The sequence below is a fragment of the Anopheles coluzzii genome, chromosome 3 (genome assembly GCF_943734685.1).
Source record: "Anopheles coluzzii chromosome 3, AcolN3, whole genome shotgun sequence".
NCBI classification, from domain to species: domain Eukaryota; kingdom Metazoa; phylum Arthropoda; class Insecta; order Diptera; family Culicidae; genus Anopheles; species Anopheles coluzzii.
In genome coordinates this window covers 51,950,601-52,022,689 of record NC_064671.1, presented here as the reverse complement: position 1 = coordinate 52,022,689, position 72,089 = coordinate 51,950,601, and the positions used below count along the sequence as shown (strand labels likewise).

At 43.5% G+C, this 72,089-nt stretch overlaps 2 protein-coding genes and 1 long non-coding RNA gene across 3 annotated transcripts; 1 reads left to right on the top strand and 2 right to left on the bottom strand.

The window, feature by feature from the left end:
- Positions 1 to 32,482: 32,482 nt before the first annotated feature.
- On the bottom strand, positions 32,483 to 33,651 carry LOC125907482 (uncharacterized). The gene has a single exon (XM_049610109.1). The coding sequence runs from the start codon at positions 33,556 to 33,558 to the stop codon at positions 32,647 to 32,649; it is 912 nt and encodes a 303-aa protein (XP_049466066.1). The 5' UTR covers positions 33,559 to 33,651; the 3' UTR covers positions 32,483 to 32,646.
- A 21,119-nt stretch (positions 33,652 to 54,770) lies between these two features.
- LOC120959094 (uncharacterized) lies at positions 54,771 to 55,903 on the bottom strand (the record flags this gene model as incomplete). Its single annotated transcript, XM_040382265.2, has 1 exon — positions 54,771 to 55,903. A coding segment is annotated over one exon (999 nt), but the record flags the coding sequence as incomplete, so codon positions are not given.
- Positions 55,904 to 59,788: 3,885 nt separating this feature from the next.
- LOC125907491 (uncharacterized) lies at positions 59,789 to 62,470 on the top strand. Its single transcript, XR_007452709.1, has 2 exons — positions 59,789 to 60,166; positions 60,237 to 62,470. It is a non-coding gene; the product is annotated as an uncharacterized LOC125907491 (long non-coding RNA).
- The last annotated feature ends 9,619 nt before the right edge of the window (positions 62,471 to 72,089 follow it).

Here is a 72,089-nt window from a genome sequence, read left to right as displayed (position 1 = left end):
TCTTTGTTACTCTCCCTTTCAACCACTTCCCAGTTTTGTTTTCGTCTGGGAAGGTTACTATATCTCCCACTACTAGCGGTTTCGCAGGGTCGTGCCACTTTCCCCGTTTTGCAATTGTTGGTAGATATTCAGATATCCAGCGATTCCAATAATTGCGAGCAACCCCTTGGGCGATCTTCCAGTTGATTCTGGTCACTTCCGTTTCCAACGTGCTTGGTTCGGCTTCGCCGGAACAGCCTATCAAAAAGTGGAAAGGAGTAAGTGCTTCATCATCGCTGTTCTCTATAGGTATGTGGGTCAGTGGTCTATTGTTTATGATGAATTCAATTTCCATGAAGATTGCTCTCAATGTGGCCTCCGGAAAATTTTTGTTAGTGGGGAGCAGACTCTTTACTTCCCTTACGAGTCGTTCCCAAGAACCTCCGAAGTGTGGCCCTCCCGGTGGGTTAAAGTGCCACCTAATACCCTCAATTGCGCCACGTTCTATTAGTTTTTTCAGCTGGTTATGGGCTCCAACAAAATTGGTCCCATTATCGCTATAGATATCAGTTATCTTTCCCCTTCTGTGCTGCATTGTTCTAAGACACATTATGAACGTATTTGCGCTTAGATCGTTTGCAATATCCAGATGAGTTGCTCGTGTCGTTAAACAAGTAAACAATACCCCCCATCTTTTTTCAACTCTTCTTCCTATAGTTACGTTTAACGGGCCGAAGTAGTCGACTCCCGTGTGTGTGAACGGTTTTTAAAACGCTGCTGTTCTACACGCAGGTAGTGATGCCATCATCGGGTAACTTGGTTTTGCCCTCTCATTCTTGCATGTTTGGCAATTTTTTATCATATGTTTAACGACGGCGCGTATGTCTATTATCCAATACTTTTGTCGAATAGCTGCAATAGTCGTTTCCATTTTTTGTGCATATAGCGTAAGTGGTAGTGTCTTGCTACAAGTTCGGTTACATGATGCCTTTTTGGTAGAATTATTGGACATTTTGTATCAAGGTGTAAGTAGTTTATGTTATTTAGGCGGCTTTTAGCTCTCAACAAGCCGTCTTCCACGTAAGGGTTTAATGTTTTGATAGAGCTATTCTGGGGAATGGGTCTTCCCAGGCTTAAATTTGCCATTTCCTCTGGAAAGGATTCCCATTGACATTTCTGCAGAAGAACATGTTCTGCTCGGTCTAGGATCGTTTTATCTATTGTTGAGGAATACTCTTGATGCTTTACTACCTTTTCTAGTTTCTCTATGAACTTTAAGCCTAGTGCGACTGCTCTTTTGATGCGTATCCAACTAGAGCACCAGTCGATTGAAAGCGTTTTCCAATCCTTAATTTGCACTGTTTTTTTCTCTAATCATGTGCACCGGTCGGATTTCTACGTTTGTAGCAAATTGTTCTGATTTGGGGGCTGCTAATGTTTTTTGTTTCAAGAAATCTGGACCCTCTAGCTATATCGAGTGCCCCTGTTTAGGTTTCGTGGCTTCGTCTGCTGGGTTGTCTTTTGAAGCTACCCAGTGCCACTGAATTCTTGATGTTCGATGGATAATTTCTCCTATTCGACATGCCACAAATTGTTTGTAATTGCGAGCTTCTGAATTGATCCATCCTAGTACTGTCTTTGAATCTGTCCAATAGAATTCTTCATCTATATTCAGTCTCAATTCCTTTTTAATGGTATCGGCAAGTCTTACACCAAGTATTGCCCCTTGAAGTTCTAACTTTGGTATTGTAAGTGGTTTTGTGGGAGCTACTCTTGACTTAGCTGCCAAAATATTGACATTTACTGTGTCACCCTGTATTGTTTTTAGATATACCACGGCTGCGAAAGCCCTTTCTGAGGCATCTACAAATGTATGCAGCTCTCTGCGACAGTTTCCCTTAATGTTTGAATAGGATCTGACGATCTTAATATCTTCAACAGTTTTTATAGCGTCGAGCCATTCCTGCCATTTTCTTTGGAGGTTAAATGGCAATACATCATCCCAATCAACTTTCTCCTTCCATAGTTCTTGCATGAGGACCTTTGATTCCGTAGTGAGATTGATGACCAGGCCCAATGGGTCGTAGATCCTCATTATATTTGAAAGTATATTCCTTTTGGTCAATTTCTTATCCTCTAGTGGTGGAATTTTTAGTTTATATCTGAAAGTATCGTTTCTCGTGTCCCAGTGCATGCCAAGAATTTTCTCGTAAGTATCATCCTTGTTTTCGATAAAATGCATCTCTTTATTCGCTCTCCTGTTCTCAGGAAGAGAGCTTATCAATTCATGAGAATTTGACACAAAGTTTCGTATAAAAAAATTAGCCTTATCATGAATTGTCATGATTTCGTTTACTGTTTTGGCAGCATCTTCAATACTGGCGAAACTATCCAGATAATTATCTACGTAATGATTATCGGTAATTGCCTTCACCGCCTTTGGGTTTTGTTTTTCGAATTTTAGAGCGTTTTGATTCTTTACAAATTGTGCGCATGCTGGAGAGCATGTCGCTCCAAATGTCATTACCTGCATAACATAGACCTGAGGGTCTTTGTTAGGAGATTCTCTGTACAAAAAACGTTGGGCACACTGATCTTCTTGCATAACCTTTACCTGGTGGAACATTTCCTTTATATCACCAGAGCAAGCAATTTCGTGTTCGCGGAATCTGATGAGTACACCAAATAAAGAGGTGGTAGCATCAGGACCGGATAGGAGAAATGAGTTCAGTGACCTTCCTTCATTTTTTGCGGCTGCATCAAATACTAGACGAGGCTTAGGTGGAAACTTGTTCTTGTTTACTATAGCAAAGTGAGGAATGTAGTTTATCTTCCGGTTATGTTCGAGCAGCTCCCCAGGGGTAGCCTTTCGAGCATATCCTTTGCTTAGGTATTCCGCAATAGTTCGGTGATACCATTCTTTTAATTCAACATCCTTTTCGAATTTTCTTTCTTGTGATTTTAATCTTGTCAGGGCTTGGGGATAGCTATTTGGTAACTGTGGTTTGTCTTCCTTCCAAAGTAATCCTATCTCGTATCGGTTTTCCTTATATGCCAAGGTATCCTTCATAATTTCCAACGCCTGCTGTTCTAATTTTGGCATTGGCGCTTCGTTTGATTTAACTCCAAATTCTTCAGTTGAGAAAAATTTCTGCATAAGTGATGACATTAATTTTTCATCTTCTTCTTTTTGATCTTTGATTGTAAATAGTGGACTACACTTGTTTATATCATTTTGCCAATAATGTTTTCCTCCTCCGAATATTGTCCATCCTAGACGAGTCTCTTGAGCTACCGGCTGGTTAGGTTTTCCGGAGCGATATCCAATGCTTTGAGTATAATAAGCATGTGGGAGACCTAATAAAACTGTGGGAATGGCATCATAGTAACTTTCTAAATCGATATTTTTGAAGTGTTTGTACATTTTGCTTAATTTCTTAGCATCTACCGTTTGTCTGGGGAGGTCGAGTTCCTTCACCGAGCGTAGATTCTTGATGTTGAGCATTTTATTATTTGGCCCACGAACCCTCAAAGAAACAATTTGACTATGTGGTTCGTCTTGTATGTTTCCATTCGTCCACGATAATTTAAGAGGCATATTGGGCCCTGTTAGTTGCAGCTGTTTTCTTACATCATCAACAATAAGACTTGTTGCTGACGCTGGATCCAACAAGGCAAATGTTTTTATTTCCGCACATTCGTGATATAATGTGATCGGTATGATTTGATAGTAAAGCTTTCTGTCCTCTTTGTGGAAGTTTAATCTTTGTGGAGGAATGTATGAGGGGGATTGTTCCTCTTTCCTATGGAGCAACGTATGGTGTTTTTGTGAGCAACGTTCCACTCTGCATTGAGCAGGAAGGCGGCAGCTAACTGCCTTATGGTTTTTGTATTTGCAGCAATTAGTACAAATGCCCTTTTGGGTTAACAGTTTCCATCTCTGCCATACTGGCTTATCTATGAGCTCTTGGCATTGAGTTGTTTCATGAGCCCTTCCACATACCAGACAATGATTGTCTTTAGAATACATCTTTGGCTGTAAGTGGGCATTTAATCGGTGCCCTCGAAATTTCTGACCATTTTCATTTGCTACCAAAACTGCCGCTAGGTCCTCGGTTGGTTTTATCCATAGTGCCAGATCACTTAATGTGTGAATCTCTTGGTCATTTAATGTTTTTGCAATCCATTTATTTCTAAGATCTGTTGATAGCCGTGCTATGAGGTCGCTCAGGAGCCTCTGATCATTTAAATATTGTGTTCTCCCCAGTAAATTCATATTATCTATCATATTATTCAACGCGTTGGAAAACTCTATTATTGATGTTGGATTTTCTATTGAAATGTGCCTGCAAGCTGTGAGATCGTTAAGCAAAGACTTGTAGACGCTTTCGGGGTTACCATAAAGTTTTTCTAATCGGTCGATAATTTTATCAAGATTATCAGGACTTAACATGAGACCACTGACTGATTTTAATGCATTCCCTTTTAAGTATCGCTGTAGTCTATTCAGATTCTCCAGCTTTGAAAAATTTCCTTTCTTAGTTGTTTCATCAAAGGCCGTTTTAAATCGAGGCCATAGTTTATAACTTCCATCAAATTCAGGAAGTTCCATAAGCGTACTTTTGCCAGCAGAAGAACTAGCAGTTAGTGCGCTTACAAGTCTGTTAATATTTTCGGTAAGCGAAATATTTTCCTCGCTTGTTTCGGGTTTCAGAGCCTTATCGCTTAGCAATTGTTTCGTTTCCTGCTTTTTTGGTTCTATTATGATTTGATCTTCAAGAGTCTTCTGCAATCTTTCTATTTCTTCTTCTTGCTGCTTCTGTGATTCTTTGTTTCGTTTTTCATTATCTATCTTTTCCTGCAATAATTTCTCTGTTTGAATTAATGCTTCACGCATTTCTTTCCCGTCGTTTGCGGCTTCGTTTAATTCCTCTTGTAACCGCTCCAAATCCTTTTTATTGTTATTACTTTGTTCTAATTCTTTCTCTCTTTTTTCCTTTAATAGTTCGCAAAGTCTTTGTGATTCTTCTAGAGCCTTCTTTATCTCCTTCCTTTCTTCTTCAGATTTCTTACATTTTGAACATACGAAATTCTTTGGGGTACTCTTTACCCCCAAACAACTCAGGTGAAACCACCTGTCGTATTCCGTGCAACTAACCTGTTTCCCCCACTCATCTTTGTTAGCACAAAGTTTACAATGACCGTTTGGATTAGTAATAAATTCCATTGTTACTCACTCAGCGTTTGAGATGCTTTCGTAAGCCGTATCACGGATGTCCGCTTGCTGATGATGCTAGTCGATCTGGTGGGTTCTTCTCTGGTCCGGCTACTGCTGTATAGTCGTCTCTAGTAGGTTGGATGCTTTCTTCAGTCACGTTATTGCCGGCCCCGCTCTGCTGCTTGGAACGTCTGCGATCGCTGTCTGCTGCCTGAAGTCGCTGGTGCACTGGCCGTTATCTGCTCGCTGTTTGTTTTGTTTGCCGGCCCTGGCGATGAGTCGCTGCTTGCTGCTTGGTGCTTGGAGACGCCGGTGGACTTGCCGCTTGTCGCTCGCTGTTCGTTTTGTTTGTCGGACCTGACGATGAGTCACTGCTTGCTGTCCGTTCCGAACCGAGTAAGCCTACTCGTTGTTGTTTAATTCGATGTTTTTAATCAGCTATTTCCATTGAAACTTAAGCTGTTTGTTGTTACTCGTTGTTTTTATTTCGTTGTCGCCGACCTTGCTGTGTAACCACCGAATGGTCACTACGTTGGCGTAGCCTTTTGCTGATTTGGCTTTTTGACGTTTTGCCGTTGGTTTGTTTATATCGTTGTCGGTACCCTCCGTGCTCTTGTGTTCGCTAACGGTTCTCGGGTTTTGTTTATGATGTCACCTTATTCTTATGGTGTTTCGGCGGTCGTGCTTTGTTACGCACTTATTTGCCGTTCTATTCCACTCCTGGTGTTGATTTTAATGCTTTGTGCACTTTCATTCGCGGTGTTTCGGCGGTCGTGCTGGTTTACGCACTTATTGCCGATCTATTCCACTCACGGTGCTGATTCTTACTATTTCACTCACTTTCACTCGTGGTGTTTCGGCGGTCGTGCTGGTTTACGCACCTTGTAGCCTATCTATTTCACTCACGGTTGTGATCCTTACTATTTCACTCACTTTAACTCGCGGTGTTTTGGCGGTCGTGCTGGTTTACGCACTTATTGCCGATCTATTCCACTCACGGTGCTGATTCTTACTATTTCACTCACTTTCACTCGTGGTGTTTCGGCGGTCGTGCTGGTTTACGCACCTTGTAGCCTATCTATTTCACTCACGGTTGTGATCTTCACTATGTTACGCACTTTAACTCGCGGTGTTTTGGCGGTCGTGCTGTTTTACGAGGAGGTCGTTAGTTCCTCTCTGGAGCCACCATTAATGCTGCTGGCGGATGTGTTGCTCCGTCGCAGCGCCCAACGCCGGTGCTTTACACCGAGTCGGGTATATTTTTCCTTCGTCGACCGGAGAGTGCCTCCGACTATTAAGAAACGAGCGATTCTGAGGTTTGTGTTCGAATGCGCTTACTTTATTTAGGTTTTCATCTCTTATATGCTATTTAGTTGCTGACCGCATATAGGTCAGCTAACTGTGACTATGACTATTTTGATAACAAGATGTATTTATACTTAATGCGACATGTGACATGTTTATGGTTTATGAATTGCGTAAAGTTACTTCCTCGTTTGAACCGTGAGAACGGTTGACTACCTGTTTATGTTTGTTGCTTTCTGAAGCGCGCGCTATCGCTTGAGGCGTGTTTTGCTTGAACTTTGTTTTAACTTAAGGTGTTTTATCTTGAAGTGTTTTACTTCGCTACATCCGCATAAATGCTTTTACTTCATAATGAGGTCGTACGCAACAGTTCCAGAACCGTTCCCTGTCTCTAAATCTCGCAAACCGTTCACGGTCTCTACACTTCTTCTTCTTTGGCTCAACAACCAATGTCGGTCAAGGCCTGCCTGTATTCACTTGTGGGCTTGGCTTTCAGTGACTAATAAGGTAATAAGGTAATAAGGTCTCTACACTACTCCCCCCTAAATTCTCGGAGTGAAAAAATTACTTTCCTATCTACTCTGTTCAGTTGGTATGCTGGTTTGAGCCTATCAATTGATACGGACATTTGCTTACCATTTCTTTCTATCACAAAAAACTTCCTGGGTCTCTTTACCACGTTGTAAGGCCCTTCATATGGCGGTTCGACGCCTTCCCTAACCCTATCTATCCTGACGTACACCCTGTTGCATGTTTCTAATTCCTTAGCTACGTAAACCTTTGTTTCTGTGACGCGAGGTGATGTCGGAGATACTTTGCTAAACGCGTTTCTAAACCTGGTTAAGTAATCAGTAAACTCAGGAATATTTTTGTCTGATGGTGAAACGAAATCTGCTGGTAACCGCAAATTCTGTCCGTATACTAATTCGGCCGGAGTACATTTCAAGTCTTCCTTATAGCTAACTCTGATTCCTAACAACACGAGAGGTAATCGTTCGGTCCATCGTTCAGAAATATCGTTAGCCATCAGTGAGCCTTTTAAGTGCCTGTGAAATCTCTCCACAAGACCATTGGATTGAGGATGGTATGCTGTAGTCGATAAATGATGACTTCCTAACAGTTTAGCTAGCTCTATGAACAGTTTTGACTGGAATTGTCAACCTCTATCTGTTGTTATGTTAATAGGACAACCGAATCTTGATACGAATTCTGACACCAATGTTTTGGCTACCGTTTTTGCTGTAATATCTTCTATTGGATAAGCCTCCGGCCACCTCGTGTATCTATCTACAACTGTTAAAAGGTACGATTTGTTATCGGAAATTGGAAGCGGTCCTACAATATCAATGTGAATATGATCAAATCTACCAGCTGGAAGATTAAATTGTGCTAATGGTGAGTGCATGTGCTTATTGATTTTAGCCCTCTGGCAATTTTCGCAAGCTTTGGTCCATGTCCATTCTGTTATGTTTTTATTCATACTAGGCCAGAAATATTTTGATGTTATTAATTTCCGCGTGGCTCTAATCCCGGGGTGTGATAGATTGTGTTGATCCTTAAAAACGGAAAATCTAAATGGTTCAGGGATGTAAGGACAGTTGATACCTGTTGATGTCTCCAAAGTATATACCTTGGTTATTTACGTTTAATTTGTTAAGTCTATACCTTGAATCACTTGATTGGTTTTCTAAACATTTTTTCAGCTCTATATCATGTTTTTGGCCCTCTACTAATTCCTCATAATTGAGAGAATTTATGGTACTAGCTTCTCCTACGCGTGACAAAGTGTCAGCAACAATATTGCTATCCCCTTTTATGTATCTGATATCCGCAGTAAACTGAGAAATTTAGTCGAGATGTCTAGCCTGTCTTGGAGTTTTCTTAGCTTTTGATGAAATAGCCGTTGTGAGTGGTTTATGGTCCGTGATAACAAAGAAATCTCGCCCTTCTACAAAATACCGGAAATGCTTGATTGCAAGGTATATTGCTAACAATTCCCTATCAAATGTAGAATATTTCTGTTCTGCTTCTGTCAATTGCTTCGAGAAAAATGCTAGAGGTTCCCAACAACCGTTATTCTCTTGTTGCAGTACTGCACCGACCGCGACATTGGAAGCATCGGATGTGATATTTAACTGTGTGTTGTCTCTCGGATGGTTAAGCAAAGTAGCGTTCGATATGCTGGATTTTAACGCTTCAAATGAAGTTTCGCAATCTGATGTCCAGCTCCATGGAAGAGTCTTTGATTTGGAGTACATGGCTATGTGCTTATGTAAAGGTCTCATAATTTCTGCGATACGAGGGATAAATCTATGGTAGTAATTGACCATCCCCACGAACCACTGTAATTGTTTTAGTGATGTTGGTTGAGGAAAATTCGTGATTACTTCGACCTTATCCTTAGTAGGGGTGATGCCCTTACTATTATCCTTGTGACCAAGGAATTCTATCTGTAGTACCCCAAAAACGCATTTGGAGTGTTTTAGTTTTACATCGTTTTCGGACAATCTTTTTAGAACCTCCCTCAAATGAACAAGGTGTTCTTCCTGTGAGGTGCTTCCTATCAAGATGTCATCGATGTAAACATATACATAGTCTAGATCCTGGAAAATTGAATTCACAAAACGTTGAAAGGTTGGACCGGCATTTCGTAGACCGAAAGGCATTCTTAAAAATTCGAAAAGCCCAAAAGGAGTAGTAATCGCTGTTTTGTACACATCCTCTGGAGCAATCGGTATCAAGTGACAAGCTTTTATAATATCTAATTTTGAAAAAAATGAGCAATTATGTAAATTCATGGCAAAGTTCTGAATATGTGGAATTGGGTATCTATCGGGTATTGTGGCAGCGTTTAAACGCCGATAATCCCCACACGGGCGCCAATCATTGTCTGCTTTAGCCACCATGTGCAATGGAGATGACACAGGTGAAGATGAAGGACGGCAGATGCCCAATTCCATCATATGCTGGAATTCCGCCTGGGCAGCTTTATGCCTTACTGGGTCTAATCTGCGTGGTTTTGAAACCGGAAGCTGCCCTTTGGTTTGAATGTGGTGGACAATATTATGTTTAATTGGTTTGTTGAAATCCGGGGCTTCCATTAAGGATGGAAATTCCTTCAACAAATTTGTGTAAACATCAGAAACCGCAAACAATTTTGGGGACGGAGTATCAACTTTGGCTATACTCGCTTTGGTAGATAAAGAGGTGAGTGGATCAACAAACCGTTTGTTACTCAGATCAACCATTATACAATATCGTTTGAGGAAATCTGCCCCAATGATCGGATGGTTCACTGCAGCAAGCACAAAAGTATGGGGAAAAGAACGACGTAGCCCCAAGGACACCTTTAAGAATTTTACCCCATAAGTTGGAATGGGAGTTCCGTTTGCTGCAACTAACGTATCATTCGATTTTGCTAAAATGCCAAAAATGGAATTACGAATGACAGAACCATCGGCTCCACTATCTATAAGAAATGTTAGCTTAGACTCTTCGTCATAAAGAAAAAGGCGGCTTGAATTAGAAAAAACACTCACAGATCCCGCCGTATCTGCAGCGTTTATTCGTTTTTTTGCGCGTCATTGTTATAGAAATTACATGGCTCCACACATTTTGTTGCGGCACTGCCAAACTTATAGTAATACCAACAAAAAGGTTTTCTAGGTGTTCCTACTTTGCCGCTAGAAGTACTACGATTGCGCATCCGATTTCGATCAATCGATCGATCACGGCCGCGAGAAATTCGCATCTGTTCCATTAAGCCTTTTAATTCCTGAACCTCTTTCTTAAGGGCAAATACCTCACTATTCTCGTTGCTTGACTCTTGTTTAACGCTACATGCATCCACCATCGCCCCTTTTGATGCTTCCCATATTTTGTCCGCAATAGGTAGAATCTCTTTAAGGTTAGTTTTCCCTAGTGAAATCATGGCTATTGCTATTGATTTTGGTAGTCGCCCTAACCATAAACGAAAAATCAACTTATCTGAAATGTCACTGGATGATCCTGCAAGCTGCACGAGACGCCGATGAAACTCCGACGGACTGCTATCTCCCATCTCGGCGTTGTAGAGAAGTTTCGAGATCCGCTGCTCCTCACTAATCGATAAGCGCGTCAGCAAAGCTTCCTTCAAATACGTAAACCGGTTGTGCGCAGCAGGATTCTGGACGATGTCGATCACTTTCTCCAGCGTCTCGGGCGGCATGGCGGTTAGAAGATGAGCATACTTGGTGCGCTCGGTTTTGGTTCCCGCGTTTTCAAACTGAGCCTCTGCTTGAATAAACCATGTACTTGGTGAGTTGGTCCAAAATGGTGGCAGCTTCACAGCACTGATCTCGATCTCATCCCGGATATTCTGTGGTGCGGTAGGTGGCGGCACGCGGTTCGTCATCTCGGATTAAGGTGTCGTCGATGGAGTTGCGAAATGTGCCTCCTCTTGAGCGGCATGATGTACCGACGCGTTCGTCTCGTCTCCGAGTTGTGGTTGATTTGTAGCCATGTTTCTGTTCAGATCCTTTTATACCGCAAAGGAATAACGCTCCGAACGAAACCCAGACGAATGTGATTCTGATAAACCACGATGATTGCTAGTCACGGACCTCTTGATGGTGTGTGTAACATTTACTGCAAGATGGTGCGTGTGTATGTGGACGCGTTGAAGAAACGTTTCTGTCACCAGACGTGTGCTGAGTGTTGGTGTGTGTCGTTGTGGGGTGAGCGTAACCGGATGACGTGTAATCCACAAAGGATTCTAGAAAATAATCCTGCTCTCTTTTTTCACCAGAACTCACACGCAATGTTTATTTTCCGTACTTTTGAACATACGTACTTCAACACACGCCCGATCGCGATACAACGTACGTCTTATTCGCGCTTGTACTACACATGTACGGTCACGACGCTTACGTTAATTAGAAGGCTGGCGTACTATACGAAACAAATCGCCACGTTGAATGAATCGTAGATTTAGTGTTCTTAACAAAGAGTGTGCGATTATGTGATCTCTCTTGATCACGTCGGGGTCACCAATAAAGTGTAACACAACTGTGAGCCTTTATTTCACTTTCAATTCCGCGACGATACACACAGTAAGCCGAGCCAGAACCTTCTGATCTGCTCCGGCCGATCGCGGCTTTTTATATCCTCCTTGACCCTCGCGTGAAAGAGAAGAAATGTTCTCATCCTTGTTCCTAACGAAAGTTCCAGAACCGTTCCCTGTCTCTAAATCTCGCGAACCGTTCACGGTCTCTACAAACTTTCCAGCCTGCGTTCTAGGTGCTGGTGGAAAGGAAAGTTGATGAAAATCAGGGTCGGGATGAACGTGTTACTGCGAATTAGGATTCAGCGCGTTGCACAGCAAACCCTCCAGCGTTAGCTAGCGATTCCTTAGTCATTTTTACATTGCAGCAATTGAACTCATTGCGCTTTTTTTGTTTGATTTGTGAAAATTCAAATGCATCGCAGCAATGTGTGTAAACGGTTTTTTAAGCGCTACAGCAACTCATGAGCATTGTCCACACGCGAGAAAGAGATAGCGCTATGGAGGGAAAAAGCACGGACGACGGCTGACAGCGATTGGCCGTCTGACGCACCAACACATTCAAACCTTCGACAGTGCGCTCAGGCGAGGGGTACGAGGTGGAGCCAGGGGCGGGTAGCTCGACGAGCTGCTTGACAAATTTGCCGTTGGAGGGAAAAAGATGGCATGATAAAATTCTCCGAACGCCATGATTTCTTCCGTCGCTTTGCGCAGCGGGCAGGAAACTGCTCGAATTTGCGCAGCGGGCGGGTTTCCTGCGCAGGAAACTGCTCGAATTTGCGCAGCGGGGCGTTACGCAGTTACGGGAGCACGTCCAGGAGCGGATGAGAACGAAAAGAGAAGAGAGCGCGTGGTGGGAACGACGGCTTTTTATAATCTTTCTTACGGGAAATAGTTTTGTCTAAGTTGGTAACAGGTGCTCGAATCAGGGTGCCCGATATTTTGAATTGACAGTTGACGTCAGCTCCAGACTGTGGTGAGTAGTGATGGGCGTTTCGGAGCGCACCAACGGCTCCTGAGCCGGCTCCGGACTAACGGCTCCGGAGCCGGCTCCGCTTTTTCCCGGAGCCGGCTCTGCTCCGACGGCTCCGGAGCCGGCTCCGCACCAACGGCTCCGTAGTCGGCTCCGGACTAACGGCTCTGCACTCACGGCTCCATTCCAATGGCTTCGGAGCCAGCTTCAGGCCCACCGTTCCGGGGCCGGCGACGAATCAACGGCTCCAGACCAACGGCTCTGAACTAACGGTTGAATAGAGACATCATTGTATGATAGCGTAATAAAAAAAACGAATATATCTTCTCGCACGTGTGGAAACCAATACACGATGTGATTGCAGTATTGACATGCATGACGTTGTGTAGCATTCGTTAGTCTCGCCTTTCGTAACAATATTCAAAAGTCATCGATGTTTTTCTTTGATAAATTCTTTTAAACATGACCTACTCCGCTATTTACGGATTTTCTCGATTGAAACTTCATTGAAAAAGTTATTTTGGTCCTTTGTGATAGAACCGGCTCCGGAGCCGTGGCGGAGCCGGCTCAGGAGTCGTGGGTGCGGAGCCGGCTCCGGAGCCGTCGGAGTGGAGCCGGCTCCGGAGCCGTGAGTGCTGAGCCGGCTCCGGAGCCGGCTCCGAAATTGTCTGGAGCCGGTCGGAGCCGGCTCCGGCTTCAGAGCCGTTTTGCGCATCACTAGTGGTGAGGTCATAACGTGGTCGCCACATGTCCTAGCTACAATCTTCCGGCACGAAAAATTCTGAGCAATGCTATGCTAGATGCAAGTTATCAGGACCTTTTAGAAAAGGTAAAGAACAATCTTACCGAAGCCAAAGCTGTTGCCTTAACTTCAGATGGTTGGACAGGAATCAATAACGATAGCTTCATGGCAGCAACAGCTCGCTACATCGATGAGAAAAGTGGACTATTAAAATCCCAGCTTTTAGAGTGTGGAAATATTACAGGTAGACACAAATCGGAAAATATTGCTAAATGGCTAACTGTTGTCCAAGAAACATTTAACATAAAAAGTAAAGTGGTATGTGTAGTTACAAACAATGCTGCCAATATGAAAAATGCAGTCATGTTATCTGGAGTTGTTGTACAAAATTCTATCAATGTCGTTATTAGTGATACAGTGGAGAGAGTGAAGAAAATAGTAGTTTATTATAAAAGAAGCTCGATCGCCACAGCAAAACTAGGCGAGCTACAAAAAAACCTCCACCATAAAGAACAAAAACTTATTCCTGATGTTTCAACAAGGTGGAATTCTACTTTGTTTATGCTGGAAAGGTTCAACGAAAACAAGGAACCGATTATTTCTTCTCTTGCACTCTTAGGAGTAACTAACCCAATAGAAGAAAACGATTGGGTGATAATGACAGATGCAGCGAGTGTACTGAAAGTGTTCCATTGCATCACACAAGAAATTTCGGCAGAAAAAAAAACATTACATTATCGAAAGTTAGTGTAATTAAACGTCTGTTACTTTGTAAGATAAGAAGTTTTAGTAATTTGAATTTATGCCCAGAAGTAGTAATCGTTGTACATAATTTGCTTGATAATTTAGGTAGAAAATTTCGTTATTTAAGTAAGGAAATAATTGCGCATTCCACTATTTTAGACCCTAGATTTAAGAAAAAAGGGTATGAAAATGATGTAAAATTTGAGGAAAAATGCTGCAGCTTGATATCTTAAATGGATAATGTAGAAGAATGTGAATATGACATAGAAGAAGTAATACAAGTCAATGAATCTTCAAACCGGGATGAACCTGTAGACAGTATATGGAACGAATTCGATGAAAATTCGGATTCACAACTAGTCCTCCATCGGCGAACAAGTAGCAAAAAAGAATTTGATAATAATTACTAAGCCAGATTACTAGATAATTAGATAATTATACCGTTGCTACACCGTTAAGACGATCTACTAGAATGGTGGAAGCTCCAAAAAAATAACTTCTCAAATATTTATAAAATAATGTTACAAACACTTTGTATACCGGCCTCGTCAGTACCTTGTGAGCGCGTGTTTTCGAAGGCGGGAGACATAGAAACAGCGAAGCAAAACAGATTGTCTGCTAACAAAGTAAGCAAAATCTAGTTCATAAAGTATAACTTAAAAGACGAATAATCTAGAAAAGGTGATCAATCTTACGATTTCGGATAATGTTCTTTCGCGTTTCGGTGTAACTTTTTCTAGCGTTTTATAATTACCGGGTGTTGTTCCTTGTATTGTACAATTAGAAGAGAGTTTATTTCACGCAATTCACTTATACTTATAAACTAATCGATCGTGCCCGAACGCTCCGAACTCAACGAATGATCTTCGTGTTTCGTTAAACACGAATCAACTGGCAGGGCTTCCGTGCCTAAGCCTGAACATCCTCCCCCCCTTGACGCAAGTCAATAATCAAAACAATAACAAATAAAGATAACGGAAGTTAAACGTATGTGCCTTCGCGTTCAGGTGCAGGTAAGATACAAATTCTTATGAGGGGGGCAAGTTACGATACCTTTCGTTATTTTCAGCTTTACTACCCGTGCCAGCTTGTTGTCTTCGGTTTGCGCATGCCGTGTGGTGTTGCAAAGGAGCAAACCGATCTTCGGGATAATCTGTCTGCCAGGTAAGCTAAACTGTTGTTGTTCATTATCGCCATAGAATAAACGCGTTGTACTTCTTGTAGGCAAGCCGTCGACAAATGCTGAACCTATGTGCCGACTAGGAAATGCGCTGGGGTAAGTGACGACTAATCGATAGGGTCATCAGGAATCGATAGAAGAGGACGCGAACGCGTCGCTGCCTCGATTAAGTTTAGACCGGTAGTGCAGGTGAAAGCTGCAGTGTAGGTAGTTATCGCTTGACGGTCTTCGCTGCTGCCTTCCACAATCCGCAAGAGGGTGGTGGTGTGTGTAGAGGAAAGTGCCAAGTGCAAATTCGGTTGCAATCTGTAACGAATAAGTATAGTTGTTCGCCGCGGAACAGATTAACTAGCTCATGAAGCTCGCGTTGTGTGCTAGTAAACCGCGTCGCGCAGTCAATCGTGGTAGTGATAAAAGTTGTAGTTGTTAAACTGTCGGTTGCTGTCGTGTGCATCGACAAAAACTTATCTCATCTGACCAATACAAAATTAGCCTTCCATCTAACAGCCAATGCTCATCCCGTACCGTCGAGAGCAATGATCTTCCTTCTTGCTGATGAAGCTCCGTGTAACGGCACTTGTCGATCATGTGCGTAAACGACTGCATTTTAGGAGGCAGGACAGGATGCTTTGCATGGTAGGGCAGCTGAGTATGCCGTAATATTTCTCCTACTCGAATGATACCTAGAGGGTCTAGGAGTGAAGCTAGTGTTCGCCAGGGTGTTTGTTTCGTCACCACGTTGCCTTTTTCGGGCTGCCCGAGATCCATTGAAAATGCATCCAGCTGCGCTGTATGGTGTAGCACAGTGTTTGCAGTTTTCATGCGCTCGGTAGTGATGATTAAAGGTGCGTGGTGGTGTGCTGCTGTTCGTTGAGTGTGTGACCTTTCCTTAGTGTTACGTGCGCAGCGAATGCAGTATGCAACGATACGCGACAATCGCTTGTAGCTGTAACACGTAAACAAAGGAAAATTAGTAGGCGTTATCATTACGGTAGCACTCACCATACGAATCTCAAGTTTCGTTTCTTCGGTTGGTTCAGGGTTAGAGTTGGGCCAGAGGGAAACGGGTAGACAAAACCAATCCGGACCGAAGCTCCGCAGCTTACTTTTCAGGAATTCTGCTGACATACCGTGAGAAACGAAATTTGCAGGATAATACGCGCAGGATAAATGCTTCCACGATCGCTGGTGCGAAATGTGCCCCTCGTATGGTAAAAACTTTCGCGCCGAGCTTGTCTCGATCTGTTCAGCATATAAAGCGGCGAGCACATTAAGTAAATTGGATACGTCATACTTTTTATCTAAATGTAGTTCAATAGGTAAGTGTACAGCTTGGTGTTTTGTCACTTCGTGAAACTTTTCATGCTTTCGTACTTTGAGTGAATATCTATCATTAACTTGTGCTTCTTCTTCTTTACAGAATCGCTCGGTGAATTCATCTCGTGATGCCATGCATGCTACCGATGGCATGTAAAAGATTTCGAACAATTTGGGGATCATCAAAACATCAACATCCAGTTCGTAGTGGGTGGCTTTGGACGCAAACTTCGCAAGCACCGTGTTTTGCACCGGGATGGAAAATTGATCCGCACCAATCAGAGTGATGTCGATCGAATTATGTTTTGTATTTGATGTATAAGCGAATCGATCGCTGATTGGAATAAGCTGAGTTACACCATCTAACTGTACGCTTGTAGGATGCAGTATAATGTATAATGCATGTGCATCGCTAGCATGAATAACCGCAGTTTGAGACAGAACTTTCTCAGAAGTTTGTCTCAGTGCTGCATCGCTGTTTGTTTGAGTGCTTGCCGTGTGATCGTCAGTGTTGTGTGTGTGTGTGTGTTACCGGAGCATTTTGCGCAGCTGGCTTGGTTGCAGTGGAAAATGCACCGATTTTATGTGTGTAACACGCGGGAACATTTTGCGCAGCTGGCGTCGGTGCAGTGGAAAATGTGTCGGTGTTTTGTGTATTACACGCAGGAGCATTTGGCGCAGCTGGCTTCGGTGCAGTGGCAAACGTGCTGGTGTAGTGCGGTGTGTGTATCAGTGTGTGGTGTGCTGAACTACAGTGCTTACACTTGTGTTGCGACGAGCAATCACGCGTGTGGTGATTGTCGTGCAAGCAATTTAGGCAAAGCTTGAGTGTATTTGCGTTCTGATATCGTTCATCCGAATTCATGAGCATGAATTGCGGGCATTTCGCTATAGATTGTTGCGAATAGCATATAGGGCATGTGCGTGTGTGTGCGTAAGTCGTAGCCGGAGAATTAGCTTCTCGTAAAGGTTTAGCTTTTTTATGCTGGTAGGACATTTGCTTTCCGCTAGGTGTCGCCGCAGTATTGTTTACACGACTGTAACCACAAGCTAACCCGGGAAGCGCGATGGTGGGCTGTTTTGTCCCTGCCAAAGAAATTATGCCTGCGCTTTCATTTCGCGGCAGATGCATTTTGTTCGATTTTAACACGGCTTCTATGCGTATCAAACGGTCATCGTAGTCACCGCGTACAACGGCATTATGCACAATTTCGTCGTGTGTGACTGCTGCGTCTTCTAATTGGCATTGCACAGTTTCCAAGTCGATGGAAAGCTGTTCGATTTTTGCAATGAGAGGGTCGATCTGCATTGCATCCCGTTCTGAGTAAAAGTCTATGAGAAACTTTTCGTAATCCGGTAACATCGCTAGCAACGCTGTCCTTCTGGACGATAGGATGCGTTGTTGGGTTGCCATATTTCGGTTTTAGGATGACGCTAAATTTTGCGAACACAGTGAGCTCGGTCGAGGGTGTTGCGACTAAAGCAAAGTTACACGCACAATAATCACAAATATCTCGAGAGTCCGTAATATTATTTAAACCAGAATCCGTCGTTATCCTGGTCACGGCACCAATGATCAATCTTACGATTTCGGATAATGTTCTTTCGCGTTTCGGTGTAACTTTTTCTAGCGTTTTATAATTACCGGGTGTTGTTCCTTGTATTGCACTATCGCAAATTAGAAGAGAGTTTATTTCACGCAATTCACTTATACTTATAAACTAATCGATCGTGCCCGAACGCTCCGAACTCAACGAATGATCTTCGTGTTTCGTTAAACACGAATCAACTGGCAGGGCTTCCGTGCCTAAGCCTGAACAAAAGGTATTAAGGGGTTTTCAGGGGTTTCCATGGTTGTGATACACTTTATTGACTCTTTCCTATGGGAATACAAATTAATGTGAAAGTAATGGGACTCTATAGCAAACTTTTTGGACAAATCTATCAGGAAGTTGCTACGAGCCTATCCAAAAAAGGTGTCATAGAGTCCCATTCCCTTCATATAAAGTTCACTTCCCATATGAAAGAGTCAAAAAAGGACCCAGAACTATGAGAACCACTGAAAACCCCTATAATCTGCAGGTTCTGTTGGTGGATTAGGAACAAGGAATCTATGGGAATTACAATTTGTAAATTAAGGAATACCAAATAGAATAGAATAGTAATAAAGGAATTTAGAATTAGAATAGAATAGTAAATTAAGGAATTTCAATTTGTAAATAAGGAATTAAGGTAATTTATAGTTTTTTAGGTAGAACCAGAGTTTATTGATCAGAAATAATGATTGGCGAATCTCAATGCAATATGAACGATTAGAAATGAAATGAAAAAGCTTGTCTGGAATGAAATAATGAAAAAAAAAAAAAACATCTGGAAAATCCGAAAGAAAATAATTTGCAAAAAATGGACTTTTGTTCTAAAAACTCTTAGAAACAATCACTTTGTTACAGCATTCAACATGATTTGATAAGTATTATTTACATAAAAAACCACATAAATAAAAAGAGCCCCTAAATCCCTAAGCCGGTCTCATGGTACAGTCATCAACTCGTACGACTTAACAACATGCTCATCATGGGTTCAAGCCCATGAGCCCCCAAATAGACCGTGCCGCCATACGTAGGACTGACTATCCTGCTATGGGGTATAATCCAAAAGTCACTGAAAGCCAACCCCGCAAGTGGTACAGGCAGGTCTTGACCGACAACGGTTGTTGAGTCAAAAGTAAAAAAAAATCACTAGAACATTAAAATAAACTTTAGCACTAAAACTGTGCGTTAGTACAGTAACTGTGAGAGCACACTACATATACGATAACACACACAGTAACTGTACGGTAACACAGAAACTGTGCGCTGCACAGTTGCTATGTGCACGCACAAAAATTGCGCGGCAACACAGTAACTGTGCGGTAACACAGAAACTGTGCGCTTTACAGTTACTATGTGCGCGCACAAAAACTGCGCGGCAACACAGTAACTGTGCGATAACACAGTACCTGTGCGGTAACACAGAAACTGTGCGCTTTACAGTTACTATGTGCGCGCACAAAAACTGTGCGGTAACACAGTAACTGTGCGGCAACACAGTAACTGTGAGGTAACACAGTAACTGTGCGATAACACAGTAACTGTGCGGTCGCACAGTAGCTGTGTGCGCGCACAAAAACTTTGCAGGAACACAGTTACTGTGCGACCACGCATTAAGTGTGGTACCACGCACACACAGCACAGCAGACTGTGCGTGGTACCACAGAACCACACAGTGAAAAGTGCTACTTGACTCATCACTAGCCGTCACTGTGGAAAAAGTGCTTGTTTCTGTAAAGCGTCGCTTAGCCACCGAGGACGTTATAGCATATTACCTGCTGAGAAGAGGGGTTAGTGAGACAGCATGAATTGGCTTTCATTCAAAGTGAGAGTCCCGGCTATCCTTCGAGATGCGGCACACACACCATCCACTTGGCCCGTCGGTATCGGTGTACGTGAGTTTTTTTTCCATTCCGTCAACATGACCACCAAACCGCATCTCCTATAGCTATCCGAAACCGCTTTACAATACGCACACCAGCAACTAGTACAGATCAATGCTACACCACACGCACACCAACAACGACTCACCGTTTAGCCGTATGCACGTCTACTCCACCTGGTCCTGAACCAACATTAGCCGGCATCGCGAATAAATGAACTCTTTTTAACAGTCGTTTAAAGTTCATTTTGGTTTAACCGAGTTCATTTGTTGTTCATTCCTGTTAAAATAAACGACCGTCAAAACAGTTAACGACTGCTCGATATCGCATATAGGCAAACACGGGGAAAAAATTCGAGCAGTATAATTAAACGACTGTTAATTTGTATCGCATACGCTCTTGACAGTCGTTTGTTTAACGACGGCATAGGACCAGTCGTTAAAATTAACAAATGAACTCAATGCGTTCGCGATGCCAAATTCTAGCAATTTTTAACGACTCTGGTTAATTTTTAACGACTGTTAATTTTAAACCAATTCTTTCGCGATACCAGCTATTATCACAACAGTATCACCCCCCGGTGAATGATACCTTGGAGGCACCGAACTCAACACTTGCTTCCGGACCGCCCCAAAACCACCACGCTTCATCTCCGCACCTGCACCAGTCTACAATCGATCGCTTTTTTCTCAACTAGACGAAGTTCTGCTCATTACACGTGTTGGGGAGTGCCCTCGTGTAGCCGGCCTTACAGATGCAGATGCTACATGGGCCTCCTTTCTCTCAGATTTCTTCGCCTAGAGACGAAGTAAGCACGAAGAGGTCACTCCCCCACGAGCCGAGCCGAGAGATAGACATGAGCGGGTCTCCGTCTAAGCTTTGTAGAATATAAGTTTTTTTGTAATAGATATAAGTTTTATCACCTGAGACTGTATATGTTTTGTTTACCGTCAAGTTGAGAACGTAGACATAACAACTGGCGACGAGTTTTAAAGTAATCGCGTTGTTTTGTATCCGTCAAAAGCAACATTTGAAACCCGAAGTTACGTAGTGCGCGTCATATTTATTTCGCGGTCGCAGCAATGGTTTCAACACGCTTTGCCTACAGGATTGGCAAATCCTGCTCCAGTGCCAGCGATGCCGCCATTTCAGATGCCAGCAGCCGAGAATGGTGTACCGCCATCGCAAATCGCAGGAACGTCGGGTCATCAACCTACGCCGGGAGCGTCGGATGTAATGCAAATCGTGCTGCAACTCCAAACACAAGTGAACAAATTACTTTTAATTCATTGTGAAGGTAATGTTTCACAACCACCGCTTGTATCAACACCAGCCCCAAACCACGAGCAAATTCTAAGTTCGCTTAGTGGTCATTGAAAGGAGTTTCGCTTCGATGAAGAGGAAAAGGCTACCTTCGCGAATTGGTTTTCTCATGCGAAGATTTATTCGCTAAGGACGCGTCGAAGCTCGATGATGCAGCAAAAGTGCGGCTATTAATTCGGAAGTTGGGCAGTAGCGAGTACAACAGATACGCCAAATTTTATTTTGCCAAAACATGCTCGCGATTACACGTTCGACGAAACCGTAAAGAAACTCACAGCTCTTTTTGGTAGCAAAGAGTCCGTTTTAAGAAGACGTTATAAGTGTTTGAATACCACTAAAGCATATAGTGAGGATTATCTGTCCTTTGCTTGCCGGGTGAACAGAGCGTGTTTGGACTTTGAGGTTGCCAAAATAAGCAAAGACCAACTGAAGTGTCTCATCTTCGTGCGCTGGTTACGGAGCGACGAAGAGATTCGTACTTGACTTCTTTCACTAATAGAAAACCGGCCGGAGGTACGCCTTGAAGATTTAACGGAAGAGTGCCAACGTGTACTAAATTTGAAAATGGATAGCGCAATGATAGAAAAAATACCCATAGAAAATATGTTAGCAGTAGTAAAGAGCAATGATCGACAATATGGTAGAAGACAAAATGGTTACGAGAATATTCAACACACACAACAGCCAAATTATCAGTATGGCCGCGCTAGAAGCTGCTGGCTGTGTGGAGGCGACCGTCATGCAATAAAGTGCAATCTTATAAATTATAAATGCTCCATTTGCAACACTATGGGACACAAAGAAGGCTACTGTAGCTCGGCATTTCGTTGGAACGCGAACAGAAGAAAAAGTGCGATCAGAAGCGTTACGATTATGGAAGTTGGAAGCGGGCGAGGAAGAAACATCGATGTGTTGATAAATCAAACTAGGATGAGAATGATGGTGGATACCGGCGCAGACATAACCATCGTTTCATCGAGATTGTGGCAACAGATGGCGGAACCAGTGTTGAAACCATCAACGATAACGGCAAGAACGGCATCGGGAGAGCAGCTGTATCTACTTGGGGAGTTTACTGCTGAAATTAAACCAGCCCAACAACGCAAAGATTGTGTGATACGAGTTGCCTCGGAGAACCTCTCACTTTTTGGAAGAGATGCGATGGACATTTTCAACCTCTGGAACGTACCGCTGGCAACTGTTTGCAACCAACTGTCTTTGGTGAGCATGAGTTCTAACTATTTTAAAGATTTTGAAGATCTATTTTTAGATGAACCAGGATGTTGTAAGAAAGGAAGAATCCAGTTGGTCCTAAAAGAAGGCGCGATTCCAGTTTTTCGTCCTAAGAGACCAGTGGCGTACGCTATGATGGCAGCTGTTAATGGAGATCTGGATCGGCTGGAGCGAGAGGGAATTATCACCCCGTAGATTATTCGTCATGGGCCGCGCCTATTGTGGTAGTGCGCAAGGCCAAAGGGTCAATACGCATCTGTGGAGACTATTCTACGGGGGTGAACGATGCGTTGCAACCCCATCAGTATCCGATTCCGCGCCCTGAAGACATTTTTACCGCATTAGGACAGTCGAAAATTTTTAGTCAGATAGACCTATTAGACGATTTTCTCCAAGTAAAGGTAGAGGAAAATTGCCGCGAGCTCCTTACCGTGAATACCCATAAGGGTTTATATTATACAATCGCCTTCCACCGGATATAAAATCTGCACCAGAGGCCTTCCAGCAACTCATGGACACTATGTTGTCGGGATGGAATGATGTGGCCGCATATTTGGATAATATCGTAGTAGGTGGAGTTGATGAAACCACACACAGACAAAATCTGCGAGCAGTGTTTACCAGACTGCGTGAACATGGGTCAAATTAGACGTTTAGACAAGAGAAATGTATGTTTATGAAAAAGGAGATAAAGTATTTAGGACATATATTGGATCGTAACGGTTTGCGACCAGACCCTACTAAGGTTCAGGCAATACTCAAGATGCCGGCTCCAAAGCAACTATCTGAGGTGCGATCCTTCTTAGGAGCAATCAATTTTTACGGTCGATTTGTACTACACATGCGCAATCTGCGGTATTCCTTGTATGAGTTGTTGAAAAAGTAAGGGTCTTTTCAGTGGACTCCTGAATGTCAAAATGCTTTTCAAATGTTCAAACGAATTTTAAAATCGGATCTACTTTTGACACATTACGACCCCAGTAAAGAAATTATAGTAGCTGCTGATGCTTCTTCTGTATGTGTCGGAGCGACGATTAGCCATCGCATGGAGGATGGAACCTTGAAAGTAGTACAGCACGCAGCAAGAACATTGACAAAAGCAGAAATGAACTACAGTCAGCCAGATCGCGAGGGTTTAGCCGTGATATTTGCTGTTACAAACTTCCACCGCATCATTTATGGGCGTAGATTCATGTTACAAACGGATCCTGCTCCGCTGTCAAGAATTTTCGGTGCACGCACAGGTATACCCATTTACACAGCAAATAGGCTCCAGCGTTGAGCTTTAACGTTGCTGCTCTATGATTTTAAAATTGAGTACGAACCAACAGACAAATTTGGTAACGCTGATATATTGTCCCGACTGATAGAAGAACACGAGCACCCAGAAGAAGATTATCGGCTTCAGCACCATTTTTCGATCGAAAAATTTCTATCGATCCGGCTGTCATTTTGGTGTCATTTGACACTCATTTCGCCGCCAAGGTGTTCATTTTACTGGTCTTTTTGAAAACTGGTATATCATGACACTCACGAGCAAAATGAACTATGCAACAAAAATTCGATCGTTCCGCTTTGTATGGGGAATAATACGCGACACATTGAGCTGCGGAAATTATCGAATATCAGAAAAATGCCATAAATCAAGGTTGATGTTTTTGAAAAACGTTATTTAAAAGCAAGTTGGTAAATGTTTTGGTTCTTTTTCAATGTTTTGAGTGATAAAAAATTATTTTAAAAATTATTTACCTGGGGGGCCAACTTCATGTAGGGGTATAAAAAAAATAGTTATACTGTCAGTTTTACGTGAGCGCCTATCGAATTTTTTCGATCGAAAAATTGTGCTGAGGCCGTATGTTATAGCGAGCATCGAATTAGACAATGATATGAATGCTATTATAGATAACGTAACTAAAGCAATGCCGCTAACATACGCGATGTTAGGGAAGCAACTAAAAGAGATCCTACGTTGAAAACAGTATCAAAGTACATTCAGGAGGGTTGGCCTCAGTGTTGCGTCCAGCAACAAAGCTCTTTCTTTCGCGAATTTTAAGTTGAAACTTCAGTTTTCTTAATTCACTTAAACTGTATTAAAAAATTCACTGAACTTTCTGCTCTTGGCGCGATGGTAGAAAGAGGTCGATTTTCGTCTTCGTGCCCGTTTTAAAACTTCACGCAAACCCGATTGCGGTCATTCCACTTAATTTGCGCAGGTTCATCCGTTGCACGCGAAGCTCCTTCGGGATGAACCATTCCTACTCTCTCTATTTCGCCCGTGTTTGCTTCGCCTGTGCTACCTGTCCCTCTCTCTCACTTCACCACAACGCAGCTGTCAAACTAGAATCGCTGTTGGTAAATAACACTGGCCCCGGTGTTTGACTGCGTTAAACTCTTTCGTGCGGTTCTACGTTTATTACAGCGATTTTTACTACCGGTCGCTCTATAATCTTTTTGTTCGCAAGCTGTACGTGCACAAGCCGAGTGGTTCCGTCCTTCGAAGGTACGAGCTGTATGATTCTTCCCTTAGGTCAGCATCCTCTTGGTAGGGCGTCATCGACAATCAGCACGAGGTCTCCTTATTGCAATGGCGGCTGGGTCTCAAACCATTTGCTGCGACGGGTGAGCGTAGGCAGATAAGAAGCTAACCATTTTTTCCAAAATTGATCTGCGTACAGTTGTGACGTCTTCCAGTTGTTCCTGAGGGCTGCGGAAGAATCATCAAGAGATGTTAATGGTTTTATTCCAGAAGATGAACCCAAGAGAAAATGGTTTGGCGTTAACACGGCTTCTTCCTCACTATCAACCGATACATATGTTAGTGAGCGAGAGTTGATAATGTTTTCTACTTCAATTAACCAATTGGCGAAAACGGTATCTGTCGGTGTTTTGGTAAATTGCATGCCGGAGAGGGTGCGTTAAACTGATTCGATTAATCTCTCCCATGCACCACCGAAATGTGGTGCTCCGGGGGGGTTGAATATCCACGTCGTATCGGGGAGGTACATTTCATCTATCATCGATAAAATTGCGAATAGCGATGATGCAAGCGCTGGTGTTCAAGCTGTGAGCCACCTCTATGTGTATGGCCCGTATTGTTAGACACGTGAACAGCACACCCCAGCGCTTTTCCTGTCTCTGTCCAACAGCGACCAAAAAAGGTCCGAAGTAATCTATCCCTGTGTAGGAGAACGGTCTGGCGTACGGTGACACTCGAGCTAACGGCAGCTCATTCATCACTGGAGGTTAAGGGTAAGCTTTACGAAGGCTACATCTAAAGCAATTGTTTCGCACTCTGTGGCACGCGCTTCGTAGGCCAGGAATATCGAACTTTTGCTGCACTTCATTCATTACGGTTTGATGATTTTGATGTTTATATTTCCAGTGGTACTCCGTTACAATCAGATCGGTGAGCCAGGATTTTTTGGGATGAATAATTGGCCTCTTCATGTCATGGCTTGCGTAACGACAAGCATCGATTCTTCCTCGTACTCGTCCATGTATGCACTACGTCTATAAAGAGAACTTTTCTTGTTAATCATTTTAGATCCCTTTGTACCTGATTTGTCATGCAGAAGCAGCTGATATTCTTCTGGAAACTCTAATCGTTGCGCTTCCTTGATGATCGATTACTCAGCTTGTTGTAGGTCGAGGTGCGTAAGGGGTCCAAAATATCGAGACATTTTTGGCAGACGAGAATTATTGATGTACCTCCACATGTAGGCGATGGCTCGATGCAGGCGTTTCCAATCAGAAAATCTGTCAAAGATAATTACTGGGGATAATTCACGATGATGCCGGTCTATACAGTACAGTCGTCAACTCGTACGACTTAACAACATGCCCGTCATGGGTTCAATCCCCAAAATAGACCGTGCCGCCATACGTAGGACTGACTATCCTGCTATGGGGGGGGGGAACCAATTAGTCACTGAAAGCCAAGCCCACAAGTGGGTACAGGCAGGCCTTGACCGACAACGGTTGTTGAGCCATAGAAGAAGAAGAAGAAGAAGAATTCACGATGATATGAAACCGTCTGGCGTAACTCTTCCTCAGTAGTTGAAGGCCTGAAGCTTTGCACTTGCCACTCGTTTTCCGGTTGCTGTAGGAACGCTGGTCCTTTAAACCACATTCCGGTCGTGCAGTGTCGGTTAAGGTTGGACCATTTTGTACCTTCGTCGGCTACGTTGTTTTTAGTCGGCACCCACTGCCATTCCTTTACTGACGAGTTTTCTAATATTTCGCCTACTCAATGAGCTACGTAGACGCTATAATTTCGATGATCCGATTTGAGCCAACACAAAACGTCTTTTGAATCGGTCCACAAGAAGCGTCTATGGATCTTTATCCGGTGTGATTGATGAATACCTGTCATCAGTCTGACTCCCAATACTGCAGCTTACAGCTCTAATCGGGGAATCGATGTATATTTTAACGGAGCTACTCGAGTTTTTGCGCCGATCAACACAACTTCCCGTTGATCTTCGGTACGCGTCTACAAAAATATGAAGCTGTGTCGTGCAGGTCTCTAAGCTGATGGACGTGCGGTAACATCGCGGAATCTTGATAGATTGCAGATGGGGTATGCAAGTTAACCACTCCTTCCATTTGTCTTGCAGAGAATTGGGTATTTGATCGTCCCACCCAATTCCAGAACGCCAAACTTCTTGCAATAAGACTTTGAGGAACAGTAAAAAGCCTGCTATCAAGCCTAACGGATCGTAGATTGTCATAAGCGTGCTCAGTACTTGGCGTTTGGTTGGTATCACGATCCCTTGTAGAACATCTACATCCTTTAACGCCACTTTGAATTGGAACGTATCTTCGTTTGGGTTCCACCACATTCTCAAGACCTTCTGGGTACAGTATCGGACATAAAGATAGAACCCTGGTGTTTTCAACGCACCTTACACTTGTTTTACCACGTTACTTGTGTTTGTGTGTGTGTATGTGTGTGTGTGTATGTGTGTGTGTGTATGTGTGTGTGTGTGAGTATGTGTGTGAGTATGTGTGTGTGTGTGTGTGTGTGTGTGTGTGTGTGTGTGTGTGTGTGTGTGTGTGTGTGTGTGTGTGTGTGTGTGTGTGTGTGTGTGTGTGTGTGTGTGTGTGTGTGTGTGTGTGTGTGTGTGTGTGTGTGTGTGTGTGTGTGTGTGTGTGTGTGTGTGTGTGTGTGTGTGTGTGTGTGTGTGTGTGTGTGTGTGTGTGTGTGTGTGTGTGTGTGTGTGTGTGTGTGTGTGTGTGTGTGTGTGTGTGTGTGTGTGTGTGTGTGTGTGTGTGTGTGTGTGTGTGTGTGTGTGTGTGTGTGTGTGTGTGTGTGTGTGTGTGTGTGTGTGTGTGTGTGTGTGTGTGTTTGTGTGTGTGTGTGTGTGTGTGTGTGTGTGTGTGTGTGTGTAGTAGAAAGAGGGTGTGTGTTATCATGTGAGACAGCGTGCGTTTGCACTTGGATAAAAGCTAAAGTTTGCATCGACAGCAGCGCTTGTTCCTCGGAAGAAACCGCAGGTGTGATGGTTGATGAATGTGCATGCGCAGCGATGTGAAATGGACACGCGCACAACAGCAATGAACTCGGCATTCCCTTACAGGTGTTTCTCCAGTACACGCCATAGAAATGCCTGCGTGCATCTCTGCGTTTAACGTTGTGTGCGCATGTTAAACTTTGTGCGTGCATTGAGCTGGCGCGCTGTTGTTCTTTTCAATGGGCGTTTTGTTTCATGAGCGCGGCAGTATTCGGTTCTCGATTTAAATGGGTAGACACTCACTCGCTTACTCATTGATAGTTTTTATCAATACGCTTTTTTTGCTGCTCTACAACGATGTAATTCATCACGTGTAGAAGCAGAACGCAGGCTGAGCACGGGATCAGCCGTGTCCAACTTTTTAACCAGCGCGTTCTTGACGGTCCAAGCAAGCAATGTTAGTAACAATGGGTCGAGGTAAACATTGTACCGATGATCAGCGCCATATAATAAAGCGAATGGCGGCTGCTGGCATTAAGCGCAAAACGATCGAGTTTGTAATGGAACGATCGCGCACTTTTGTCGCAAACGCGCTTCGGACATCCGAAATGTGTTTGGACAACCAAAACGCGCTTGGACAACTGAAACGCGCTTGGACAACCGAAACGCGCAAGTGAACCGGACGTCCTCAGAAGACCACGGCGAAAGAAGACCGTAAAGTTGTTAATAGATCGAAAAAACACTGATCGCGAGGGCGGTGGTTCTGCTTATTACATCAAAAACCTTACCCAAAACACAGAATAACTACTAACAAATCTATACGCAACGACATACTTGTGAAACAAACACACACACCAATACACATTCAAACATACATACACACACACACACATGCACACACACACACATGTTCACACACATACACACACATACACACACACACACACACACACACACACACAAACACACAAACCACACATAAACCTGTCCCAACAGGTGCATGCTGCGTTGAAAACACCAGGGTTCTATCTTTATGTCCGATACTGTACAAGCTGTTGGATCGAGGTTCATATCCTTCTCCCGACTGTTGCTACTACCAACGCCATCTAATACTTGGCCATAATTTGACATCCAATTGTGAAGCTTGAATCCTCCTTGTGAGTGAATAAATTTCACATCTTGTGCTAGCTTCGTGGCCTCGGTCACACTCTCTATACTGGCAAGCATATCGTCGACGTAGTGATGACGCTTAATACATTCGACGGCTAGAGGATAGCGGGCCGCGAAACGGTCCGCGTTTACATTCTTTACAAATTGGGCGGAAGTTGGTGAACAGGCTGACCCAAAGGTCATCCTCAGCATCACATATTCATCGGGCTCAATTTGCGACCGGTCAGTTCGCCATAGGAATCTTTGGCTAATCAGATCCTCTTCTTTAATCATGATCTGATGGTACATTTCTTGAATGTCAGCGGCAATAGCAACACGATATTCTCTAAACCGACTTAGGACAGTCGGCAGTGGTGAAAGAAGGTCTGGCCCAGTCAATAACATGGAATTAAGCGAAATTCCGTTCACTGTTGCAGCTGCATCCCATACTACTCTAACCTTATTTGGTTTATTGGGGTTAAATACAGGAAAGATTGGTAGATACCACTTTCTAGGATGCTTAAATTTATGCTCTTCATTTGATAATTTTCTAATATATCCCTTTTCAACATGGTCTTTCAGCACTCGGTCCATCATTTCTCGAAGGTGCTCTTCTTCTGCCATGCGGCGTTCTAAACATTCCAAGCGTTTGAGAGCCATTGCTCGATTGTTTGGCAGTTTTACGTCATCATAGCGCCACAACAATCCAGTGACATACCTCTCACCTTGTAGTGCGGTGTGTTTACGCAGCAATACACTCGCCCGTTCCTCATCATTTGAAAGAGTGTTTATGCCACCTTTACATGTGGGTTCTTCGAGCGCAAAACTACCTTTTAGAGCTTGATCAATTTTGGTTTCTATTTCTGCACAATCACAAATATGTGCTCGATGAAATTCCAAAATGTTGCTGTTGTTAGACGTTGACGACGAATCGCAACCCGAAACTACCCATCCTAGCCTCGTCTTTGTTGCGACGGGTTCATTTGTTTTTCCTTCTATTGTCTTTAATGGAACAGTGAGATGATAGTTATTCATTCCTATGAGAATGCGTGGAGGTACAGAAGCGTATGGTGCTAATGGAATGGATGCTAAATGCTGATTTTTTGTTCGTAAACGATCCATTTTAACGCGTTGCGAGGGCAACCCAAGACTTTTCACCGTTCGTACATTAGAGGCTTCAAAGATCTGAGCACCACTGGATATTCCTACTATATTTACGCTCACCTGTTTTGAATCTCGTTCAGTGCGATGTTGTCCTCCAGTCCATTTCAAACAAAGAGGTCGGTTTGTCCCTTCAAGTTCCAGCTCGTCAACTAGCGAATGTTCGATTAGCGATACTGACGCTCCTTCGTCGAGAAAAGCAACTGTTCTGATCGTCTTTCCTACAGCCTGCAGCTCAACTGGCACGTATCGCAATAGTATGTTCTCGTCGGTGGCTGTAGAGTGAGAGAAATTTGCTTCGTGTCTTCCCTTACCTGCCGAATTGTGTAGTGACGGGTGGTGTTTTACAGTACATCCGTCTTTGCCGCATACTCTCGTCTCTTTACAGGGCGCACGATGTTTTTTCAAACAACATTTACACAAGTAGTTCCGCTTAATGATGTCCCAGCGATCTGCTACACTTTTCTGCTAGTATCCGTCACATTCGTATAAGCGAGCGCAGCCGTTATCGCACGCACAAACGGCTTCTGTGGAGTTCTGCGAGGAGGGATTAATAGTATGCATGTGCAAATACTTACTGCATCGTGGTTCGATAAGATTTGCTGGGCTCGTTACCGCTTGGGCTGCATGCTTAATGGTTTGCATCCACTTTCCGAATGCAGCCAGGTTGACCTTTGACAACGTAAGACTGTGTATGCCCCACATCAGCTTAATCATCGGAGGGAGACGACCAACGAGCTCATCCAACACGGGTCCATCATAACGCTCCTCGACCCCGTTGTTTCTCACAGCAGCACACATTTCGTCCACGGATACGGCGAACTGCACAAGCGTCTCCAACTTTTCTGCTCTCGGAGGTATGTACCTGTCGTCGAATCTGGCTCAACAACGTTTTCACAACGACTTCTGGACGTCCGAACGATGATTTGAGCTCTTGCATAACTTCTTTGAGGTTAGCTGCTTTCCTGAGTCTCCCCGGGACTGTTTTAAACGCTTCTCCTTTTAATGCTTGTTGCAGCCTTATAATATTTTCTCCGTCAGAGAAACCACATAGTTCCGTCATCTCATAAAACGCGTTTTCGAACTCTTCTGGGTTACCGGCGAACGTCGGTTGTATCACTCGAACATGACGCCGTAGATCCGAGATTGTCCCGGCGTGATCCTTACGGATTTTGTTCTTGATTCATCCGTTGAACAAAGGTGTTTAGCACGGATTCGAGCCGTTGTATCACGTCAGGCTTTTGCCTGCGTGGCTCGCGTGCTTCTTCCAAGAAACGTTGGAAGGTTCTGCTAAGATTGTCCAATGGAAAATCAGCAGTTTGAGTGGGTTTTGCTTTTAATGGATCATTCGGAGGATTCGATACGGGCGTGATCACTTCCGTCGATCTTGCTTTGGTGGATGGTTCCAGATTCACTATGTTCGCATCCACATCCTGGGCTGGTTGGGTCGCTACTACGAGCGTCGCACGATGAAGGGTAGATGAAGCGGGGGGCGGTGTTTCAGGAGTGCACAGATGGCATGTCCAATCCCTACTGTACACGGTTTCATCTTCGTTCACGCACGCAAGATGAAACATTCCTTCGCATCGATCGCAATCTACTGCATTTTCCGTACTTGCACCATTGCACACACCACACTGCTTATCCTCCATTTTCCAAGCCGTGAGGTTTCCTTCTTGCTTCACGTCACTGATATTGCGGTTTCGCTAAGGCGCTGCGGGTTCGCGTCTTACCAGGACTCGTGAAACGTAAGTAGTGAATTTTTTAAATTGTTGCATCCTGCAACAAAGCTCTTTCTTTCGCGAATTTTAAGTTGAAACTTCAGTTTTCTTAATTCACTTAAACTGTATTAAAAAATTCACAGAACTTTCTTCTCTTGGCGCGATGGTAGAAAGAGGTCGATTTTCGTCTTCGTGCCCGTTTTAAAACTTCACGCAAACCCGATTACGGTCATTCCATTTAATTTGCGCAGGTTCATCCGTTGCACGCGAAGCTCCTTCGGGATGAACCATTCCTACTCTCTCTATTTCGCCCGTGTTTGCTTCGCCTGTGCTACCTGTCCCTCTCTCTCACTTCACCACAACGCAGCTGTCAAACTAGAACCGCTGTTGGTAAACAACACTCAGAGAAAATCAAACGAAATAATGTTGAGAAGCTTCCAGGCACGAAGCGAAGCATTAAGCACGCTTAGAGAATGCATCTTATTTAGAGAGCGATTGGTCGTTCCAGAAGCATTGCGTAGGAAATGTTTGAGACAACTATTATTATTTATTTATTAATCTTCAACCTATGGCCTAATTAAGATGTAACAGTTCATTAAAAAAAAAACATAACAAAGCATGATTTGCAGCGCAATTCACTGCGGCCATGGCAAAAGCCGGAGACGTTCCTTGAAGCACTGAGTTGAGATGTCGAAGTCGAAGCAATCCGAGACAGTGTTGAAGACAGCCGACATGCGGAACATAGGGTCAGACCGACCAGCGCTGGAACGGGGTTGAGCGAGCTGTAGAGTTTCTCTAGACCTAAGTGTTCGGGATGGTGCATAGATATCGACTCGATGCAACAAAGGCGATGAGTCGATAGAGCCATTTAGCAATCCAGCGATGAAAGAACACTGTGCATTGCGTCTTCTAAGCGAAAGAGGTTCAAGGCCTAGAAGACGGCACCGCGCAGCATACGGAGGAAGATTATTGCGATCCTGCCAGGGAAGTAGGCGTAGGGCATATCGCGTGAGCTTACGTTGAATCGCCTCAAGTCGAGCAATTGAAGAAGCGGTAGTTGGGCTCCAGACTACGCACGAATATTCCAGAACCGAACGAACGATACAGTTGTCGACAGCTTTGATGCACATGGGGTTGCGGAATTCATTAGTTGTCCGGATAACCACGCCAAGTAATTGATTTCCTCTGGCTATAACGTCATCAATATGCTGTTTAAAGTTCAAACTAGAGTCAAGCAGAACGCCCAGGTCTTTGGCATGATTTTGTCGATTAATTGCAGTGACTGGGCTCCTGCATCGACTAAAAGACACACAGTAGCATTTCTCGATGCAGATAGTCTGTCCATTACGCTTGCACCACGAACAGAAAATTTCGATGCAGTCTTGCAGCAATATACAATCACCTGTGTTGTGAATAGGCGCAAAAATTTTTGCATCGTCGGCAATCAGACTGATACTGTCGGGAGGTAAAGCGAGGGTAACATCGTTGATCACCCGATACAAATTCAACCAGGTTCGTGGTAGTTGACTTTTTTGGCACGAATCCATGTTGATACGGGCTTAGGTAGCTGCGGCATGCATGTAGCAGATTTTTGTATATCACTAGTTCGAACACCTTGGAAATGGCACACAAAGCTGTAATACCCCGGTAGTTGATGGCATCTGTCCTGTCGTCCTTTTTGTAAATAGGAACCATCCAAGATTTCCTCCATGTTTTGGGAAAGTAGCCATTGGCTAGCGATGCATTGAACAATTTTGCAAGGATAGGTGCTACTGTCGTTTGACAGCGTTTCAGTACGGTAGAAGGAATTCCGTCGGGTCCAGGAGCGAAGAAAGGCTTTAGTTGCGCTAGGGCAGATAAAACGATCTCACTGTCGATGAAAGGAGTGCTCATGTTAATTGCGCCAGCCGGAGTGTTGACGAGAGCAGCATCAATGGTATCGGTATCATTCATGGCCGGTGAAAAGCAACCTGCGAAGCGATCCGCGAAGAGATTGCACATTTCATTAGTGTTGGCACTTGTTGCTCCTTTGTACATAATGGATTTCGGTGTATGCGTGGATTTTGTTTTGCTGTTGTAGAAGCGCCAAAACGAGTCAGGCCACCTGCAGAGGTTACGTTGAATTTTACTCAAATATCTGCGATATCGAAACCTGTTATAGCTGCAGTATAAAGAGTGCGTGTCAAAGTAGATCGAGCGAGATCTTTGGCAGCGACGCGTTTGGTAGTGACGATAAGCAGCTCTTTTTACACGTTTGAGTCGTTTGAGTGTGCGGTCCGCCCAGGGGGGGTTAGGTTTAGGACGCTGAACTGGGACGCATACAATAAAGGCTTGCACCATGAAGGACGAGAATGAACATACTGCTTCGTCAAGTGAAACAAAATTGGAACAGTGAAAGCTATTGTTAAACATTGATATCATGTCGTTCAGTTTCACATAGTCAGCTTTAGCAAAGTTATAACGATAAAATGCGGTTGTCGTCGAGTTTTGTCGAGTCGTCGAATTGCGTCGGGTCGACGAGTTAATACGTATATTGAAATCAAACGCCGGATGGTAGGAGTCAAGAGGTACAAGCGGAACAACACTTGGAAAGACAGGCGAACACGATTTAGCTGCAGCATTGTTAGCGTAGAGCAGGTCAAGCATGCGTCCGTGCGAATTATTGATGTGATTAAGTTGCACTAATCCGTTAAATTTAAATCCATCCACAACGGTGTTGTTGGCCAGTGAGCGCGCAGTTGGTTCATAGTGCGTGATTGATGAGTATGCTGGCGAGGACGAAGGATCAGCTGTGGACCAGCTTATGCTAGGCTGATTGAAATCCCCAATAACAAACAGCAGATCCGAAGGCTTCAGTGTGAGAGTGAAGCCGCTGATACAATCATGTAGAGAGCGAAGAGTCGATATCTCGGAGCTAAGCTGCGGTGGAATGTATACTACCATGACGTACAGATGTGCGTTATTGCAGGCGACGCGCACACAAATATACTCGAGAGAACGATCACGGGAAGGTAATTCTATCGACTCGTAAGCGTTAGAAACGGCTAGCAAAACACCACCACCGCGAGAGCTAGAGCCGCTGAGAGAGCGATCACAGCGGTAAACAGAGAAGTTGTTGTTGAAGAGAAGAGCAGATGGAATGTTGTCAACAAGCCAAGTTTCCGTGAGGGCAATGAGATCGAAGTCAGCCTCCGATACAGCTAAGTGAAATTCTTTTGTTTTAGTACGCAAACCTCTAACGTTTTGATAATAGCAGCTTAAATACTCAGCGGTAGCGTTGTCATTGTGGCGGTTGGATAAAGCGGGTATACGGTAAGTCAATTGAGCTGCGTTGTCAGAGCATGAGGCTTGGCGTGTTTGTTGCGTGCAATGAGCGGAACTTCGTCTAGTTGAGAAAAAAGCGATCGATTGTAGACAACTATACCTTGGACACTCCGGAATGCAGCGTATGATGTCACTGGCACGAAGCTATGTTTACTGGCCTGGTTTAGACTCGGAAATAGCTGAGTTAGTGAAGTCGTATCCACAGTGCGCAGCAGCAGCAAAATCTCCTCCACATAGTACGCCAATAGCCTGGCCCACTGCGTCTGCTTTGTGGCAAAGAGTGCATGTGGATTATGCGGGACCAATCGATGGATTTTATTATCTCCTTGCAATCGATTCTTTCTAAAAGTGGCTAGAGATAGTGCAAACGACCAAAATCACGACTCAAGCAACGATTCGTATTTTACGTGAATAATTCGCAAGACTGGGTATGCCGAATGTACTAGTTAGTGACAATGGCACTCAGTTCTCAAGTGAGGAATTTGGAAAATTCTGTACCACCAACGGGATAGAACATATATGAACCGCTCCTTACCACCCCCAGTCGAATGGACAGGCGGATCGATTCGTGGACTCTCTTAAGCGAGGGCTAAAAACAATCAGCGAGGGAGGAGCATCGGCCCAAGAGTCACTGGACATCTTCTTATTGATGTATAGAAGCTCTCCCAATAGGCATTTAGAAAACGGCAAATCACCAGCGGAACTGATGCTTGGGAGAAGAATGCGTACCTGTATGGAATTGCTTCGTATACCTCCCGAACGTAAATCTCCTGTGCCCCAACAACGCGTTCGCTGTTTCAAACGAGGCGATTTGGTATACGCGAAGGTCTATGCACAAAACAAATGGAAATGGAAAAAGGTGTTATAGAAGACAGGATGGGGAAGGTCATGTACCAAGTAGTCGATGAAGAAGGAAAAATTATTTCGATCACATATCAATCAGTTAAATCCTCGTTACACTAATTCTTATACCCTTGCAAATTCTTCAAGCACATACACACCGTTTAAACGTGCCTTGGATATGAGTTAGACATGGGCAAGAAGAGCGGGAATCATAAGGTTCGCTCGCTCCCATTAGAGAGCGGGCGCTCGCCGCTCTTCATTCCAGAAAAATATGATTCGCCCGCTCGCATAGAAAAATGTAAAAAAAGCTCGTTTGAAACTAGTTGCCCCGAGAAACAAAAAATCTAAATCTATAATACTGTTGGGCTTATACGGAATGTAAATAGCCGCATGTAAAAAATCAAATATTTTTATTGCGGTTAAAACTAAAACTCAAATTAACGTTTTTATTAAACAAAAAAAACATCACAAGCTACTGTCGTCGACCCACACTGGCTATTCCAAACACACGTATAAAACATCGTAGAGCGCGAGCGCATCGTATGTGCAAAACACACAGAAAAAAACAGTCTTGCTTGCAAGCGCACTGCTTGTCCAAAATACGTAGCGAGAAGATCAGGGTAGCTCGCGAGCGCACTGCCTATCTAAAATCCGTGCAGAAAAAAACTGCCTAGCTCGTGAGCGCACTGCCTATCCAAAATCCATGCAGAAAAAAACAAGGTAGGTCGCGAGCGCGCTGCCCATCCAAAATACGTAGCGAGAAGAACAGGGTAGCTCGTGAGCGACCGGTTGGCCCAAAATCCATTCATAAAAAAACAGCCCAGCTCGCGAGCGCCAATATGCATAGTGAGAGGATCAAGCTAGCTCGCGAGCGCGCTGCCTGGACAAAATACGTAGTGAGAAGAGAAGGGGCGCTCGCGAGCTACCCTGATCTTCTCGCTACGTATTTTGGATGGGCAGGGCGCTCGCGAGCTACCCTGTTTTTTTTCTGCACGGATTTTGGATAGGCAGTGCGCTCGCGAGCTACCCTGTTTTTTTTTCTGCATGGATTTTGGATAGGCAGTGCGCTCGCGAGCTACCCTGTTTTTTTTGCATGGATTTTGGATAGGCAGTGCGCTCGCGAGCTAGGCAGTTTTTTTCTGCACGGATTTTGGATAGGCAGTGCGCTCGCGAGCTACCCTGTTCTTCTCACTGCGTATTTTTGATAGACAGTGCACTCGCGAGCTAGGTTGTAGAGTCGCTGATAAACAGCTGGTTTTTAAAAAGCAAGGTATATTTCGACATACACAAATCGGATTTATAGTGGTTATAATACATATTACCTAGTTTGAATGTCTTCGTTGTATTCGCTGCACAAAACCAGTGATTACGATAAAGGATATCAATTGTTTTGTAATAGAAAAAAAAAGTATTCCAATTGCCGTACGCTATGTTTTTTTTTTATACAGGAGGACAGCTTTGCCTTATTGCTTAAAGACTCACTATAATAATGATTTGTGTAACATTCGTTCCCATCGAAGATGTAAAACATGTGTATTTTTGTGTATTGATTTTTTCTCACCATTAACTGTATACTCTATTATTCGAGAACAAACTGCATTAATTAAGCAATACCTCACGAAAAATATCACCTATATCTCCTGTCCAATTAAAGGTATGGCTAGCGCGAGCGGACGAATCACCGCTCGCTCGTGATTTGCCGTAAGCAAAAGAGCCAGCTCGCTCGAATCGTCGCAAAGAATCATTTTGCCCATGTCTAATATGAGTATCTTGATCTTATGTATCTTGATCATTCGGTATCTATTCATGAGTGCGGTTCGATTCGTATAGCTCTCCGCTTCAAATAGTTTATTTGTCCGTGCATTACTCGCCTGTGACACGTTTATCACGGAAATTCTGATCACTGAACTTGCCCATCGTGCTGGTTGGATGTTGCATTAAGTGATTGTCGCCCGATTGCAGGTTTATTTAGTGAATTTAATTTTGGCGTACCGTGCTGGTGTTGAAGTTCGAGTGTTCGCCATCATAGCCTGAGGTGCTTCCACACACAGCTATCTGCACACGCACATTGCATCTATCGCCTTCACTACTATCAACTCGATACGCGTATGCACTTATCACTACACTCACATCCAACTGCACATATATAAAGTGAGCAAGATGAATTGTGGAATCTGCCTGGAGCTCACTACTGGTGTCCCGTTTGTATGTGATGGTGCCTGCGCACAACACTTTCATCCGTCCTACACTGGCCTCTCAAGTGAATCATTAAGTGACTTACGAAGATTTTCCCAGTTAAAATGGTTTTGCAAGAATTGCGAAAAGGCATCAACTTAACCTATCATCAAGGAACTAACATCAACAATCACGGATTCCCTGGCACTAATGAAAGTCGAGCTATTGAAAGAGTTACCTTTTACGGAGAATAGGGTTGTTGCCCTGACTAAAATCCGTACCTTAGAGTCAACACGCACACAGTTTTACGAAGGCACTCATCTCGGACAACACTCACACATTCAACGGGAAATACTCGAAAATCGCAACCGACCACTACTGCGAGGCACTAACACTGATGATAATGGTATTAAGATAAAAACCGTGGCTAATCCTGAACCTCGTTTTTGGCTATTTTCAAAGTCGGCATCCTATCAACTTTGAAGAATGTGGCTCTGTCTCAAAATACTTGGACAGCTGAAGTTGCGTTTCGTGAAGTTACCGATTACCGTTCGCAACGGGAGTTTCAGTTCCCATACCAACCACACGCATTGCACCAACATCAACAGCAACCAATGGCTCCACAGTCGCCGCCACTAATCGATCAAAATTCATGGTAACGTGGTTATAACCAGACCCGGCTCCAAATGTCTGTGCGCAACCGTCCGATTCCACACAAGCAAGCGCAGCAGCTACGTGCTCGCCACCACTGCAGGTTCCTTGTCCACCACCATCAAAAGAGATTGCCATACGTTCGGAAACATTCCCGGAAGACATGCATAGTGAGCCTGCGATGCCAGTGCAGCCTGTACGCCGTTCTTCCCGAACACGAAGATCGCCACGGTGGATGGCTATGTACAAACCGTATTAAAGCAAGGGGATGTTGGGGAGTGCCCTCGTGTAGCCGGCCTTACAGATGCAGATGCTACATGGGCCTCCTTTCTCTCAGATGACAGGGACTGTCGCCTAGAGACGAAGTAAGCACGAAGAGGTCACTCCCCCACGAGCCGAGCCGAGAGATAGACATGAGCGGGTCTCCGTCTAAGCTTTGTAGAATATAAGTTTTTTTGTAATAGATATAAGTTTTATCACCTGAGACTGTATATGTTTTGTTTACCGTCAAGTTGAGAACGTAGACATAACAACTGGCGACGAGTTTTAAAGTAATCGCGTTGTTTTGTATCCGTCAAAAGCAACATTTGAAACCCGAAGTTACGTAGTGCGCGTCATATTTATTTATTCTTTTGACGTGCGTTCGCATTAAGTGATTTTAAAATACCACCAAGACGAAAAAGGGCTAGAATGAACAACCAAGGCAACCATGAGGTGGATGAGCAGCGTAGGCGGTCGCAGCAATGGTTTCAACACGCTTTGCCTACAGGATTGGCAAATCCTGCTCCAGTGCCAGCGATGCCGCCATTTCAGATGCCAGCAGCCGAGAATGGTGTACCGCCATCGCAAATCGCAGGAACGTCGGGTCATCAACCTACGCCGGGAGCGTCGGATGTAATGCAAATCGTGCTGCAACTCCAAACACAAGTGAACAAATTACTTTTAATTCATTGTGAAGGTAATGTTTCACAACCACCGCTTGTATCAACACCAGCCCCAAACCACGAGCAAATTCTAAGTTCGCTTAGTGGTCATTGAAAGGAGTTTCGCTTCGATGAAGAGGAAAGGGCTACCTTCGCGAATTGGTTTTCTCATGCGAAGATTTATTCGCTAAGGACGCGTCGAAGCTCGATGATGCAGCAAAAGTTCGGCTATTAATTCGGAAGTTGGGCAGTAGCGAGTACAACAGATACGCCAAATTTTATTTTGCCAAAACATGCTCGCGATTACACGTTCGACGAAACCGTAAAGAAACTCACAGCTCTTTTTGGTAGCAAAGAGTCCGTTTTAAGAAGACGTTATAAGTGTTTGAATACCACTAAAGCATATAGTGAGGATTATCTGTCCTTTGCTTGCCGGGTGAACAGAGCGTGTTTGGACTTTGAGGTTGCCAAAATAAGCAAAGACCAACTGAAGTGTCTCATCTTCGTGCGCTGGTTACGGAGCGACGAAGAGATTCGTACTTGACTTCTTTCACTAATAGAAAACCGGCCGGAGGTACGCCTTGAAGATTTAACGGAAGAGTGCCAACGTGTACTAAATTTGAAAATGGATAGCGCAATGATAGAAAAAATACCCATAGAAAATATGTTAGCAGTAGTAAAGAGCAATGATCGACAATATGGTAGAAGACAAAATGGTTACGAGAATATTCAACACACACAACAGCCAAATTATCAGTATGGCCGCGCTAGAAGCTGCTGGCTGTGTGGAGGCGACCGTCATGCAATAAAGTGCAATCTTATAAATTATAAATGCTCCATTTGCAACACTATGGGACACAAAGAAGGCTACTGTAGCTCGGCATTTCGTTGGAACGCGAACAGAAGAAAAAGTGCGATCAGAAGCGTTACGATTATGGAAGTTGGAAGCGGGCGAGGAAGAAACATCGATGTGTTGATAAATCAAACTAGGATGAGAATGATGGTGGATACCGGCGCAGACATAACCATCGTTTCATCGAGATTGTGGCAACAGATGGCGGAACCAGTGTTGAAACCATCAACGATAACGGCAAGAACGGCATCGGGAGAGCAGCTGTATCTACTTGGGGAGTTTACTGCTGAAATTAAACCAGCCCAACAACGCAAAGATTGTGTGATACGAGTTGCCTCGGAGAACCTCTCACTTTTTGGAAAAGATGCGATGGACATTTTCAACCTCTGGAACGTACCGCTGGCAACTGTTTGCAACCAACTGTCTTTGGTGAGCATGAGTTCTAACTATTTTAAAGATTTTGAAGATCTATTTTTAGATGAACCAGGATGTTGTAAGAAAGGAAGAATCCAGTTGGTCCTAAAAGAAGGCGTGATTCCAGTTTTTCGTCCTAAGAGACCAGTGGCGTACGCTATGATGGCAGCTGTTAATGGAGAACTGGATCGGCTGGAGCGAGAGGGAATTATCACCCCGTAGATTATTCGTCATGGGCCGCGCCTATTGTGGTAGTGCGCAAGGCCAAAGGGTCAATACGCATCTGTGGAGACTATTCTACGGGGGTGAACGATGCGTTGCAACCCCATCAGTATCCGATTCCGCGCCCTGAAGACATTTTTACCGCATTAGGACAGTCGAAAATTTTTAGTCAGATAGACCTATTAGACGATTTTCTCCAAGTAGAGGTAGAGGAAAATTGCCGCGAGCTCCTTACCGTGAATACCCATAAGGGTTTATATGTATACAATCGCCTTCCACCGGGTATAAAATCTGCACCAGAGGCCTTCCAGCAACTCATGGACACTATGTTGTCGGGATGGAATGATGTGGCCGCATATTTGGATAATATCGTAGTAGGTGGAGTTGATGAAACCACACACAGACAAAATCTGCGAGCAGTGTTTACCAGACTGCGTGAACATGGGTCAAATTAGACGTTTAGACAAGAGAAATGTATGTTTATGAAAAAGGAGATAAAGTATTTAGGACATATATTGGATCGTAACGGTTTGCGACCAGACCCTACTAAGGTTCAGGCAATACTCAAGATGCCGACTCCAAAGCAACTATCTGAGGTGCGATCCTTCTTAGGAGCAAACAAAACTTACGGTCGATTTGTACTACACATGCGCAATCTGCGGTATTCCTTGGATGAGTTGTTGAACAAGTAAGGGTCTTTTCAGTGGACTCCTGAATGTCTTGAATGCTTTTCAAATGTTCAAACGAATTTTAAAATCGGATCTACTTTTGACACATTACGACCCCAGTAAAGAAATTATAGTAGCTGCTGATGCTTCTTCTGTATGTGTCGGAGCGACGATTAGCCATCGCATGGAGGATGGAATCTTGAAAGTAGTACAGCACGCAGCAAGAACATTGACAAAAGCAGAAATGAACTACAGTCAGCCAGATCGCGAGGGTTTAGCCGTGATATTTGCTGTTACAAACTTCCACCGCATCATTTATGGGCGTAGATTCATGTTACAAACGGATCCTGCTCCGCTGTCAAGAATTTTCGGTGCACGCACAGGTATACCCATTTACACAGCAAATAGGCTCCAGCGTTGAGCTTTAACGTTGCTGCTCTATGATTTTAAAATTGAGTACGAACCAACAGACAAATTTGGTAACGCTGATATATTGTCCCGACTGATAGAAGAACACGAGCACCCAGAAGAAGATTATCGGCTTCAGCACCATTTTTCGATCGAAAAATTTCTATCGATCCGGCTGTCATTTTGGTGTCATTTGACACTCATTTCGCCGCCAAGGTGTTCATTTTACTGGTCTTTTTGAAAACTGGTATATCATGACACTCACGAGCAAAATGAACTATGCAACAAAAATTCGATCGTTCCGCTTTGTATGGGGAATAATACGCGACACATTGAGCTGCGGAAATTATCGAATATCAGAAAAATGCCATAAATCAAGGTTGATGTTTTTGAAAAACGTTATTTAAAAGCAAGTTGGTAAATGTTTTGGTTCTTTTTCAATGTTTTGAGTGATAAAAAATTATTTTAAAAATTATTTACCTGGGGGGCCAACTTCATGTAGGGGTATAAAAAAAAATAGTTATACTGTCAGTTTTACGTGAGCGCCTATCGAATTTTTTCGATCGAAAAATTGTGCTGAGGCCGTATGTTATAGCGAGCATCGAATTAGACAATGATATGAATGCTATTATAGATAACGTAACTAAAGCAATGCCGCTAACATACGCGATGTTAGGGAAGCAACTAAAAGAGATCCTACGTTGAAAACAGTATCAAAGTACATTCAGGAGGGTTGGCCTCAGTGTTGCGTCCAGCAACAAAGCTCTTTCTTTCGCGAATTTTAAGTTGAAACTTCAGTTTTCTTAATTCACTTAAACTGTATTAAAAAATTCACTGAACTTTCTGCTCTTGGCGCGATGGTAGAAAGAGGTCGATTTTCGTCTTCGTGCCCGTTTTAAAACTTCACACAAACCCGATTGCGGTCATTCCACTTAATTTGCGCAGGTTCATCCGTTGCACGCGAAGCTCCTTCGGGATGAACCATTCCTACTCTCTCTATTTCGCCCGTGTTTGCTTCGCCTGTGCTACCTGTCCCTCTCTCTCACTTCACCACAACGCAGCTGTCAAACTAGAATCGCTGTTGGTAAATAACACTGGCCCCGGTGTTTGACTGCGTTAAACTCTTTCGTGCGGTTCTACGTTTATTACAGCGATTTTTACTACCGGTCGCTCTATAATCTTTTTGTTCGCAAGCTGTACGTGCACAAGCCGAGTGGTTCCGTCCTTCGAAGGTACGAGCTGTATGATTCTTCCCTTAGGTCAGCATCCTCTTGGTAGGGCGTCATCGACAATCAGCACGAGGTCTCCTTATTGCAATGGCGGCTGGGTCTCAAACCATTTGCTGCGACGGGTGAGCGTAGGCAGATAAGAAGCTAACCATTTTTTCCAAAATTGATCTGCGTACAGTTGTGACGTCTTCCAGTTGTTCCTGAGAGCTGCGGAAGAATCATCAAGAGATGTTAATGGTTTTATTCCAGAAGATGAACCCAAGAGAAAATGGTTTGGCGTTAACACGGCTTCTTCCTCACTATCAACCGATACATATGTTAGTGAGCGAGAGTTGATAATGTTTTCTACTTCAATTAACCAATTGGCGAAAACGGTATCTGTCGGTGTTTTGGTAAATTGCATGCCGGAGAGGGTGCGTTAAACTGATTCGATTAATCTCTCCCATGCACCACCGAAATGTGGTGCTCCGGGGGGGTTGAATATCCACGTCGTATCGGGGAGGTACATTTCATCTATCAGCTCCTCGGTGTTTATCTGCTTCGCCGCAACTTTCAACTCACGATCAGCGCCAACGAAATTAGTCCCACGATCAGTTCTGATTTCAATCGGAGTCCCTCTACGTGCGATAAAATTGCGAATAGCGATGATGCAAGCGCTGGTGTTCAAGCTGTGAGCCACCTCTATGTGTATGGCCCGTATTGTTAGACACGTGAACAGCACACCCCAGCGCTTTTCCTGTCTCTGTCCAACAGCGACCAAAAAAGGTCCGAAGTAATCTATCCCTGTGTAGGAGAACGGTCTGGCGTACGGTGACACTCGAGCTAACGGCAGCTCATTCATCACTGGAGGTTAAGGGTAAGCTTTACGAAGGCTACATCTAAAGCAATTGTTTCGCACTCTGTGGCACGCGCTTCGTAGGCCAGGAATATCGAACTTTTGCTGCACTTCATTCATTACGGTTTGATGATTTTGATGTTTATATTTCCAGTGGTACTCCGTTACAATCAGATCGGTGAGCCAGGATTTTTTGGGATGAATAATTGGCCTCTTCATGTCATGGCTTGCGTAACGACAAGCATCGATTCTTCCTCGTACTCGTCCATGTATGCACTACGTCTATAAAGAGAACTTTTCTTGTTAATCATTTTAGATCCCTTTGTACCTGATTTGTCATGCAGAAGCAGCTGATATTCTTCTGGAAACTCTAATCGTTGCGCTTCCTTGATGATCGATTACTCAGCTTGTTGTAGGTCGAGGTGCGTAAGGGGTCCAAAATATCGAGACATTTTTGGCAGACGAGAATTATTGATGTACCTCCACATGTAGGCGATGGCTCGATGCAGGCGTTTCCAATCAGAAAATCTGTCAAAGATAATTACTGGGGATAATTCACGATGATGCCGGTCTATACAGTACAGTCGTCAACTCGTACGACTTAACAACATGCCCGTCATGGGTTCAATCCCCAAAATAGACCGTGCCGCCATACGTAGGACTGACTATCCTGCTATGGGGGGGGGGAACCAATTAGTCACTGAAAGCCAAGCCCACAAGTGGGTACAGGCAGGCCTTGACCGACAACGGTTGTTGAGCCATAGAAGAAGAAGAAGAAGAAGAATTCACGATGATATGAAACCGTCTGGCGTAACTCTTCCTCAGTAGTTGAAGGCCTGAAGCTTTGCACTTGCCACTCGTTTTCCGGTTGCTGTAGGAACGCTGGTCCTTTAAACCACATTCCGGTCGTGCAGTGTCGGTTAAGGTTGGACCATTTTGTACCTTCGTCGGCTACGTTGTTTTTAGTCGGCACCCACTGCCATTCCTTTACTGACGAGTTTTCTAATATTTCGCCTACTCAATGAGCTACGTAGACGCTATAATTTCGATGATCCGAGTTGAGCCAACACAAAACGTCTTTTGAATCGGTCCACAAGAAGCGTCGATGGATCTTTATCCGGTTTGATTGATGAATACCTGTCATCAGTCTGACTCCCAATACTGCAGCTTGCAGCTCTAATCGGGGAATCATTGTATATTTTAACGGAGCTACTCGAGTTTTTGCGCCGATCAACACAACTTCCCGTTGATCTTCGGTACGCGTCTACAAAAATATGAAGCTGTGTCGTGCAGGTCTCTAAGCTGATGGACGTGCGGTAACATCGCGGAATCTTGATAGATTGCAGATGGGGTATGCAAGTTAACCACTCCTTCCATTTGTCTTGCAGAGAATTGGGTATTTGATCGTCCCACCCAATTCCAGAACGCCAAACTTCTTGCAATAAGACTTTGAGGAACAGTAAAAAGCCTGCTATCAAGCCTAACGGATCGTAGATTGTCATAAGCGTGCTCAGTACTTGGCGTTTGGTTGGTATCACGATCCCTTGTAGAACATCTACATCCTTTAACGCCACTTTGAATTGGAACGTATCTTCGTTTGGGTTCCACCACATTCCCAAGACCTTCTGGGTACAGTATCGGACATAAAGATAGAACCCTGGTGTTTTCAACGCACCTTGCACTTGTTTTACCACGTTACTTGTGTTTGTGTGTGTGTATGTGTGTGTGTGTGTATGTGTGTGTGTGAGTATGTGTGTGTGTGAGTGTGTATATATATATATGTGTGTGTTTGTGTGTGTGTGTGTGTTTGTGTGTGTGTGTGTGTGTGTGTGTGTGTGTGTGTGTGTGTGTGTGTGTGTGTGTGTGTGTGTGTGTGTGTAGTAGTAGTAGAAAGAGAGTGAGAGAGAGTCTGAAAAACGTGGCTTGCTATGGTTTCATATTGCATGGAAAGTATTCTGATAATGTGTGTTATCATGTGAGACAGCGTGCGTTTGCACTTGGATAAAAGCTAAAGTTTGCATCGACAGCAGCGCTTGTTCCTCGGAAGAAACCGCAGGTGTGATGGTTGATGAATGTGCATGCGCAGCGATGTGAAATGGACACGCGCACAACAGCAATGAACTCGGCATTCCCTTACAGGTGTTTCTCCAGTACACGCCATAGAAATGCCTGCGTGCATCTCTGCGTTTAACGTTGTGTGCGCATGTTAAACTTTGTGCGTGCATTGAGCTGGCGCGCTGTTGTTCTTTTCAATGGGCGTTTTGTTTCATGAGCGCGGCAGTATTCGGTTCTCGATTTAAATGGGTAGACACTCACTCGCTTACTCATTGATAGTTTTTATCCATACGCTTTTTTTGCTGCTCTACAACGATGTAATTCATCACGTGTAGAAGCAGAACGCAGGCTGAGCACGGGATCAGCCGTGTCCAACTTTTTAACCAGCGCGTTCTTGACGGTCCAAGCAAGCAATGTTAGTAACAATGGGTCGAAGTAAACATTGTACCGATGATCAGCGCCATATAATAAAGCGAATGGCGGCTGCTGGCATTAAGCGCAAAACGATCGAGTTTGTAATGGAACGATCGCGCACTTTTGTCGCAAACGCGCTTCGGACATCCGAAATGTGTTTGGACAACCAAAACGCGCTAGGACAACTGAAACGCGCTTGGACAACCGAAACGCGCAAGTGAACCGGACGTCCTCAGAAGACCACGGCGAAAGAAGACCGTAAAGTTGTTAATAGATCGAAAAAACACTGATCGCGAGGGCGGTGGTTCTGCTTATTACATCAAAAACCTTACCCAAAACACAGAATAACTACTAACAAATCTATACGAAACGACATACTTGTGAAACAAACACACACACCAATACACATTCAAACATACATACACACACACACACATGCACACACACACATGTTCACACACATACACACACATACACACACACACACACACACACAAACACAAACACACAAACCACACATAAACCTGTCCCAACAGGTGCATGCTGCGTTGAAAACACCAGGGTTCTATCTTTATGTCCGATACTGTACAAGCTGTTGGATCGAGGTTCATATCCTTCTCCCGACTGTTGCTACTACCAACGCCATCTAATACTTGGCCATAATTTGACATCCAATTGTGAAGCTTGAATCCTCCTTGTGAGTGAATAAATTTCACATCTTGTGCTAGCTTCGTGGCCTCGGTCACACTCTCTATACTGGCAAGCATATCGTCGACGTAGTGATGACGCTTAATACATTCGACGGCTAGAGGATAGCGGGCCGCGAAACGGTCCGCGTTTACATTCTTTACAAATTGGGCGGAAGTTGGTGAACAGGCTGACCCAAAGGTCATCCTCAGCATCACATATTTATCGGGCTCAATTTGCGACCGGTCAGTTCGCCATAGGAATCTTTGGCTAATCAGATCCTCTTCTTTAATCATGATCTGATGGTACATTTCTTGAATGTCAGCGGCAATAGCAACACGATATTCTCTAAACCGACTTAGGACAGTCGGCAGTGGTGAAAGAAGGTCTGGCCCAGTCAATAACATGGAATTAAGCGAAATTCCGTTCACTGTTGCAGCTGCATCCCATACTACTCTAACCTTATTTGGTTTATTGGGGTTAAATACAGGAAAGATTGGTAGATACCACTTTCTAAGATGCTTAAATTTATGCTCTTCATTTGATAATTTTCTAATATATCCCTTTTCAACATGGTCTTTCAGCACTCGGTCCATCATTTCTCGAAGGTGCTCTTCTTCTGCCATGCGGCGTTCTAAACATTCCAAGCGTTTGAGAGCCATTGCTCGATTGTTTGGCAGTTTTACGTCATCATAGCGCCACAACAATCCAGTGACATACCTCTCACCTTGTAGTGCGGTGTGTTTACGCAGCAATACACTCGCCCGTTCCTCATCATTTGAAAGAGTGTTTATGCCACCTTTACATGTGGGTTCTTCGAGCGCAAAACTACCTTTTAGAGCTTGATCAATTTTGGTTTCTATTTCTGCACAATCACAAATATGTGCTCGATGAAATGCCAAAATGTTGCTGTTGTTAGACGTTGACGACGAATCGCAACCCGAAACTACCCATCCTAGCCTCGTCTTTGTTGCGACGGGTTCATTTGTTTTTCCTTCTATCGTCTTTAATGGAACAGTGAGATGATAGTTATTCATTCCTATGAGAATGCGTGGAGGTACAGAAGCGTATGGTGCTAATGGAATGGATGCTAAATGCTGATTTTTTGTTCGTAAACGATCCATTTTAACGCGTTGCGAGGGCAACCCAAGACTTTTCACCGTTCGTACATTAGAGGCTTCAAAGATCTGAGCACCACTGGATATTCCTACTATATTTACGCTCACCTGTTTTGAATCTCGTTCAGTGCGATGTTGTCCTCCAGTCCATTTCAAACAAAGAGGTCGGTTTGTCCCTTCAAGTTCCAGCTCGTCAACTAGCGAATGTTCGATTAGCGATACTGACGCTCCTTCGTCGAGAAAAGCAACTGTTCTGATCGTCTTTCCTACAGCCTGCAGCTCAACTGGCACGTATCGCAATAGTATGTTCTCGTCGGTGGCTGTAGAGTGAGAGAAATTTGCTTCGTGTCTTTCCTTACCTGCCGAATTGTGTAGTGACGGGTGGTGTTTTACAGTACATCCGTCTTTGCCGCATACTCTCGTCTCTTTACAGGGCGCACGATGTTTTTTCAAACAACATTTACACAAGTAGTTCCGCTTAATGATGTCCCAGCGATCTGCTACACTTTTCTGCTAGTATCCGTCACATTCGTATAAGCGAGCGCAGCCGTTATCGCACGCACAAACGGCTTCTGTGGAGTTCTGCGAGGAGGGATTAGTTGTATGCATGTGCAAATACTTACTGCATCGTGGTTCGATAAGATTTGCTGGGCTCGTTACCGCTTGGGCTGCATGCTTAATGGTTTGCATCCACTTTCCGAATGCAGCCAGGTTGACCTTTGACAACGTAAGACTGTGTATGCCCCACATCAGCTTAATCATCGGAGGGAGACGACCAACGAGCTCATCCAACACGGGTCCATCATAACGCTCCTCGACCCCGTTATTTCTCACAGCAGCACACATTTCGTCCACGGATACGGCGAACTGCACAAGCGTCTCCAACTTTTCTGCTCTCGGAGGTATGTACCTGTCGTCGAATCTGGCTCAACAACGTTTTCACAACGACTTCTGGACGTCCGAACGATGATTTGAGCTCTTGCATAACTTCTTTGAGGTTAGCTGCTTTCCTGAGTCTCCCCGGGACTGTTTTAAACGCTTCTCCTTTTAATGCTTGTTGCAGCCTTATAATATTTTCTCCGTCAGAGAAACCACATAGTTCCGTCATCTCATAAAACGCGTTTTCGAACTCTTCTGGGTTACCGGCGAACGTCGGTTGTATCACTCGAACATGACGCCGTAGATCCGAGATTGTCCCGGCGTGATCCTTACGGATTTTGTTCTTGATTCATCCGTTGAACAAAGGTGTTTAGCACGGATTCGAGCCGTTGTATCACGTCAGGCTTTTGCCTGCGTGGCTCGCGTGCTTCTTCCAAGAAACGTTGGAAGGTTCTGCTAAGATTGTCCAATGGAAAATCAGCAGTTTGAGTGGGTTTTGCTTTTAATGGATCATTCGGAGGATTCGATACGGGCGTGATCACTTCCGTCGATCTTGCTTTGGTGGATGGTTCCAGATTCACTATGTTCGCATCCACTGCTACCTGGGCTGGTTGGGTCGCTACTACGAGCGTCGCACGATGAAGGGTAGATGAAGCGGGGGGCGGTGTTTCAGGAGTGCACAGATGGCATGTCCAATCCCTACTGTACACGGTTTCATCTTCGTTCACGCACGCAAGATGAAACATTCCTTCGCATCGATCGCAATCTACTGCATTTTCCGTACTTGCACCATTGCACACACCACACTGCTTATCCTCCATTTTCCAAGCCGTGAGGTTTCCTTCTTGCTTCACGTCACTGATATTGCGGTTTCGCTAAGGCGCTGCGGGTTCGCGTCTTACCAGGACTCGTGAAACGTAAGTAGTGAATTTTTTAAATTGTTGCATCCTGCAACAAAGCTCTTTCTTTCGCGAATTTTAAGTTGAAACTTCAGTTTTCTTAATTCACTTAAACTGTATTAAAAAATTCACAGAACTTTCTTCTCTTGGCGCGATGGTAGAAAGAGGTCGATTTTCGTCTTCGTGCCCGTTTTAAAACTTCACGCAAACCCGATTACGGTCATTCCATTTAATTTGCGCAGGTTCATCCGTTGCACGCGAAGCTCCTTCGGGATGAACCATTCCTACTCTCTCTATTTCGCCCGTGTTTGCTTCGCCTGTGCTACCTGTCCCTCTCTCTCACTTCACCACAACGCAGCTGTCAAACTAGAACCGCTGTTGGTAAACAACACTCAGAGAAAATCAAACGAAATAATGTTGAGAAGCTTCCAGGCACGAAGCGAAGCATTAAGCACGCTTAGAGAATGCATCTTATTTAGAGAGCGATTGGTCGTTCCAGAAGCATTGCGTAGGAAATGTTTGAGACAACTATTATTATTTATTTATTAATCTTCAACCTATGGCCTAATTAAGATGTAACAGTTCATTAAAAAAAAAACATAACAAAGCATGATTTGCAGCGCAATTCACTGCGGCCATGGCAAAAGCCGGAGACGTTCCTTGAAGCACTGAGTTGAGATGTCGAAGTCGAAGCAATCCGAGACAGTGTTGAAGACAGCCGACATGCGGAACATAGGGTCAGACCGACCAGCGCTGGAACGGGGTTGAGCGAGCTGTAGAGTTTCTCTAGACCTAAGTGTTCGGGATGGTGCATAGATATCGACTCGATGCAACAAAGGCGATGAGTCGATAGAGCCATTTAGCAATCCAGCGATGAAAGAACACTGTGCATTGCGTCTTCTAAGCGAAAGAGGTTCAAGGCCTAGAAGACGGCACCGCGCAGCATACGGAGGAAGATTATTGCGATCCTGCCAGGGAAGTAGGCGTAGGGCATATCGCGTGAGCTTACGTTGAATCGCCTCAAGTCGAGCAATTGAAGAAGCGGTAGTTGGGCTCCAGACTACGCACGAATATTCCAGAACCGAACGAACGATACAGTTGTCGACAGCTTTGATGCACATGGGGTTGCGGAATTCATTAGTTGTCCGGATAACCACGCCAAGTAATTGATTTCCTCTGGCTACAACGTCATCAATATGCTGTTTAAAGTTCAAACTAGAGTCAAGCAGAACGCCCAGGTCTTTGGCATGATTTTGTCGATTAATTGCAGTGCCGTCTATGAAGTAGGTACCAGTGACTGGGCTCCTGCATCGACTAAAAGACACACAGTAGCATTTCTCGATGCAGATAGTCTGTCCATTACGCTTGCACCACGAACAGAAAATTTCGATGCAGTCTTGCAGCAATATACAATCACCTGTGTTGTGAATAGGCGCAAAAATTTTTGCATCGTCGGCAATCAGACTGATACTGTCGGGAGGTAAAGCGAGGGTAACATCGTTGATAAACAATATGAAGAGAAGTTGGCCAATATTGCTTCCTTGTGGCACACCCGAGCTGCTGACTATTTCTTTGGACATATGCTTATCAATTTTCACGATGTATGTGCGATTAATTAGGTACGACTTAAGCCACTGTACGAGCGAGCTGGGAAATCCTAGCTTATCGAGTTTAGCGAGAAGAATTGCGTGCGGAAGAGAGTCGAATGCTGCTTTTAGATCTGTATAAATTGCATCGACTTGAGCTCCGGCATCAATTTGACTAGTGCAATAGGTTACAATTTCAACCAGGTTCGTGGTAGTCGACTTTTTTGGCACGAATCCATGTTGATACGAGCTTAGGTAGCTGCGGCATGCATGTAGCAGATTTTTGTATATCACTAGTTCGAACACCTTGGCAATGGCACACAAAGATGTAATACCCCGGTAGTTGATGGCATCTGTCCTGTCGTGCTTTTTGTAAATAGGAACCATCCAAGATTTCCTCCATGTTTTGGGAAAGTAGCCATTGGCTAGCGATGCATTGAACAATTTTGCAAGGATAGGTGCTACTGTCGTTTGACAGCGTTTCAGCACGGTAGAAGGAATTCCGTCGGGTCCAGGAGCGAAGAAAGGCTTTAGTTGCGCTAGGGCAGATAAAACGATCTCACTGTCGATGAAAGGAGTGCTCATGTTAATTGCGCCAGCCGGAGTGTTGACGAGAGCAGCATCAATGGTATCGGTATCATTCATGGCCGGTGAAAAGCAATCTGCGAAGCGATCCGCGAAGAGATTGCACATTTCATTAGTGTTGGCACTACAACAACTTCACTACAACAACAACAACTACAAAAGGAGCAACAACTTTGTATGTTGCCCGACCTCTCCGCCGCCCGACCTCGCTGGTGCCTGGGTCCGCCGTGGAGACGAGCAGCAATTCGAACTAAGCCCCGCTTCACTAACACCGCCAGGAACTCCGCCCTCGAGATCCCTTTGGCAAAAGTTCGCGCCTCACAGCGACTGCCTTCCAGCTAGTTTCCCCAGGCTTTCGGGGGGCTATGCAGATGGAAGGGGAACCTTTACCGCAGAAACTCTCAAGAGGAGAAGCTCAAGGAGTAGAGAGTGAGCGAGCAGAGATCGGATTCGACTTCGCCTTTCTGCCTACTGGTGTCCGCCGAGGATTACCACTGGAGGGGTCCAATAGCGAATCAATAAGCTTTCGAAGATTATATCGTTTCGGGAGTGAAATAATATATTGCGTTTCGTTTCTCTTGCTTAGCTCATTTTGTTTATTTTCAGTTAGGAAAGGGATGATTTTACAGCGTGTTTTTCTAGCGATGGATAACATCCTTTTCTAGGAAAAACATTCTTCCTTAGGCGAGGCGAAAAATATATTAGGATCGAACGCGATCCTCTACTACCGCGCCCTGGACACCTATCTCTAACGCTAAATTATGTTTCTAATTCTGTGTAGTGCATACTAGGTTTTTATTAGGAAATTCCTGCCCTTAGTCGAAAAATGTCCTGATGAGGACGAAGGGAAAAATATTTATTCTAGGATCGAACGCGATCCTTTTTAATAGTGTACCGCATTCCTGACGCATGCACTACCTAGTACGCTCGGATACTAGGCGCTTAGAACCATAGAGGATACTCTATTCTAATTTACTTATCTGCCTATCGTACGCGCTACTACCACCATCACATACACAGCGCGTTCGCTCGCTTGTGCTCGCATCTGATAAGCCTGAGCGACATTGTACGTAATGGATTTCGGTGTATGCGTGGATTTTGTTTTGCTGTTGTAGAAGCGCCAAAACGAGTCAGGCCACCTGCAGAGGTTACGTTGAATTTTACTCAAATATCTGCGATATCGAAACCTGTTATAGCTGCAGTATAAAGAGTGCGTGTCAAAGTAGATCGAGCGAGATCTTTGGCAGCGGCGCGTTTGGTAGTGACGATAAGCAGCTCTTTTTACACGTTTGAGTCGTTTGAGTGTGCGGTCCGCCCAGGGGGGATTAGATTTAGGACGCTGAACTGGGACGCATACAATAAAGGCTTGCACCATGAAGGACGAGAATGAACATACTGCTTCGTCAAGTGAAATAAAATTGGAACAATGAAAGCTATTGTTAAACATTGATATCATGTCGTTCAGTTTCACATAGTCAGCTTTAGCAAAGTTATAACGATAAAATGCGGTTGTCGTCGAGTTTTGTCGAGTCGTCAAGTTGCGTCGGGTCGACGAGTTAATACGTATATTGAAGTCAAACGCCGGATGGTAGGAGTCAAGAGGTACAAGTGGAACAACACTTGGAAAGACAGGCGAACACAATTTAGCTGCAGCATTGTTAGCGTAGAGCTGGTCAAGCATGCGTCCGTGCGAATTATTGATGTGTTTAAGTTGCACTAATCCGTTAAATTTAAATCCATCCACAAAGGTGTTGTTGGCCAGTGAGCGCGCAGTTGGTTCATAGTGCGTTATTGATGAGTATTCTGGCGAGGACGAAGGATCAGCTGTGGACCAGCTTATGCTGGGCTGATTGAAATCGCCAATAACAAACAGCAGATCCGAAGGCTTCAGTGTGAGAGTGAAGCCGCTGATACAATCATGTAGAGAGCGAAGAGTCGATATCTCGGAGCTAAGCTGCGGTGGAATGTATACTACCATGACGTACAGATGTGCGTTATTGCAGGTGACGCGCACACAAATATACTCGAGAGGTTGGATAAAGCGGGTATACGGTAAGTCAATTGAGCTGCGTTGTCAGAGCATGAGGCTTGGCATGTTTGTTGCGTGCAATGAGCGGAACTTCGTCTAGTTGAGAAAAAAGCGATCGATTGTAGACTGGTGCAGGTGCGGAGATGAAGCGCGGTGGTTTTGGGGCGGTCCAGAAACAAGTGTTGAGTTTGGTGCTTCCAGGGTATCATTCACCGGGGGGTGACACTGTTGTGATGATGTTGTTTCAGGACCAGGTGGAGTAGACGTGCGTGCTGCTAAACGGTGAGTCGTTGGTGTGCGTGAGGTGTAGCGGTGATCAGTACTAGTAGCTGGTGTGCGTGTTGTAAAGCGGTTTCGGGTGGCTATAGGAGATGAGGTTTGGTGGTCGTGTTGACGGGATGGAAAAAACTCACGTACACCGATACCGACGGGCCAAGTGGATGGTGTGAGTGCCGCATCTCGAAGGATAGCCGGGACTCTCACTTTGAATGAAAGCCAATTCATGCTGTCCACACTAACCCCTCTTCTCAGCAGGCAATACGCTATAACGTCATTGGTGTTGTTGTTAGTATGGTTTAGAGAGGCTTTGGCTCCTGCGGAGTTCTTTCGCCTCTCAACGTCATTGGTGGCTAAGCGACGCTTTACAGAAGCGACCACTTGTTCCACAGTGACGGCCGTTGATAAGCGGGATAGGCGGATCCAGATCCTATCTGTGAATGGCTCACGAGGTGCAGCTTGAAGCGGTGATGATAACGGATCGGTTCCCACCAGTTCATGCGGTTGTGTAGGTGCCGGCTGGACGGCAATCGTGGTATTGGTGTATGCGTTTGGCGATGACGCGGCACAAAGGATGTTACCGCGACTGTTTACAATTCTGTTTACACCATGAGATGCCGAATCCTCGATTACGCGCCTCCGCTGTCTACCAGTAGCCGGTCGAGGATCAGGATTCCGAATGTGAGGCGTGGATGCAGTTTGAAGGAGGGTAAAACCACTGCGAACTTCGGCGACAATAGGCTCAACGAGCTTGCCGATAGCTGCTACAGCTGAGGTGAGGGCGGCTTGGAAACCGACCTGGGCGCCTATTTCTTTTACCGAACGTCAGCGCGGATTTTTAAGAATGTTAGTGCAGCCAATGCAGCTCCAGTGCAGGTCGACATTGGACAATACTGCGTCAATCAGCTCGGGGGGCAATTTGCAACAGCCGCGGTGGAACGTAGCGTCACAATATGCACAACTGATGATGCAGCCGGTGGCCTTTAGCGGTTCAGCACACGAGAAGCAAATAGCAGCCATCGCGAACTCACGCGTAATCACAGCACAACACTGCTAAGCCGAGCAGGAAAAAACAGCAGGAAACAGTTTCGGTGCAACTAAACAATTCGCTAACACGCAACGATGATGTGAAGCAGTTTAATAGTCCGCAGAATAGGCAACAATGCGATGCGACGCAGAAACACAAGAAAATTACTGAAAAATCACGGAGCGCGACGAAAGTGCGGCCGAACAGTTAAACGTCAAACGTCGTTTTTTTCAAACGTCGTTCACTTTGATTCCAGATTCGATCACCTGATTTCTTTAATGCACGTTGGGATAAATGTAAACAAACCCGTGTTTTCGAGCAGGTACTCGAATCTAATTCTAGCTTTTAGGCTAAAATTTTCTAGACTGAAAATCGTAGGCTAGTTTTTTGTGTGGTTTTGTATGGATTGTTTACATGATTTCAGCCTCCAACTGTCAAACTCCATACAAAAAACTGACTAGAATCGTGAAGGCCCCCAGTTCCAGGTCAAGCTGCCGTCACCTGCCCTCGTAAGGAGGTATGGGGGAGGACAATCCACCCAGGATTTTACGTATAGCAAACCTGGTGAATGATCGCTGCACCCGCTCGATACGTTCCACGTGGGTTCGAGCTGTAGGGGACCAGACTACTGAGCAGTACTCCAAAATCGATCTGACCAGAGAGCAGAACAGAGTGTTCAGGCACATTGGGTCGGAGAAATCGCAAGCAATTTTCTTTAGAAGACCCAATGTTTTCCGCGCCTGATTGACAACTGAGTCAATGTGGTGGCTGAAGGTGAGGCCTCTGTCAAGCAAGACACCGAGGTCTTTTACGACACAAACACGATTGACTTGCACAGAATTTAGGACGTACGAGTAAGTGATTAGAAACTGTGAGCGACTAAACGAAATGACGTTACACTTATCAGGACATAATGTGAGGGAATTACTAGAACACCAAGACGAAAAACGATCAAGAATATTTTGTAGGGAAATGCAATCACTAGGAGACGAAACTGGGAGAAAGATTTTGAGGTCGTCTGCGTAGCAGAAAAAACACTCAGGAGGGAGGGTGGTACGGACATCATTAATAAAAATTATGAACAGCAAAGGACTTAGGACACTACCTTGCGGTACGCTTGCACTACATGAAAAGGGAGTCGAAAACATATCATTAAATTTAACACTATAGGAACGATCACATAGAAAAGAACGTAACCAAGATACAAAAAGATTATTGACGTCAAGTTGTGAAATTTTATTTAGAAGTAAGGAATGAGGAATACGATCAAATGCAGATTTGAAGTCAGTATAAATAGTATCAACTTGTTTAACTGACTCTAACTGGGATGATACGAAAGAGGTGAAGGACATAAGGTTAGTTGTTGTAGAACGGTTAGGAAAAAAGCCATGTTGCTGAGGGATAATAGTAGAAGAGGTGAGTTTAAACACATAGGTATGGATAATATGCTCAAATACCTTGGTTATTGCGCATTGTATTGAGATGCCACGGTAATTGGAAATATCAGACGGGTTACCTTTTTTGTGAATGGGAACTAGCCATGCTCGCTTCCATAATAAAGGGAATGAAGACGAGGACAAAGATAGGTTAAACAATTTTACCAATAGAGGGACGAATAGAAAAGGTGACTTTTTTAAAACCGAGGCTGGCATTCCATCCGGTCCAGGGGAGAAGGATGGCTTAAGTTTTTTAAGAGCTTCAGAGACTGTATTAACATTGACAATACCCTCAGCCCATGCGACGGAGTTTAAACCAGGCCATATGCCCTCAGACTCTGTCAAAGGTTGACTCTCCGGTCTAGACAGACCATTGGCGAAATGCTCAGCGAATAGGGAACAGGTGTCAGCAGCATTGTCCGTAGTGACCGAACCGAGCGACATGGAAGTAGGAAGGGAAGAGGGATTACGACGCTTCTTGGCATAAGACCAAAAAAGTTTAGGATTACGGTATAACATGCATTGAAGCCTTCCAAGATACAACCTATAACTGGCCCGATTATAAATACGAAAAGCAGAAGCGGCATATTTGAAAACTCTACGATTATACTCAGAAGGAGTTGAACCGAGTTTTTTGAGGGCACGTGTCCTATCCGCCTTTAATGACCGCAATGTAGCATCGTACCAAGGAAGGCGAGAGGAAGGTTTAGAACGAGGACAACATAAAGGGAGAGCTGCCTTAACAATATTACTAAATTGCTCCACCGCTACGTCCACAGTGGAGGGAGAATCGGTTCTAATTTCTAAAAAATTCCAATCAGAGTTGGTTATGATTTCCCTAAATTTTTGTAAGTTCATTTTCCGAAAATTCAACTCAGATTTGTTATCTCTAACATTATTACCATTATGCGGTAAAGGAGCATTTACTACGAATTCAAGAGGTGGGTGATAATGATCTAATTTAACAATAGGGTCAAGACTACAGGAAACTGGTGAACATGAATATGTCACTAACTCATTAACAAAAACTAAATCTAGTTGCCTCCGAAAAATATTTACGACCCCTGAAAGTTGACGCAGATTGAATTCAGCTAATCCGTCTATAAAGTAGGATGAGGCAGGGTTAACGGCAAGCGGTGCGAAATAATCCTCATTTTGAGACCACGATAGTCCAGGTTGATTGAAATCACCGCATAAGACAAACAAATCTCTATCTTTCATGCGAGATTGTATTAATGTAATTGTATTGAAGAATGAGTCTAACGTGTCAGTATTCGAGCTGAGGTTTGGAGGTAAATACACACCACCAACAAAGAGTGAATGACCGTTCAGTTTAATTTGAATCCATAAAAGTTCTACCGAGCATTGGGATACTTCAATGTGCAGCGACAAGAGCTTAGCGGAACAGGCAATGAGTACACTACCGCTGCGAGAGCAGGTACTGTTAGCGCTTGAACGATCACAACGATAGACGGTATATTTTCGGTCACAGAAGAGGGATGAAGGAATCGAATCGTCCAGCCATGTCTCAGTTAGTATTATGACATCATAACTCGCAACTTCAAGAGAACTTTTGAGACCGCGAGTGTTTTGATAGTAAAATTTTAATGGAGATTTAGAGTGCGAGTGTGTAAGTAGTGTTGCTATTGCTGCTGTGATGATCGAGGAGGTGACGTCGAGACTGCAGTTTTTGTTGGTGGAGGCAGTAATGTTGTTGTTTGTTTCCATATGAATAGATATATCAGTGTTTGTGGTGACAGGTACGTGTGTATTTGTTGGTGCTGTAGTGGTAGTGATCAGGAGATTTGCCGACAATGTTAAAAAAGGAGCATTCCAACGATCCGTGAACTCTTTGAAGACAGTTCCGATCGATGAGCATAATAATGCTTTCTCCTTATAATCCGGCGACAAACAGACTTTAAACGAAGAGAAAGTCAGAGTGCGGACATCGCGGTTAAGTGGCACCAACTTAAAAACGGTGACATCCTCGATGCCGATTTGCTCCTTGACGAAAGTCTCAACTTCTAAGATTGTGGCTGTCGGGCGACAGCGCGACAGGTACAACCAGAATTTAGGCGTTTCTGGTGGTAGGAGCAATGTGGCATGAGCTGAAGTGGCGATGGGTGCGGTGCCATTTAGAAGCGGGGAGGTGGCGACAACGGACGGCGGAGAACGGTTCATTAAACAACGTTTTGCCGGGTTGCTAAGTTCGGTGGCTGGTGTTGACGAAAGAACTGGTGCTTTGGATCAAGGTCTATTGAGGATAGAGGTCGAAGCATAGCTTGTTTCTGTTCCGACATTTTGAAGCTGCGTTTGACACTTCGATTAGAAAGTGTTTACAAACAACTCACGCAGCAATCTACAGCATCGAGTAGAACATAATCGATACCTTTACTGCAAAAGAACAAGGAAACAAGAGATATGTATCATAATTTTAAACTGCGTTCAATACGGAAACAATATTTGTCAACAACGTTCTTTCATACAGGTGCTGAAAACAACTTTATACAGCATTCTTCCCACAGGAATTTGCGTCTCACAACTTGCCTTCCAGTGAGTTTGGTGAAGGTTTTCGGTATATATGCGAAGAAATAAGAAATGCTTGCAATGTTTAATGAGGTACGTATTCTCCATAAGTAGAAACTACAAGATGCAACTTAAAACAATTAGCTTTTTTATCATTTTGTAGGTGATATTCTTTTGAATGAAGCATGTTCAAACCAGCTTTTTTGTTGTACAATCCAACGATCCGGCTGCTGTTCTTATCAAATAATGCTTCAAATATCGCAGCGTTTGTTTTACGGTAGCTGAACAACACTTTTAAACTAGCTTATAGATTGCAAGCACCAACTCGCAGTGTATAACTGGAACCAACCACAGAACCTTTCTCGCATAAAGATCGTCGTCTAAACATGCTCAACAATGGAATACGGTGATAGTATATGAAGCGCGGCGTGCAAACAACACACAACTCCCAGCCAATCGCTAGCGATTTCTTATTTTCATTGTGTTTTCTGAATGTTTGTGATGGTGATCACTCAATGCTTAATTCCAGGTTTTTGTGGAGCACCTGGACAGGAACGTGCACAACGTGCCCTGAAGATGCAGCTAGTCGGCTTGAGGAAGGATTATATTTGGGGCCCGCGAATGGGGAGGAATATATTTGTATATTCCGTACCCAACGAAGCGATGGTACGGTGCAAAGTGTAGTGTCCAGGCCAACAGCTGTTCCGGCAGTCTGAGAGTTCGGAGTTTGACGAGTAGTAAGGAATGTGGAACAGTGGCGGATTAAGGATCGGGGGCTCTAAGCGGTAAGACTAGTTGAGGCCCCCTATAAATGGTAAATGGTGGTAATGGTGTAGGGGATAATCATTGGCTCAATCACAGGTTCTAAAATTTTTGCTGGCCACGAGAAGGGGGGGGGGGGGGTGCAAATGAAGCCTCGGGGGCCCTTGCCGCTATTACTCTGTCCAAGGCATAATATAGACTAGAGAACTACGGGGCCCCTAAATCGGCGGGGACCCAGGCGACCGCCTAGTCCGCCTACCGTTAGATCCGCCACTGATGTGGAACACTATCGAAAGCAGCCTTGGCCGATTTGAAGCATCGATAGTGTCAGCCGAGTGATTCGTGCGTTGTGATCGCTGCCTTCTGATTTCCGGCCAGCATCTGCAACTGTACGATGGCAAACCTTACCTGTAGCAGCTCGTTTGTACGTCCGGCCAACAGCTAAACCGCATAGACCTGAACAGTAGCATTAATAGTGCTATGGCAAAAGTTAAAGGCGATTCGGACTGAAGAAGTTTGAGACTGCACAAGGTACCATGAGCAAATCGACATTTGAGAAGGTGCGTAGGAGCGATGTAATGCCGTTCGGTACAAAATCGCTACAAAACTATACAAATCATGAGCGGAAAGATTCTTTCTCGTCCATTTTAGCAGACGTAGTTACGGAAGCTAGAGGTTTTAGGTTTGGAGTTTCAAAGTGTGCGAAGGTTCCTTCTAGATCTACGACCAAGGCATCGCAAGCCGACGCACTTTATAGACTATTATACTTCATTTCAACTATTTTACTGCAGAAAAGACTCCATAAATTGTAGTGGCTATCAAGAAATTCACATAAAAAATGTATTTCATACTAATATCTTTCTGTACAAAGTTCTGTATTATTAGTTATATTTACAGGATACAAGTTTAATAGTCGATATACTGTATATCATGAATAAACTATGTACATAAACAGATTCATAGCTCTACTTGACAAAGCGCAATCATTAACTGAAATTCCTTAAATGCAAAGCGCATTCCTTGAATTCATTAGCTTTCCTAACTTACTAATCTTAACAACTAAAAGGATGAGTATTTCATACTATAGCTACATATTACAAGATAACTTGCCTTAGCTCTAATCACTATTACCACTATTACACTATTACTGTAATATTCAAAGGAACACAATCAATAAACAGTAATCACTAAGATTTCATTTTAACACATAAAAGAAAAAAATCGTATCAGTACGTCCCAAAATTATAATTATGTACATTAATTTTACATAAATAACATACGTATCGATGTGCTACGTTGATCATGATGTTAAGTAATGTAGCGATTATTGAATGATTGATGATACATTTTTAACGAAATGAAAGTAAGCAAAGATGACCCGGCATGAAGAAGAACAGAATCGCTATTTTACAAGCGGGTGCAATTAAAAGACTGAAACAACTAAGTCAATTGTAACACATTTAAATTGAAACTTATGATTGGATTCAGGATCAATTACAAATATAATTGAATTGAATTGGTAATCTTTTTAATGAAGAATGGGCCATGCAATCTAAAAATGAAAAATATTATTAAATTAACAAATAAATAAGTTAATAAATAGGTGAATAAATAACTACATGTGTAATACCTTAAGTAAGTATATAAATAACTATAATCACGTAGATAACGTTCGAAACTATGACAGCAATACACTCCGAATAAATAAGTTAACAATTGATTAATAAATAAATAAATAAACAAATAAACTACTACTAAATTGTTATAAATACATTTGAATTGAACTATGCACAACTTGAACAATTATATAAACTAAAAATAAATTGCAAAATGCCTTATCACATTTAAATTATCAAATCAATAAGGTATAAATAAATATAAATATCACAATAAATTAATAATAGGCATCTGAATAAATTACCGATAATTTAATAATTTTTTTCATTTTTTTTGTTGCTTTTGAATGCGGTTCAGGGTATTTCCGCTTGCGTCTCAATTGATTCTCGGAACTCCTTTTCATGTTAAGAAAACGCATTCGAACAATGACTCGTTGTTTTGCAAACGTTTTTATGATTTCAAACGGCAGTTCCGGATTTTTTTTCTGAATGGTCATTGCAATTTTAGCCACAATCCCCTTCATTTTAGAAAGATTACCATTCTTATTGATTTTGTTGAACACCTGTTCCATTTTATACCCGAGGGTTAAAAATGTTTGGGATGGTTCAAACAAGCCACCTACTGATAAATGCCTGACAAATGTTGGAGGTTGGCAGTAGCAGTGATCAGAATTAATTTTAAATGTTTGACAGCCTAAGTTTAAATGAGGATATTTGGAATTATACTTATTAGCTATATAACCCATAATATATTGCAGTCCATCAATTTCTTGCTGTGATTGCATAACAACGCTGCTACCAACAGTACTGACTGAGTCTGAATCACTGCTATTGTCCTCCACTGCCTGGCAAATATCATTGGTTTTTTCCATTTCTTCCATATCAGGAAGGGATTGTGGAATATCCACTCTAGCGAAAACAGTTGCGGATAAAAATTCTTCAACGTGCTCATGACTAGCTTCTTCTTCGATATTTTTTTGGCTTGTATGGTTTTTTAATATTGTAGGTGATTTGCCAAGAATAATTATTCTTATTCTATAGATGCAACTTAATGGAGACGGATGATCATATACCCCTCCAATTTGGCGTAGTTGCGAAAAAAAGTTTTCTAGCACGTCCTGATTGAGCTGAAATAGAAATTAAATTAAAGTTATCCAATACATATATATAAATATAATTATCTTATATAATAATTACCTTATAAGTTGAAATGAATGTGACACGAGATCCGTACTTCCTTTTCATATCTCCAAAAAGCAACTGAAGCGATGAGATATGCATCAGGACAGATTTCTGGAATACCTGCATTCCTTTCTTTCCAATTGCCCTCATTTTTAACATTAAATCAAACATGTCTTTTAATGCTCCTGTTTGGTTTTCATTGCCATTATATGATTTTTTAAAATCTAATTTAGCCTTTGGAGAGTATGAATTTGCTATATTGAACCAAAGATCTACCTTTTCGATGAATGATGCCAGTTCTTTTGCATCACTATCTTCTGGGTAGTATCTTTGCAAAGCAATTGAAGTGGTTCTGGACAACAGTTCTGCGGCTTTCCGAACATTTTGGCGTTCTTGTGGTGTCATATTCAAATGATTGTCTGTAAGTTTAAATATTGGAGTCATTTCAGCCACGTTTCTATTTCTTATCAGTTCAATCAACTTGTCTAGTTTAATTATTTTACCATTGTACTCAAATCCAGTGTCTAACAACCAGTTCCGTATTAGTTTTAAGATATGAGGTGCATCAGGAAAAACATAAATATTGCAATTTGTAATAGGATGGTTAAAATATGGACGAGAGTAGTCATGAGCGCCAAGATCCTTCCAGCATCCAACATTTGATTGGCAATTATCGCTTACGATACCCACGACATTTATATTTATATGATGTAACCGTCTGATAATTTCATGGAGAATATCTTTTGTCATCTGTTGATCGAATCCAATAAAGACTGGTTGTTTCCAGTTTTTAAAAAGCCCTCTTGCCATAACCACTTGCAAATAATTATGCGGTCCAAGAACTTCATCAGCGGCCGGATCATACTCCAAAGTTTTGCTTACTTTCATTTCATCAAACGATAATATACATTCACGTTCGTTATCATTCATTTCGCAGGTAATGTTATTTAATAAAATTAGCACATCATTTAAAATACCTTGCTTGAGGTCAAGTTTACTTGAGTACCGTTGTAATGTACATGGGGCTGCTACAGGAAAATACATATCCTTTCCAAGATACTGATACGATCTTAATCCAAAATAGCGTAACGTAAAAAATTTACTAATTTCTTCTTTAGTCCATCGAACTTTTTTTCGTTTCCCTGTTATTAAATCTATCTGATTTGAGCTTAAGGTTTTCTTTAAAACATTTTTCATTTTTTTTTCGAACTGGGAGGGCGACAAAACAGTTTCTTTAAATTTGTTAAAACTAACTTGCTGAAGTTCGAGCTGCTTTTTGGAGTTTTGTAGCTCTTTGGAGACAGATTCCAATTGCTTGGATAAAAATTCATTTACTTCCAGCAATTGACGACATTTCTCCTGAGCCTTATTTCGTTCTGCAGTAAGTAATTTGATATAATTTTCTTTTTTATCGCAGAAAACACACGTCGGCTGGGTGATATTATCACTGGATAGCTCAAAACACTCGGTAGTGTTTGCTATCGTATGAGATTCAGAGTCATCATGATTAACGTCTCGTGGCGGAGTCAAACAAACTGTATGGCATTCAATATTTTCTTGTATTTCATCATTGCCATTTAAATTAGGTTTAACAATTGTTGGAAATGCTAGAAGAACAACGTCGAAATAATAATAGAGTAAAGTTAGAATAACTAAGAATAATTCATTCATCAATTAGTGTATCGTCCACAGCGGTTTCGGTCATATAAATGCTTATACAAAAGTAAATTTAATAATATAATTAACATACGCTCGTGGTCAACCCAACAAAATTTTGAAAAAAAAGAAAACCATTTTTTGCAAATTTGTTTCAATACAGTGTAAACGCATTACAGCCAGAATTGAATAGTTGAACGCTTTCTAGTTGGCATGCTTTTTAGCTGAACGTCCGTTAGTTGGCTTACAGTTTGATTAATAAGCATGCGTTTGTACAGAAAACACGAGTTTTGAAAAGTTCTCAAAAATATCACGGCTTTCCGAGAAAAATTAAAGATTTTTTTTTAATTAGCCTATTAGCCTAGAATAACCAAAATCAAGTTAAGGGGGGGGGGGAGGCTGGTGCATTGGCAAAGAAAATAATAGAAATTGCAAGCAGTATTACAAAGGAAACGCATAAGGAAAAGGAAAGTGCTTTGGAAGCTGAGGAAACAATTAATCTGAATGATTATTTAAATTGATGATTCAAATTCATAAAAAGGAATCACTTAAGCCAACTATCCAACAAGCAACTAAAAACCGTGCCAACTAGAAAACCTTTAACAAATGAGTTCTGGCTGCATTTTTCACACAGAAGATGGTTTTTTATGATGGCTGGTATTATTGAATCCGTTCGTAGCGGGAACGTACGGCGCTCACATGAAATTCTAGGGATGGCAACACATCTCATCAGCCCGGCCCTACAACGCCGCGGTGAATAACTGTAGCAACCATCTAGTACTGTAGGAAAATGAGTGTCGGGACGTACGCCGCCGCTACGAACGGATTCAATACAGGGTTTCACACTTTATCTCAAGACCGCGGGACCCCTTCCCGAATCTGTCTTAGCCAAAGCCAAGACTACGGTATGATGCTTGAAAACGTTGATGATACCTGAATTCATCGGATGCAATGCTGAATCTGCGGCACATTTCTCGAAACACACTGGTCCGCGCCGAGGACATGCGGTCGAATATTTTTTTACACGGATAACCTTTGTGTACATCAGTGTACTGAAAACAGTGAATTATTTTTTCGTGTTTTTACCAGAAAATATTATTTAAACAGTTCAAACTACTTTCTTAACACTTGTAAATATTTTAATTAAACAAATATGCATTCACTCATTTTATTAAACTGTTTTTTTGGTTAAAAGACGAAAAGGATAATTGAGTGTTTCTAATAGACTGATGTACACAAAGGTTATCCGTGTAAAAAAATATTCGACCGCATGTCCTCGGCGCGGACCAGTGTGTTTCGAGAAATGTGCCGCAGATTCAGCATTGCATCCGATGAATTCAGGTATCATCAACGATTTCAAGCATCATACCGCAATCTTGGCTTTGGCTAAGACAACTTCGGGAAGGGGTCCCGCGGTCTTGAGATAAAGTGTGAAACCCTGTAATACCAGCGGATAGCTTAAAAATGTCGCAGGTTAGCGGCGGATTAATGGTAAGCGAGGGTGGATTCGCCTCTTGATAGCTCGGATCGAACGCGGCCGCTTGGTTTGCGCACTGTTTAATGACTTCTATGGATGGAGTGGATGGGCTTCTGCCCAAAAGACCTCTTCGGCAACTGGGCGTCATGCGACCTATTCCGCGTAGTACATCATTCGCCTACGCTTATTCCGCGTAGTACATCATTCGCTCTTATTGCAGGTGTCGTTCTCTTTTCCTCTAGAATGCTTATTTAAATTGATAATAAAGGCTTACCAACTGGTTTCAGCTTCTTAAACGTCTTCTTGTTCTCCTTGGACGGCGAGTTGATGAGCTGGTAATCGTCCTTCACGAAATGTGAGGAGCACAAAATATGGTTTTTTGAAGGAGTCCATTTGTCCTCTTGTTTGCAAAATAATATCCATTTGCGCAAAAGAACTGGCTCAGTTGGAAATTTATGGAAAATGATGTCGATGTTGTGCTTTTTTGCCAGATACCGGCTATTGCTACAAAAAGATGCAGCGCAAGTTGTTGTCATGTTGTACACTGAAATTGCATAACAAAATTAGTCTCATGACTTCATAATTAACACCAATATACCTTTAAACAAGTTAAACTGCACCAAAACTTCGATTATTTTAATATTTGGATAGAATATAGGTCGTTTTTAAAAACTCGGTACGCGTGTAACTCGTTTTTTTCTGAAACCACCGACGTCGTATGAAGGTAAACAACTTCTCACCGAAATGTCAAATTTTTCCCACAGCTGTTTGTCAATTTACACTGAATGCTTCAACCTCTATCCTCAATAGACCTTGCTTTGGATGTCGATGTCTTGCGTTGAATGGTGAATGTAGAAGTGTGTGAAGCAGGACGAGTATCTGTGTGTTGATCGAGTGAGGATAGCATCGTGCGTTTTACCCGGCGCTCTAGCAGCAATCGAACACGACATCGAACATGAAAAATGTATGGGATTTGACATGTTCGATTTGTTGGTTATCAAATCGAACATGTCAAATCCCATATATTTTTCATGTTCGATGTCGTGTTCGATTGCTGCTAGAGCGCTGCCTTAGCGATTCCGCGGCAGCATCCATACGTGTTTGGAACTCAGCTGACAGTTGAGATTTGAGATCGATGAGTGCCGCCGTTAGCTCAGCAATCATCATTGAGTTTCCGTTGCGGCGATTCTCCGAACAATTGTGGCAAAGCCACAGAATTTGAGAATCTTCTTAGATGAGATCCTTGACTGCAGCACTACTCACACCAAGACACGAACGATGAGCCCATCGCTTGCAGAAGCCGTCGCAAGTGTAAGTAAGTTCCTCGGATGACGAAGCACGGGCGCAGGTCAAACAGCGCGCGTACGTGCATGTGTGCGTGCATGCGTGCGTGTGTGTGTGCGTTCATGCATGTGTGCGTGTGTGTGTGTGTGAGTTTGTGCGCGTGTTTGTGTGTGTGAGTGCGTTTGGAAACCCCAAAACTATTAGATTCTGATGCGTACATTTTCATCCGCTGCGGCTACAAAGTCCATGCATTTTCGATCTCGCTACCTAAGAGACAACACAACCATTGGCATTGGCATCTTTGCGTTCGGCTCTGCTGTTGGGGGTATTAAAAAGACACATGATCTAAGCAAACGTGCGTGTGATATATTGCACATTTATTTCTAATTCAGCTAGCGGACGCAAGTGGAAACAACATTTTGAATTGAATTCATACAAAAGAAGATTCTGGATTTGTTTATTACGGTGCGCGTATGGTGCTGCACATGTCCATCCAGAATCTGGTGGCTTGTTGGTTTGGAGTAGTTATCATGACGCCGATTGACCGGCAATGCCAGATGTGCGGAATGATTGCGTAGCCGCGCGACCTCTCCTATCCAGCGGGTAACTTGCATACTGCCACACTGTCTCCTGCTCGATGCATACGTTGCAGGCAGGGGGAAGGATGCACCTCCACAATAAAAAAAAACACCGTCATGAACCAGCGGCAGATCTAACGGTAGGCGGACTAGGCGGACGCCGAAGATCTCTAGTCTGTAGTATGCCGTATGTTTACAAGTGGACAGAGTATTAGCGACAAGGGCCCCCGGAAAGAAGGTCGTTGGGGCTCCGTGGCTGGAGAACCATTTGCACCACCCCTCCCCCCCATGGCGACAACAATTTTAGGGCCTGTGACCGATGATCGTAGGGGTTCCATGGCCAGCCCCCCTCCATCCGCCTGCAATTTAAGTATAATGTTCAATCTCCCAACAGCTGTGTGCCAGTACCTTCTCCTCCCGGTCATCAGTTACCATTGACAGAGGCCTCAATTCGTCTTTCCGCCTTTCATGAACACCTTCCTTTCTTTGACCGATGGATCACAACATTTCGGAAGAAAACACATTTGGCGACAGTTTTGCACACACACGCACGCTCATACCCTTGCGCAGACGGCACAGCATATCTGTGTAATCTACAACATACGACAGCAAAAGCTTAGTGTAACAAAGTTATGTTTAATGCTTAACACGTTCAGATCGATGGCAGGCCCCAATGCCTGCCAGAGAACTTTCCAGCCTGCGTTCTAGGTGCTGGTGGAAAGGAAAGTTGATGAAAATCAGGGCCGGGATGAACGTGTCAATGCAAATTAGGGTTCAGCGCGTTGCACAGCAAACCCTCCAGCGTTAGCTAGCGATTCCTTAGTCATTTTTACATTGCAGCAATTGAACTTATTGCGCTTTTTTTGTTTGATTTGTGAAAATTCAAATGCATCGCAGCAATGTGTGTAAACGGTTTTTTAAGCGCCACAGCAACGCATGAGCATTGTCCACACGCGAGAAAGAGATAGCGCTATGGAGGGAAAAAGCACGGACGACGGCTGACAGCGATTGGCCGTCTGACCAAGGATAATGTATTTAGAAGGTTGATTTTTATCAAGGTGTATGGATATTAGGAGGTGAAGTGCTTCAGAGCAAATTGACATTTCACGACTTGACATAACAATACTGGGGGCTCCGGTATAAAAATCGGGAAGGGCTGGAGGGGGGTATAGAAAATTGTATGCGATTTGACATAACAATACTCAATGATGGCGCCCGGCAAACGCGCTAATAATTCACCTCCTCAATAAATACACCTTGGATTTTTATCGCTTTTGCTGGGCGACATTGTGGGGGACATCTGTCACTCTCTGCATACAAATTTCATTGCCCCGCACCAGCCCTCCCCGATTTTTATACCGGAGCCCACGGAAGAGAAATGTCAAGTCGAGAAATGTCATTTTGCTCTGAACAACTTCACCTTGACATTTATAACACCTTGCGTCTGACGCACCAACACATTCAAACCTTCGACAGTGCGCTCAGGCGAGGGGTACGAGGTGGAGCCAGGGACGGGTAGCTCGACGAAATGCTTGACAAATTTGCCGTTGGAGGGAAAAAGAAGGCATGATAAAATTCTCCGAACGGCATGATTTTTTCCGTCGCTTTGCACAGCGGGGAACATACGCCAAAGTTCATGTAGCTCGGTTTGGACGTTTCCGAAGGGGTTAAGTGTCAACAGTTCAGGCAAAGGAGCTCCGTGTTTTTCTTCCAGATTTTGTTGTTAAAAGACGCAAGAAGATAGGCATTTTATAAGATAACAACAGTTAATTGCCAAATTTGTTGAAATAGTGAAAAAAAACGCATAAAAAACGAAATAAATTAAAGTAAAAAGATTGGTGTTGGTTTAATCCATCGCGTGCTTAAGGTGCGTTTACACTCGACCCAGTGTCATACGACAGATTAGGGTGCTGGTACACTCCGCGAATTTTATGCACACACATCGAAATGACAGCCACACAACAGCTGAAGGCAGTTAATCTTTTTTCACAAAGGGGGTCAAGTTTTGGTGGTAAAGATGAGTGTTTCATCTCAAATGCAGAATGCGCGATTGACTCGAAGCATGTCAGCGGATACATCAAAAACGAACGTGGGGAAGCAGTTGGCTGCTTCTGGAATACCAACACAGAGGCGGATTAATCCATCTCGGGGCCCTAAGCGGGGGATAGAATTGGGGCCCCTGGTTTCCTTAAAAGTCCAGAAAATTATATTGCATTTTTTTGAATATCTTGTTGCGAATACCAAATATGTCTTCTGTCGTTTTTTTATGGCAGTTAGTTAATTATTTTAATAGCATCTATCTTTTTCTTCATTGGCATAACAACCGTTGTTGATCAAGGCCTGCCTGTACCCACTAGTGAAGTGGGCTTGGCTTTCAATGACTTTTTGTTACCGTAGCAAGATGGTCAGTCCTACGTTTGGGGGCACAGTCTATTAGGGACATGAACCCATGACGGGCATGTAGTTATGTCGTACGAGTTAACGGCTGTACCACTAGACCGGCCCAAAAAGGATCTATAGTCTTCGTGTAATCAAGCTAACATATTTTGCATATTTTTAAGATGTGCATCATCGTTGTTTCCGGTAGTGCAAAAATCAAAACTATATTCAAATACTACACAGCAAATTTTCTCATCTGGCTTCAGTAAAGTTTTTTACTGAAACGGTTCAGTACTAGAATATTTTACTGGTTTTCAGCATGAATGTCATATTTTTACGAACTTTCAGCAAAACAATTTACTGAATGCATTTCAGTAATACGCATTGTACTGAAAATCATTAAAATAGGTGTCAAAGTAGTCGTTTTACCGAATATCAGTAAAACAAATTACTGAAAATGCAGCAATTGATTTTGTCAGATCGACCTGTCAGTCAGAACATCAAAACAAAACAATCCGGTACCCACTTGCTCGTGATGTGCAAAAAGTTGACTTGGTAGGCGCTTACAGACACCCTGGTGAAATTTCAGGTGAGATTTCGACTTACGAGATTGATTTCAAATAATTGGCAGCCGTGCTGGTGTGTAAAATGTTTGCTACAATCCACTGTGCTCGCTGAAATTGCGTGGTGACTGTGAGCGCTTACTGAACCATATACACTTGCGGCGGCAAAATACAGTATAAAAACTGTATAAAAGACCACAAAACATGTATGAACATGAATTGAGGAACTGGCAATCTCCAAGCATAAATAAAAACTCAATTTAAAAGAAATATTTCGTCATTTTTTAATCGCTACCAACTACTGAAAAATCAGTAATATGAGAATGGCTTCACTGGGATTTCAGTAAACGAGCTGTCATTTTGGTGAGCACCGGACATTACTGAATGATTCAGTAAACATTATTTTTACTGAAAGGATTACTGAACCTTTAGTTTAAAAAATGTCAGTAAAATTTTGCTGAAGTTCAGTAAAAAAAGTTTTCTTTCTAGCTATACTAGTGTTACTAGTGTTTGTTGTAA

Bases quoted from the DNA above. Each gene is read 5' to 3' on its own strand.
- LOC125907482 (XM_049610109.1), bottom strand. From the start codon at position 33,558: ATGGATTCGTGCCAAAAAAGTCAACTACCACGAACCTGGTTGAATTTG.